Source organism: Zeus faber (genome assembly GCF_960531495.2).
Source record: "Zeus faber genome assembly, chromosome: 11".
NCBI classification, from domain to species: domain Eukaryota; kingdom Metazoa; phylum Chordata; class Actinopteri; order Zeiformes; family Zeidae; genus Zeus; species Zeus faber.
This window is the reverse complement of record NC_137205.1, coordinates 25,089,658-25,161,746: the sequence shown is the minus strand read 5'-3', so window position 1 is coordinate 25,161,746 and position 72,089 is coordinate 25,089,658. Positions and strand designations below refer to the sequence as shown.

General features: G+C 43.3%; 1 protein-coding gene across 1 annotated transcript; it reads right to left on the bottom strand.

Annotated features, from left to right (window-relative positions):
- Positions 1-27,244: 27,244 nt before the first annotated feature.
- Positions 27,245-64,257, bottom strand: baiap3 (BAI1 associated protein 3; the record flags this gene model as incomplete). The annotated part of the gene is made up of 33 exons (XM_080008826.1): positions 27,245-27,498; positions 30,030-30,235; positions 31,070-31,193; positions 31,576-31,696; positions 31,880-31,963; positions 32,079-32,150; positions 32,638-32,746; positions 32,927-33,006; positions 33,147-33,215; positions 35,154-35,369; positions 37,189-37,284; positions 37,371-37,511; positions 38,138-38,261; positions 38,470-38,621; positions 39,800-39,851; positions 41,146-41,243; positions 41,349-41,405; positions 41,496-41,586; positions 42,855-42,979; positions 43,164-43,281; positions 43,389-43,492; positions 44,069-44,161; positions 44,253-44,360; positions 44,495-44,606; positions 45,400-45,477; positions 46,076-46,120; positions 46,322-46,535; positions 46,812-46,878; positions 48,934-48,993; positions 50,143-50,250; positions 50,739-50,822; positions 51,588-51,675; positions 64,124-64,257. The coding sequence occupies 33 exons, from the start codon at positions 64,255-64,257 to the stop codon at positions 27,395-27,397; spliced, it is 3,534 nt and encodes a 1,177-aa protein (XP_079864952.1). The 3' UTR covers positions 27,245-27,394.
- Between the last annotated feature and the right edge of the window lie 7,832 nt (positions 64,258-72,089).

Here is a 72,089-nt window from a genome sequence, read left to right as displayed (position 1 = left end):
AATCTATTTTGTTCTGGACCAGTGTCCGCGGTCCGTTGATACCTGAGGCCTGTTCAGCGCGAACACATCTTTTAAATGACTGGAATCGGGAGCCACTCTGGCAAGAGAGTCCTTTGTTTGGTCGGTAGCTGCAGCTAGACACAAGCATTCACGCAGTCTGGATCTGAGTTCAAAGAGTCTGGATCGCGATTCACGGAGTCTGGATCTTAGTTCAAGGAGTCAGGATCTCGATTCACGAAGTCTGGATCTCAGTTCAAGGAGTCTGGATCGCTCTTGAATTCAGTGAGTGGTCCAAAAAGAGAGCGAGGTCAGAGAGTGGCTGAATCTACGACCCGCAAACGGGTCAATTATTACTGATGATTCAAATGGATGTGGGAAAATGCTCATATTGAATGTGACTCATTTACCCCCCTTGCATTCCACCAAAATAAATAAGTGAGGATTCCATTGGCAGCGCAGAACTGAAGCGACTCTTCCTGCTGTCGTTACACCGTCCGTTTAACACCGAGTTAAACGGACGAAGAGTCGTAAAAACGAGCGACTCTTTTTACCGAGTACCTCCTTAAGACTTGAACTTTTTCGTCAGTGCCAACAATCTGCCATGCTCGTTTGTGCGTGTACATATATTTTCATTTGACGGTTATTTTTGTTTGTGACACAGTGTGCATTTAGAGAGGAGGTCCCGCCGCACAACATGACGTTTGCCGAGAAGAACGGGGCCCCCGGCTGCAGCGAACCTTAATGGGGCAGAACACCCCCCCCCCCCCAAAAAAAAAAAAAAAAAAAAAAAAACACCCCGCCCCCCCACCCCTCTGCTTCTCCGTCCCCTCCGTCCGGCCTGAGATGCGGAGGGGCCCCTTTATCAGATAAGACCGGGACTGATAAGCCCTGTCGGTCGCCCAGACCACTCAGAGAGAGAGAGAGAGAGAGAGAGAGGGAGAGGCCTCCCTTCACGAGGACTCAGTCAACATTCATGCATGAACGCTGGGTATCAAACATACCAGAACGTTTATGGAAACATTAGCAGATAAAAATCAGAAAAGAATTCTGACGTACCACAAAAAGGTATTCCTGATTCTATTCAAAAGCAGAGGAGGAAGATTTAGAGCCCAAAGATACAGACATGATTCTTCTACTTTAGGAGTGCTCTTACTTCTGGGTTTTCCGTGCTGAAATACAAAGCAGTAATATTTTTGGCCACAATGGCCACCAACACAAGGTCATTCATGTTTGAATTTCCCTTATCTGCAAGTACAAAAACATGTTTCCAACACCCAGTTATTATCAATAAAAGACAACACTATGCACTGACATTTTAATCAGGTGAAACTGCTCTACATTGTTAGCACATTAACTCCACATGTGCTGCGACGACACACGAGACCTTTTCCCTGTGGTTTCGCTGCCTCTCACAACTTCGCCACCGAATGTGGTGGAGACCGCAATTTATAAAAGACTGGTCTCTTTGTGCTGTGGTGGCAGCCGCCACCAGCCGCAGAGCAGCAACACATGGTGGAAGGGTTTTTACGCCGCGCTAGGTGATGACGTTTGAATAGGTCGAAGATGTGGAGAATGTAAGTCAACTCGACGCCACCTCCCGATTGCTCACAGCGCGCCTGGCAACCATTTAGCTCTCAATTAAAATCACATTTTGTCAACGTCCTTGAATTGAGGAACAATCTGAAGGAATAATCATGGCCTAACATTAGTAGCATTGTTCCAGCACCTTTTGGCCGTTATCCTACATGATACTATGCTATGAGCATACTATTTATGTACGTTATGTATTATTATGTTTTGTTGTGTTGTGTTATGCTATGCTATGCTATGCAATGTTAAATTATGTAATTCTGTGTTTTGTTATGTTGTTACTCTTGTGTTATATCGCTCTATGCCATGTTATGTTGTGTTATGTCACTCTATATTATGTTACTCTATGCTAGTTTTGCTGTTGCATGTTATTTTTCTCTATGTTATGTTACTCATGTTATGTTATGTTTCTCTATATTAAGTTTCTCTAAATTATGATAGTCTGTGTTAAGTTATGTTGCTCTATGTTATGTTACTCTGCTAAGTTATGTCACTTTGTTGTGTTATGTTACGCTGTGTTAATTAATGTTACTCTGTTATGTTATGTTACTCTGTGTTAAGTTAGGTTTCTCTATAATATGTTACTCTATGTTATGTTATGTTGCTCTATGTTAAATTATGTTACACTATGTTATATGATGTTGCTCTATGTTATGTTACTCTGTGTTAAGTTATGTTACTCTGTGTTGTGTTATGTTACGTTGCTCTGTATTAAATTATGTTACTCTATGTTATGTTATGTTTTGTTATGTTACTCTGTGTTAAGTTATGTTACTCTGTGTTACGTTATGTTACTCTGTGTTGTCACTCTATGTAATGTCATGTCGCTCTGTGTTAAGATATGTCATTCTATGTTATGTTATTCTGTGTTAAATTATGTTTTTCTGATATGTTTTGTTGCTCTGTGTCAAGTTATGTTACTCTATGTTATGTTATGTTGCTCTATGCCATGTTAATCTGCTAAGTTATATCACTTTGTTATGTTATGTAACGCTGTGTTAAGTTATGTTACTCTGTTATGATTTTTCTCCATGTTAAGTTATGTTACTCTGTGTTATGTTTTGTTGCTCTATGTTATGTTATTCTCTGTTAAGTTATGTTCTATTACTCTGTTACGCTATGTTATTTTATGTTATGTTACCCCATGTTATGTTACGTTATGTTATGTTATGTTGTGTTGTGTTGTGTTGTGTTGTGTTGTGTTGTGTTGTGTTATGTTATGTTATGTTATGTCACTCTATGCTATGCAGGCTGAACATCTAGAACTGCATCTATTCCCCTGAGACAAGGTGGATCTATGCTCTAATGGATTTTGACAAGATGAATCAGTTGCTACTTCACTAAATAAACCTTATATCGTTATATAAATAAAAGTTTATCTCACGTCTTCACGCAGCACACAGAGAACAGATGAGAACAACAAGGAAAACGGCGCCGGTCCCCCAGATCCATCCAGACTCCGTCTAAATTATTGTATGCGGCCGGCTCATGCTTTGGTGAATATACAGCCGTCAATCTGTTTGGCTTTTGCTGCGGCCTGTGTTAATTAAAGCAGTGTTGGTGTTTTTCATGCTCTGCAGTGTTCAGAGTGGTGCTGTCAGCACGGTGGTGTGTTCCTCCCCTCGCTGGGCCCCTTCCCTCCCCAGCCCCCCCCCCCCCCCTCCCCATTGTTCTGGGACCTTGTTACCCCGCACCACCACCCCCACCCCCACCCCAACAAGCTGCAGAATGGATTCCAGCTCTCCCATTTATAAACTTCTACAGGGTTTCTCTCTGTCCCTCTATTTCTTTGTTTTCCTCTCTCTCTCTCTCTTGAATCACCTTCCCCCGTGGTGGGAAGTAATGAGGCACAAGTACTTTGTTACTTTAATTAACTACATTTAATATGTACTAAATTCATGTACTTATTGTACTTCAGTATATTCAGTTTCGGGGACCTTTACTTCCCCAAGTTTCAATGTTCATTTCAATTTCAACTCAACATGTCATGCAAATTCCGTTTTTTAAATAAATCATGCCAGGCCTATAAATTATATCAGATACTGTATATCAGCATAATAAGCATATCATATACTTTTATTTTACGATAAAAAAAATATGTAGACAATATTTGGTTAATTGTCATCAGATGATGACATGCATGATCACTGATCATCTGCAGAAAAAATGTACAGCAGCACATTGTGAAGTATTATAGGTTGTTATATCAGGGCACTGGATATGACAGGTACTTTTACTTTTAATAATAAAGTAAGTACATTTTAGAGCAAGTAATTCTATACTTTTACTGAAGTAGAAATGTCAATGTAGTACTTTCACTTTTCACTGGAGTAATTTTGTGTCAGGGTATTTGTACTTTAACTTAAGTAAGAAGTCTGAGTACTTCCTCCACCGCTGCCCTTCCTTAAAAACAGGATCCTAACGTACGCCAGTGAAAACGCCTAACACGCTTGAAATAAGCGAATTAAATTTAGACATCGATAATCGATTGGCATCGACATGAATAATAGGAATCATATGAATCATATTTTTAAAAATCCAGTCAATACTGTTTTTCATTTTTGGGATTTGCTGCTGGTGCTGTCATTGAATATTTAACCTAAACTGAAGGTGGTTAATGTTGCCAATAAATACCCCAAACCCCAACCCGCCATAAATGTTAATTTTACCATCAATTGACTACGCGTAAGACAACGTTTTTGAAGCAATCATCAGTAATGTGGTAATTAAAATGCCCTGTCCAGTTTAATATCATGATTGAGCGATGTTAAATTGATTTATTATATCGATTTATGGCCCATGAAGCCCGGTGCACTGGCCCTCCCTCCCTCCCTCCCTCTTAGCCTGTTTGTCGATAAGAAACCTTTCTTTCTCCTCCAGCTTTTCCCCAGACACTCCCCGCCTTTTACTCGCCAGTGCTTTTTGGTTTATTGGCCCTTTTAATGCGTCGTGGGAGCCGGGGGTGAGGAGGCAGCGCTGCCCCCGTATACCACGTTTTTATTGGAGGTCCTGAACCGGCGGCTCGTCTGGGGAAACGGAGACGGGAGGAGAGACAACGGAAACACGATATCTCTCCGAACCCGAAAAGGAGTAAAACTGTTAGTGACGGTAGAAGTGCTTCGCTGCTTTCCGTCGCCGTTAAAATCGAAACACACGAGGATTGAAGGGCCCCAGAACTGGCGCCCCCAAAATGGAGCCTCCACATTCTCAGTCCCCATAGATCCGTGCAGGGCTGCTCTTTGAGTTGTAGGTTCATGGTTCCCTACTGTTAGAATGAATCCTGGGTGGACGCGTGGTGGTGGGTGTGGGGGTCCTCTCAAGCTGCTCGGGCTCAGACAGGGAAGCCCGGGAGCGGCGAACGTGTTCCCTGAACATTCCACTCCGACTCCGATCCGCCGCCGCCGCCGCCGCACGACAAGGCGGCTTTTGTCCAGATCTTTACCTTCCCCGTCCGCCTCCCCCTGGTTCCATCGGCGCCACAGGCAATTGGCGGACGGACGAGGCTGTTGGTGAGCTCCAGTGGAAGAAGCCTCTGCTCCTAATTGGATCACAAAAGGAAAAAAGGGTCTCCGATCGACGGAGAGCGGGCGATGGGGCCGATTGGCGGGGAAAAAGGTTGAAGGGACCGGAGCGGAGGGGGAATGGGGAAACGGTAGCCGAGGACAACGGGGGAAACGAGAGACATGGGTTCGTCTGAAAGGATGCTGGGAGGGGAGGGGGGAGAGCTGGAGCACCGTTCTACCCAGGCGGGCGGAGGGAAATCCAGTTGGTTTTTCCCGAAACGACCGCCAAAGGGGACAGCGGGGGACAGTTCCGGGTCCCGTCTCCTGTCTCCTGTGTTTTCGGTTGGCGCCCTGGGTTTGGTGGCAGTCGGCAAAACCCGCATGCGGTCGACTCAGGACCCTGGAGTGGAGTCGAGCCTTTTTCGAGCCCAGATCGTCCGCCTCAGTCAGAGGAACCTGGCAAAAGCAGAGAGTTCGGTATGACAGAACGAACTGAAAACCTGTGTTTTCTATTTTTACCTCATGTCTTGATGCGCAACGGCATGGCAGCCTTTTGGGAACAAAGCATCTCAACACGTACTGGAATGGGTTTCAACGCGATCGGTCTCCGACAGACGTTCGCTCGAGGTGGCGGCAACCTATCACGTGCTGAGATGCGCTTACATCCGGAGGCGGCGGCATCGCGTCTTCATGTATCGAAACTCAGCAAAGAGGTGAAATAACAAAGCTTGCGTTAAACATCCGGAAACGATTTACGCAACGATATGACGTTCGCGGTTGTCGATGACGTATCACCAGGCTTCTGTTGTGGATCGGGAAGCCGCGTGAATTCGGATATAAACCCCGCCCGACGCCCGATCTTTGGTCGCGAGGAAGTTCTCGTGAAAAAATTCAAACCGTCCAACACGAATTAGATCGATTGAATTAATTAAAAAAAAAAAAAAAAAAAAAAAAAGCCTAATGAAATTCATGGGTATGCAAAAACGTCTTTTTCCAGCAAGAATAATAATGCGATTCATTCCTGATGAAAATGATCTGTAAATAGACCCAAACAAAGTCCCCGTGGCCGACGCAAGCAGCGAACCCCGCAGCTGAATCGAGGAAACTATTATGGGAGCGGTATTAAAAACGTCTGCGGTTCAACTTACTGGAAGCCATTAGCTGCGCTGTCTCCCCCAGCCTGCTGTCGCTGCGCAAATGCTAATATGCTAATAGCTATGTGGAGTCAGAGGACTGGGTTTCCGGCCCATTAAGGCCCGACGCCGTTATCCGGCCGCGCGGCTTCCACCAAACCGGCATAAATTACTCTTGATGGAAGTGAGGAGCTGCCGAGCGTTATTCTTGATTACGCCTCCGGCTGCACTGTGCCGTTTCCTGCTACGCTGCTTTTTAATAAAACCTCATGCGGCCACACGGAACTTTTACATAACTGTTTTATTTCAAGTCCTGCGCTGTGTACTGTTTGAAATATGACCATTGATATAATTATATATGTGTATATACGGTGGCACGCAGTGTGTGTAAATATTTCCCTGGTTAATTCGATAGGTTTGTTTACAGAATAACTCAGTTTGTACACGTGATATTTTTACCTCGGGCCCCGTTATGGAGATCAGGTTGTTGATGCCCAGATCTGCACCAAAGCAACTCCAGATTTTTTGGGTCTAAACGGCCTGAAGATGTTTAGGATTTATTATACACAGGGAAGGAAAAGAGACATTGAGTGCAAAGAAGTAGAGCAAGTAGGTCGATAGACAGATAGACAGATAGACAGATAGATAGACAGATAGACAGGTAGATGGACGGATAGATAGATAGATAGATAGACAGACAGATAAAAAGATAGATAGATAGATAGATAGATAGCTAGATAGCCAGACAGACAGACAGACAGACAGACAGACAGACAGACAGACAGATAGATAGATAGATAGATAGATAGACAGACAGACAGACAGACAGACAGACAGACAGACAGACAGACAGACAGACAGACAGACAGATAGATAGATAGATAGATAGATAAATAGATAGATAGATAGATAGATAATCACGTAATAATAATTGGAAATAGAACAATAGTAACATAGAAAAAGTAGAACAATCTACAACGTCAATAAACAAAAAAAAGAAAAATTACCAAATCCCCCCATAAAGATGAAAACAAACAAGCAGTATGTTTACATTATCATACATTATGTGTGTTTGTGAGAGAGACAGTGACAACGAGAGAGACGGGCGTGCGGTTGTGTATGCTCGGCTGTGCATGATGGCTGTACAGAGCACGCCGACGTGCAGCGTCGCCGCGGCAACTTTCCTCCGGGTTTCCAGCTCCGCCGATGTCGTGCTGCCGTGCCGCAGCCCCAGTCCCGTTCTGCCGATGCACAACCCGAGCGGAGAGGCTCTCCAGGAAGTCACCGCAGGGAGGCCGGGCGGGCGGGGGGCGGGAGGGGGGTTTAGGGAAGGATAAACATCGGCGCTGGTGGAGGGAACATGGGTATCAGGTATCAAAACATAAACCAGTTTCAAGCCGGTTTCCCTAAAAATGGTCCTGTTGCATATTCAGTTCTGCACGGTATACCTTCCACACATACGCGGATCAAAGCCGTTCAATGCGAGAGCAAAGCCAAGTCTAAAGTCCCGGAGGGCCGTTTGGACGACCGCACTGCTCGCCTTTGCACCGCTGCAGGATGACATAATAACGCTGGTGTTGGCGTTTTAGGAGGAATCTGCCCTGCGCGGTGCCCCCGTGGAGCCCCGGTCCTCAGCAGATGGAGCTCGCCAAACAAACAAGCCAGCACTGATTAGAGCCAGAGGGCTGATCCCCGCCACTACTCGCATATATATATATATATATATATATACTTACTGTATAAAGCAGTATATACATATATACAATACATATATACTGTATACAGTATATCCTGTATATATACACACTGTATATCCTGTATATATGCACTGTATACAGTATATTCAGTATATTGTACAGTGTTCTTTATATACACTGTATATACTGTTTATATACTGTGTAAAGTGTATATATACTGTATATCTAAAAAATAAATAATAATATATACATATATATATATACTGTATATATATATATATATATATATATATATATATATTTTTTTTTTTTAATATTATTACTTTATTTTTCAAAATAACTGTTTCAATAACGTTTCTCCCGGGAAGTGGAATGTGGTCATGATGCTTTCTTCTTGGCTTTTTTAAAGGGTGTTAAAAGGAAACACGAAGCACAAATGTTGTGTCCTGAATGTAGGAGTCTTTGGGTTATTGGGTTTTCTTTCCTAGAAGTTGCTTTGTGTGTCCATGCAATGAAACTGAAAACTGAACTTTGGATGACGACGGCGACGGCCATCCCAAAAAAAACACCTTTCCTTTCATCTCCCACTATTTTGACTTTTTCCTTGATATTTTGAGTTTTTTTACTGTTCATTGTTTATTTTTAAGTTGCTTTTTACTGTTTTACTGTACGGTTTAATGCTTATCTTTCAGTTTTATTATAGATGACGAATACATCAATGTTTTATTACGTGTCTAGGTTTAAATTACATTGGGAAAATTTTCTCGTTGATTTTTTGGGGGATTTTATTTAAAAAGAAAATGTATGGCTATATTTATTGTTTATCATTAGGTTTATTTTATATTGCCATATTTTCTCTTGATAATTTGAGGTTTATTAGGTATATTCGCAAATTTTCCAATGTTGGATTTAATTTTGAGGTTTATTGCACATCACCAATTTTTCCTTCTTTTTTTCCCCAATATATCTGGACTGAGGGCGAGATCAAATTATTATAGGATTAGTTGCTTGAATATTGCACATCGGGTACTTTTGAAAAAGTCACCGCATGACGTCCACGTGACACAGAAACACGGTTCTGCCAGCGGGAGACGACGGCAGCACATTTGGGGCCGTTGCCGTTGGCTGCCGTGGTGGTGGTCCCCGGTCCATGAGGCTCTGAGAGGACTCAGAGGCACAATCCTGGATTTTTGGCTTAAGCCCGACTTGATACGGGGGCTTAGGCGAGTGGGGGTCACAGTGGGTTGGTTTAATACCAAATGCTGCTTCCATTTCGTTCGCTCCGTCATCTTTTGTCGTGTTGGTGGAGCAATGACCTGACCCAAGCGAGATGGGCCGATTTAGTTTGTGGTTTTTTTAATAATTAGGGCGGACAATACGATTCTCTGAAGCGAAACTTACGACGAGTTGAACGACGGTTGAAGTTGCAAACTTGATCCTAAATTATCTGTAAATTTGTTAAATTGTCAAATTAGACAATTTAACAACCACCGCAGTGAACATTGAACAATATCCTCATTGAACAATCACCCCCTCGTTTTATTTATTTATTCATTTATATTTTTGAATATCCCACCTATATTTTCCTAGTTATCTCCACAGCCATTCAATCCTTGTCAGAGCCTTTTAATTTGATTTATCCTGTGTATAGAACCACGTTTTTACACGTTCTGTATATTTTTCCATATTTGTTTCTTCCTTCCTTTTTCAGATTGTTAAACACTTTCTATGCGAATTGTCTGTACAGAAATGAACTGGTCCTCGCGGTGACAAAATTCTTTGTGAACGAAAACTTCTTCGGCTGAATAAATATAAAAATGTACTTGGGCTGAATGTACACGTTGTGATTCCGTTGTTCACTCCGCTATCCTAATACGCCTTTGATAACCAAAAAAAACAAAAAACAAAAAAAAAAAAACAAGGTCACTTTCTTCCATATCGCACACCGAACTCCAAGGTCCTTTTTGGCCGGGCGTGGTTTTAGATAGCGACCACGGTATTTGTACACAAACGAGGCGGCAGGAATGTGCTGAGGGGAGCGGTTTGTCTGGTGGGCACGTTTGTTTGCTGATGGCCGACAACGTGCTGTTTCCGAGTTGACCAGTTTCTAAATCATCCTCCCCGTTCAAACTGAATGATGTGGATATAGAGATAGGGCCGCCTCATACACAGATACCAAAATGAGGAGGCAAGATTGAATATAAGAATTGTAAAAAGAAAAATCTGTTATAATAATTTGTGTTGTAATAAACAATAACAATTACAATGTGTTGAGATAACACTAGAAGCCCCCGAGGGAAATGGAGGCATTAGAGAAGCACAAAAACTCTGCAGCGGAGAAAAAGATGCAAATATTATCTGTCGATCAAATATTACTTAAGAAATGACGGTCGCGCTTTACAAGACGGCCCGGCCCGCCTTTTAGAGCGTCATTTCCAAAAAAAGATTGTAATTGTCGACCCTTGTGTCCTTCATTAAGTAGATAAGTTTAGAGTTAAGATGTTTTGTTGTCTATTTATTACACAGTACACTTTATCTAACACATGTATATTGTATAATAGCCGTGTTTGCATAATCACGGTGTTATAAATAAAATGTGCTCTATTGAGTCACGTTCAAAAAAGTTTTCTCCGTTCAAAATGAAGCGGACAGCTCCGACTCGGGTCCCTCAACCCGACGGCAGATGGCCGTGGTTCCCGTGACGTTTGACAGTGTCTCCTGTGATGTTTTTTTTTTTTTTTTTTTTTTTTTTTTTACTATGTAATTATACGCTCGGAACGGGAGAACAGCGCATACCTTGTTGGTGCTGAGTAATTACAGAGTAAGGGTAAGAAGAGGATAGCAGCGATCGCTTCATAATCCCGCCCCGTCCTTACATTCTCACTCTGTACTTACGCCGTAAGATCTGATACACATGTGTATATTATTACATTACTGTATTGTTAGGTTTTTCCAAACACAATTAAGGCTTCCAGAGAGGTAAGTAATGCTTTCCATCCCAGCCAGTGAAGGAGGAGACACGAGCGTCGTAAATCCCTGGGGTGCGGGTGAAGCTTGCCCGCCGAACTCACATGGACTATAAAAAAATGACTGTCACAACCGCTGCCGGCAAAGGGCAAAAACATTTGTTTTTACTGCGCCGCATATGTTTGTGATTCATACGAGGAAGCTCCGCCGTGGGTTTCGGGGAATCACATGGTACATGACGGGAAGTTACGCCTGATATGCACAAGGAAGTGACGCCATGAGCTGGGGGAGATTAGATGTCAATTAGATAATAATATTAGATAATAAGTGACGGGAAGTTACGCTTATAAAGCGCGACAGAAATAACAAATGTGTACACCTCTAGTATCTTTAGTATTTTTTGAGCTTAGAGACATGACATGACATTTCACTACATAAATCTATGACCGCATGTATATGTATGTGACAAATAATCTCTCGAACTTGAACTTGAACTTGAACTCTACTGACACAAGTTAAGATGAGGTGGCAACGCAGTGAGCCCTAGATGGGCAAGTGACAGCGAATAAAAAAAGTTCATTATTATTATTATTATTGTCATTATTAAAATACGTCATTTTATTAATACCATGTTATTTAAAAAAATAACTGTTATTTTGTTATGTTATGTACATTTTCCTCCATGTTCTGGCACATAGTTGATCTGAAACGGGGGAACATCAAGAACAAGTTCTCAGTGACGAACATCACCACAGGAGGGTGGCGGAAAAAAATGAAGCGGACGGGACGGGACGGGACGAGGCTGAACCCGCTGTAGAACATTCGGTGCTTTGATCAAAATGTGAACAAAGGACAACATTTTGACAGCTGCAGCCCCCCCTCCATCTTAGAAGCAACAACGCTGCCACCCATTCCTCCCCGTGCTGCGGAGAACCAACATGGCTCAAAGCACGCTGTCGGCCATCTGGTATCAGGAGGTACCGGAGCGACGCTGACCGTTCCACCGTACCGGCCGGCCCCCTGTGACCCTGAGCGCTGCGGTTCCTTTTTTTTTTTTTTTTTTTCTAAGGGTGGGTGGTGGTGGCGTTTGATTTGGCGCTGCTCACATTCTGTTATTCCCTTTTGGGAGGATTTGTTTGGTACACTCCCACAGCCTCCATGTGAGGGTCCCGTGAGGAGCCAGGGAGGTCGGAGAGAAAAAAAAAAGGCTGCACGTTCTGCACCCAGGGTTCGCGGGACCTCACATGAACCGGGGATGAAATGCGATAACGCCGTTTCGGTTTTCATAACCTCACCGTTGATTATTCAACTTTTTACGTAGAAAATGAAGAGGTAACACAAAAAAAATGAAATAAAATAAAAATAAAAAATTCAAGTGGGTGCTTCTTGGCTGGGGAAAAAAGAAAGATCCAAGGAATACAATGTAAAAATGTATAAAATAAGATAAAAATATTCAAGTTCAATAAAATAATATCAATAATATATAACCTACGCCTTACCGCTGAAGAGCCTTCTTTAAGGGGATGTGAAGTTTGCTTTTATGGTTTTAACTAACGCCCCGGTTGAAATTACAGATTTCTTCAGACTTTTGGGGTTTTCTTCAGCCGAACCATACGCTTTAATGCGTGGCGTGGTGGGGGCGTCAGGCCTTTCATGGGAACCCACTGGCGCTCTGCCAAGGAAACTCAATAGTTGGCACGACTTAACAAGAGCAGTCTTATAGCTGGATTCAAGTAAAACAGAAAAACATGTTTCTCATGTTCATGAGGGCTTTCTTTTTTTTTTTTTTTAATACCGTTGAAGATTTTGTTTGGACGAGGCCTCCTCCAGAGCCTACAGGTTAGCTGGCAGAGATGAATGAGAGCGAAGAGAAATAATGCAAAGTATGATTTGTTAAAGTTGAAGTAAATGTGATAGCAGCTGGATACTTGGTCCTGGTGATCGCAGCAGGTCGCACAGGAGTGGGGCCGGCCTGAGGCATAAGGGGATTAGGTGCCTGCTTAGGGCCACCGTGGCCACCAGAGGGCCCCCAAGAGAGGTGGTGGGCGGGGCCCCCGATCAGCGGCGCACCGGAAAATCGCCGCTACATGTCGCCCTTCCCCGTTTCTCCAAACAAAACAAAAGAAACTGTGTTTTTTATCTGAGATCGTATTGATCTTAGTCTGTTTTCTAATTGAAAGAAAAAAAAAAGCCACCATGTGATCCGTGGCCTGAAGCCGCCCCCGTCCCATTGACGCCACAACCCCCGAATCAAATTCTGCTCCCAGCCCTTTGGAGGCCTAGACCAGCCCTGCACTTGGAGAACTACAAAGAGTTTGTGGTATTAGCAGAAGTATATATAGGCTGAGCATAAATGCGTGCTTAAAGAATTATGTAGTTATTACAATGCCGTGTTGTGTTAGAAGTATAGCCTGGAACATTCATAGCTCTTCAAGGCCCTTTTTAACAAAGCGGCTACACAACCTTTTTGCAAAACACAGGAGACAGGTGTTGCTAAATAGGTCATGAGCAACTTGCACAAGCACCAACCTATGCAAGCTGCACATGTTACAGAGGCAGTCACATATATTGAAATATACAGACAACAAATTATAATTCCTTGGCTTTAATAGTGAGAATAAATAAAAAGGTAGCTTGGTAAGTTCATGAAAAAGTCAATTCAGGATATTTTCAATACAACGATACAATACAATCACACTATATAATTATATGCTGCATAGATAGAGATAGAAAGATAGATAGATAGATAGATAGACAGACAGAAAGACAGACAGACAGACAGACAGACAGATAGATGCATACATACATACATACATACATACATACATGCACACATACTGTAGACACATAGATACATAAATAGATCAAGAGGGAAATATGTAACAAAACAATAAATAATGTAATAGATAAATAATATGTAATAAAAATGAACTTAAAACAAGAAAAATTGTCAATATGAAAAAAACATAAAATTTGCTAAAGAATGAAATGGAAACATACAATAAACCTAAAAAAATCAAGATAACGTAATGGACGATTAAACTCTCTATCATATATATACATATATATATATATATATATGTGTGTGTGTGTGTGTTCATATTTACCTATACGCTCTGGCTTTCGGGCTGACCACTTGACCCCCAGACGCCCTGCAAGCGGCTGAGCACGGCGTAGGAAATGAAGTGAAGATTACTCCCGGCACAATAGGTCAGAGGGATAAGAAAGAGGCTTTAAATCAGAGGATATTAGCCTTCCAGAGGAACATCAGGGGGATGTCGAACGAGGATGGTGGTCCACTAAGTCCAATAAACACAGGCTTTGGGTGGTACACCTTGGATATCCACACACTCTACGTTAGTTCTGAAGTGAAAAAGTGGGATTTCTCAATAACTGCATTCAAACATGGGCATTTGTACATTAAACCATAAAAAAACAACTATGTGACCTATGTCTTACAGCTAAACAGACCTTCCAATCCAAGCTTCCAATATGAGTTTCCTAATCCAAGCTTGCAACCTATCTTCCAATCTGACCTTCCCATTGGAGCTTTAAATCCGAGCTTCCAATCTGAGTTTACAATATGAGTTTCCAGTCTGAGCTTCCAAGCGACGCTTTCAATTTGTTTCCAATCCGAGTTTTGATTCTGAGCTTCCGATCCGAGCTTCCGATCTGAGCTTCCGATCCGAGCTTCCAATCCGAGCTTCCGATCTGAGCTTCCGATCCGAGCTTCCGATCCGAGCTTCCGATCTGAGCTTCCGAACTGAGCTTCCGATCTGAGCTTCCGATCTGAGCTTCCGATCTGAGCTTCCGAACTGAGCTTCCGATCTGAGCTTCCGATCTGAGCTTCCGATCTGAGCTTCCGATCTGAGCTTCCGATCCCAGCTTCCGATCCCAGCTTCCGAACTGAGCTTCCGATCTGAGCTTCCGATCTGAGCTTCCGAACTGAGCTTCTGATCTGAGCTTCTGATCTGGGCTTCCAGTCTGAACTTCCAATCTGAGCTTTCTTTCTCAGCATTTTGTGTTATTATCAATCAATTACTCATTTTTACAATACAAAGTTACATTATAAGGCATTAACTCTGGACCAATAATACTAAACACAGTCAACCTTAACTTCAGCTTAATTCCCAGCCCCTTCTCATTGTTTCAGAGCTGTGCGCAGCCTCAGGCGATTCTAACTTCTACGTTGAATGAACACATCCGAGGGATGAGAGCCGGAGCTTTCAGGGACGCGCTCGAGAGAACAGCTCTGGATTTGTAGGAGAAGAAAAGAACTGCAGTGGATGAACAGAGGATTGATGTGGACACGACCCTGCCGCAATAATAAAGCCCCTGGACCGTTTCAAAAAGGAACAAACGATTCTTCTTCCATTCATGTTCAAAAATAAACTCTCTCGCTCGCTCCCTCATTCTCTCTCTTCTGGGGCATCAAAGTTTGATCCCCCACTCCAGGCTCTTGTAGGTAGTTTTTGAAACACTATTTAGTAACGAATTTATCTCCACCCTCTGGCGCAGAGTCTATTTATTGTCCAGTAGGTGGAACAAACAAAGTTTTTGTGCTGGTGTTTTTAAGTGGTTTCAGTGGTTATCTATGGCTCAGAACGCCCTGAAGAGAAGTCAGGGCCCCTCATTAGTCGCTTTTCCACCAAGGTGCATCAACTAAATGAGGAACCATTTTGTCCCAAAACCTTCTGAAGCCGGTACCTCAGGAGTCGCCAAAAGGAGTTCTCGGCTGCTTTTCCACCGCACCGAGGAACTGCGTGAATTAAGCGAATCAGGAAGAGGTGACGGCAGATGTACAAGCGCCAAACAACCTCAACATCCGTAGCAACACAACAAACAGCAAGTCGAAGCGTCTCGGGTATTGATTACCTTTTCGTCTGTACTTTGGTATGAACATGATATTTGAATTGTTTTTGGAAAAGAGACGTGCACAATGAGTTGTTTACCTTTTGCGTTTGACCAATCAGTGTTGTGCGTACTTGAAACTCTGCCCCATTATTTCCCGCTCCCCCATAAAGTACCACTTTCAGTCCCATCCAAGTGGAACAAATTTCAAAACTAAGTTCCTCCTGTGGTAAAAAGCCCAAGTTCCTAAATATTGGGAACTATTGGTGCTAATGCCTGAACCCGCGAGCCCTCAGACCCACTTTGTTTATCTTGTACCGCTGCCAAATAGCTCCTTGTCTGACCTAATGTACCAAGCGTAGCAAACGAGCCAAATGACGAAGCAAAGCACAGCTTTTAGTTCCTCCATTGTTGCAATCGGTTGCTGTTATACTACTGTTGCAATGGAAAAGCCCATAAATCAGTGCTGAGAGGGTCAGGGCTCCTGATGCTCTGGGTAGATGATCTTCCATGTATGTGTTTTGGTTCTGCATTTTGTCAACTTCTCACGAATGTTGTGTTCAGCAGTGGTGATGCTCGATCCCTACCTCCTCAGCTCACATGGAAGACGTCGCGACGGGCGTTTCATAAAGGGCTGAGCAGCCTTAGCGCCGGCCTCCGGCCAATCACTGTCACCTATTTACATTCCTCTGGGGCGACCTGTCCAATATCATCTCTGGCTTCTCCGACGGGGGGGCCTCCGGAGCCACAAAGGACTGGCTGTGTCGGCCTCTCCTACCCCGGCCTCCCCTTCACAGCCAGAGAGCAGAGAGAGAGCTCAGAAGTGGCTTATTACAATGACGGCTGAGCCAGGAGGCACCTGCAAAACCACAAAATACTTTAAGCTGTTTAATTATTGGCAGAGCCATATGGTACCTCCGTGGGAAAAAAGAGTTTCATTTTGAATTGTGGAGGACATTTGCAGAAATGTATGTCTTATAGGCCTATACGGATATAATTTTCATACATGTACATGTGCAAATGCCTCTGTGCGTACGTGCATACTTGCATTTTTTTGAGTCAAACAGAACAGGTGCGAGCTAGAATTAGCTTTAGACATCCCTGAATTAATGACATAAATGAAACCAGTATTATGTCATCACCAAAGCTGCATGGCAAATTTTCACACGTCAGACACACAAAGACCGATTCAAGGAAGCTACAGGTGGGTATGCTTTTATCCGAGAGAAGGGGAAATAATGAGATAGAGAGAGAGAGGCTTGACGTGGGGGTGGGCAGTGTAAGATTTCTGAGTGGGGATTAGGGATGTTTGAGGAGTGATAAGACACTGGGATCACAGATCTGTTAAATGTGTCAGGGCCAGCGGACGGGCTTCAGCCAACATTCCTGGATGTCAGCACCATCCAGGAACATCCATCCCTTCCCATTCTCTCTGGAAAACGGCAATCATTACTCCTCTTCCAAAAAAAAGCCTGTTCCCCAGGAAGATAATGACTATGAACCAGTAGCCCTGACCCTAATTGTAATAAAGTGCCTGGAGAAACAATGGTGTGGAAACTAAATTTAAACATAAATGGACAGCTAGATTCTTATCAGTTTGCCTATAAAGATGGCACTAGTGATACTAACCACAATACACTTTATTCTGCAATTCTGCCTTATATACCAGACTGCTGATTGTAGACTTCCGCTCTGCTTTGAATACTCTGCAGCCACACACCCTTACAAATAAGCTCTGACAGATGTCTGTTAACCTTTAAATCATCATGTGCATTTTTGACCAACAGGGCCTAGAAGGTCCGAGTGAACCAGACATTATTTGAGTCTGAAGTCATAAGCACAGTCATTCCTCAAGGATGTGTGAGTAATCTCATTCTGATTACATTATAGACCAGTCAGCCACAACATTAAAACCACTGACAGGTGAAATCAATTCTCGTTCCAATGGCACCTGTCAAGGGGTGGGATATATTAGGCAGCAAGTGAACCGTCAGTTCTTGAGGTTGATGTGGAAGCAGGCAAAATGGGCAAGCGTAAGGATCTGAGCTACTTTGACAAGGGACAAATTGTGATGACTTGCCCACTGGGTCAGAGCATCTCCAAAATGGCAGGTCTTGTGGGGTGTACCCAGTACGCAGTGATTAGTACCTACCAAAAATGGTCATGGGCACCCAAGGATCATTGATGTGCATGTGGAGCAAAGACTATCCCGTCTGGTCTGATCCCACACAAGAGCTACTGTAGCACAAATTGCTGAAAAAGTTAATGCTGCTATGAAAGGCGTCACAGCACACAGTGCATCACAGCTTGCTGTGTAAGGGGCCAGGTCAGAGTGTCCATGCTGACCCCTGTCCACCACTGAAAGCGCCTACAATGGGCACAGAGTGTCAGAGCTGGACCATGGAGCAATGGAAGAAGGTGGCCCGGTCTGATGAATTATGTTTTCTTCTATATCGTGTGGACGACCGGGGTTAGGGGCCGATCCAATTGAGCATCTGTAGGATGTGCTGGAACAACAAGCCCGATCCATGGGGGCCCCACCTCACAACTTCCAGGACTTAAAGGATCTGCTGCTTACGTCTTGGTACCACAGGACACCTTCAGAGGTCTTGTGGAGTCCTTGCCTCGACAGGTCAGAGCTGTTTTGGTGGCACGAGGGGAAGCTACACAATATTAGTGGTTATTAGTGGTGGTTTTGATGTTGTGGCTGATCTGTGTATATTAACTTGTCTAAAAAGGATCATAATAGCTCCTCTTTAGAAGTTGTTGTTATGTGGCCCCCAACAACACTGCCCATTTTACCTGGTAGTGATCTACCGCCCTCCTGGCCCCTACTTGAGCTTCTGAGATTAATTCTCTGACTTTGTTTCTGGCATGGTGATGCATGCAGATAATATATTAATTATGGGTGACATTAATATTCAACTAGTGAACACCCCGTCTGAACCCCTAAGCGGGTCATTCCAGACAATAATTGATACGCATAATTGCCACAAAAGTCCCATTGATAACCTCACAAATGAATTTAATGCGACCCTCAGGAATACTTGAGAATATAAAATCAAATAAAATCATGTGCACTCGGGTCTCATCTGTAAACCAACACCTTGTTTTATAGATGAGACCAGAGTACTTAAGAAATCCTGTGGGAAACTTGAGCGTAAATGGCGTGCAACTAAGCTTGAGGTGTTCCATCAGGCATGGGGCGATAGTTTGCTGAACTACAAACGTTCTCCTTCGTGAGCCAAAACGATGTATTTCTCCAGGTTAATCCGAAAGAAAATTGACCTTATTAAAGCAGAGGTTAAACGCACTTGGCTTCAACCACAATGGAATCCTTCCAATAGTGAGACAGGAACAGGCACTCAGCCAGGTGGTACAGATAACCCCTCACACCTTGATGCTCTCTCCTCTGGTGCTGTACGGCTTTTTAGACAGCTTTGGTTAGACCCTTACTTATAAAACCCAACCTCCACCCTCAGAGTCTTAACAACTATTGCACCAGTTATCTCCCCTCGATCTCCAAAATTCGTGAAAAAAATTGTAGCACAACAGATTACTGATCACATTTTCTCTAGTGATCTATTTGAAGTATTTCAGTCCGGATTCATCACGCTCCACTCCACTGAGACGGCCCTTGCAAAAGTGGCTAATGAGCTTTTATTATCAATGGACACTGACAACTCATCGGTAGTACTATTACTCGATCTCAGAGCTGCCTTTGATACTGTTGATCATAACTTACTGCTTTTGGCACTTTCCTGGTTTGATCTCATCGTTCAGAGAGGAAACACTGTGTGATATTTGGCAATGTAACCTCTGAGTATTGGAATGTTACTTTTGGGGTCCCGCAGGGATCAGTATTTGGTCCTTTATTATTTAGCATTTATTTGTTGCCACTTGGAGATATCATAAGTAAATATGGCATTAGCTTATGACACCCAACTATACATTACTGATTTAGTGATACCTTATGTCCCACCCAGAGCCTTACGCTCACAGCGTGCTGTTTTTTTTAGTGATTCCGAGAGTTAAAAATAAGTATGCAGGCTCCAGAGCATTCTCACTCCGGGCCCCAGTACCCTGGAATGCCCTACCTGCACTAATCAGAGCTGCTACTTCTGTAGAAATGTTGAAATCAAAACTCAAGACTAATTGTTACAGTCTGGGCCACACCCATCCTGTGAGCTTGCGACTCACCATGCATTCACCCCGAAGCACAGGAACATGACGTCTGGATATTACTAGCTACCTGAATTGGAACGAATGAGGACCACTTAGTTGGAGGCATCTAACTATTGCGCTCTGCACCAGCAAATAGGCTCGTATATTGTCTAGCTTAGAAATTGCATAGTATAATACAATATTCGATGATTTGTCATAGCATATTATTATTGTTGTTGTTGCCTGCTCAGCATCCATTGCAGCCCAGGTTTCCTCCTTTTTTCCGAAAGGGTTTTCTGGGAGTTTTTCCCTGCCCGGGTGAGGGTTCAGACCAGGGGATGCCGTTGATTTCTTTATGAAATATGGGTTTGTGAAGCCCTTTGAGAGTGTATTGTGATTAAGGGTTATATGAATAAAGTTGACTTGAAGACCATCCAAGAACCAGCCAAGACCATCCCGGATGTTCCAAGACCGTCCACAAACCATCTGAGACTTGCGATGAAACTGTCAGTAAGGGTGTTCAGGGCTTTGGGAAGTATAGGGGTGAAGTGAAATAAACATGGCTATATATACACACACACACACACACACACACACACACACACACACACACACGCGCGCACACAGGCACACACGCCACACACACACACACACACACACACACACACACACACACACACACACACACACACACACACACACACACTGAAAATATCCCTCTAAATATCCTCTGTTTTCTGTTTTTCAGTTGAGACCTTTTCATGTCATGGTTGAAACACCACAGAACATATTTCTATTTCTGTTCTGTACCTTCACTCTCTATTCCTGTGTGATTTAGCTGCTTCCCTGGAGGGATTCTGTGCAGCTTAAAAAAAAAAAAAAAAAAAAAGCACCTCATTGCCATGGAAGCTTTTCAGGTTGCACATATGAGATCTTCAAATCCTGGGGGTCCAAATCTTCAAATCCTTCAAATCCAAATTTCATCCACCTTTTTTTTAGGAAGCTTCTTGGACGTGGTTTGAGAGCTATGCTTATTTATACAGACTGTTCATTCACCTGTGAAAGCTGCTATGATAATGCAATGCAGATAAAAATACAATAAAGTGTAAATAAAATGAGGAGGGCTGGGATGAAAAGCATGGATGTCTTGGAGGGTTTTGGTCATTTTTTGGTGGGGTTGTCCGACAGCTGGTCTTCAGCACATGCGTGCGCTATAGGGAGGACTTGTCTGCACTGACGTGATATCAGGGCTGGAACCTGCATCACTCACATCACCGACAACACCCACTGACTCAAGGGCTTTTATGAGGGTGTGGCATTTTCTCAAACAAACATGAGGTTTTAATCATGATTGGGAAAAAAAGGGAACGGTTTTGTTGCATAAAAAAATAATATAGGTACTATAAAGGTATTTCCACACAAAGTACACAAGGTATATAACATGTATGTATGGACAGTAAATTTAAATACAGAGATGCTGCATTGCCTCTGGTCAGATAATAAATACTTTATGAATAGAGTATAAACTCCGATTTTTTAATCAGCATTTTGATATTTTGAGGATAGTATTATATTAGACTAGACAAAGATTACGCGTATAATTTTTTGATATACCTTCCAAAATAGTATTAGGAGGATTTTAATTTCTTTGAACAGAAATTGAGAGCAAAACTATTACTGTTTGGTTGCTTTTTGATATACATTTCAAGCTGCTCCATATTTTTCTGAAGAATTATGTTTTTTTTAGTTGACAAAAGCAATGGCAGTCGATGTATAATGGGAAAGAAAGAAAACAGTCCTTCTACACAGCAACTACGGAAACTACTGGGTGACACAGCGGATTAATATCTCTACAAAACATCCGTTTTGCTTTTCTTATTACAAATGTATTTATTTGTATTTTATTCTTCTACCTTGGAAACATGCTTTGAAAGCAAAGCAAATGGAAAATAAAGATGTGTCTTAAGGGATAGTTGGTGAAATTCCTATTGTTAACCGTTAGGTGGCGGTATTTTGCAAACTGTGCTAGTTCAACCCTTATTTTTTAAGTAGACGTATTAAAAAATGTAGCATGAAACTCATCAGATGTAAATGTAACATGTGAAAATGTAACATAATGTATACATGCATTAGATGTGAATGCAACATATGAAAATGCAACATAATGTCTAAATGCATCAGATGTAAATGTAACATATGAAAATGTAACATAATGTATACATGCATTAGATGTGAATGCAACATATGAAAATGCAACATAATGTCTAAATGCATCAGATGTAAATGTAACATATGAAAATGTAACATAATGTATACATGCATTAGATGTGAATGCAACATATGAAAATGCAACATAATGTCTAAATGCATCAGATGTAAATGTAACATATGAAAATGCAACATAATGTTTAAATGCATCAGATGTAAATGTAACATATGAAAATGTAACATAATTTTAAAATGCATCAGATGTAAATGTAACATATGAAAATGCAACATAATGTTTAAATGCATCAGATGTGAATGAAACATATGAAAATGTAACATCATGTATAAATTCAACCTCAACGCCTGCCTCACTTTGAACCTTGTCCACACCATTGTAAAAACTAAGCATCTAAGGAGAAACCTTGAAACTTTACACTCGAACTCGTCTAATAAGGAGCTAAAAAAACCAGTTGAGCCCCAGTGACTCTGGCAAGGTGTTTCCATTAACTGCTGCAATGCCCTTTTTAAATGTGATTCCGGAAAATAATAAAGTTCAGTGGCAGGTCACACTGCGCTGTCATCTTTTAAATGATGAGGACATCTAGTGGCTTAAGCTCTTGATAAAACCCATTAGGAATCCCATTCCACTTGACTTCCCCCTCAATAATCGTCTTCCTATCATCTGCCCCCTGCTGTGTGGAACTGCACACACTTGCAGCGCGCTTCTGGCAAATGTGTTGGGTGATGATGAGTCCCATTTATTTATTTTGTTTTATTATTATTTTTTTTTTTTGGGGGGCGGGCGGGGGCTGTCCGCGGTGGTCCCCAGCTGCAGGAGGCAGCAGCAGCGTGGAGGAGCTGTCAGGGCGCGGATGGATGTGATGTGCGCAGGGTCCGACTGGAGGGCAGCGTCACGCAGCTGAGATCCGAAGACAACAACACGCGTTGATGGGGCGCACGATTGACACACACACACACACACACGCACACACACACTCACACACACACACACACATGCACACGCACACACGCAAAACACACTATTTGTATTTTGCAATTGTATTTCTATTTTTATTACTTTTATTCTTATTGTATTAATTATTATTGCCTATTTGTTCTTATATGTGCATTGTACATTTTTAAGGTTTATTATATACGGCCAAATTCTTCTATATTTTTATTGTTTATTTTTAGTATATCTATCTATCTATCTATCTATCTATCTATCTATCTATCTATCTATCTATCTATCTATCTATCTATCTATCTATCTATCTATCTGTCTATCTATCTATCTATCTATCTATCTATCTATCTATCTGTCTATCTATCTATCTATCTATCTATCTATCTATCTATCTATCTATCTATCTATCTATCTATCTATCTATCTATCTATCTATCTATCTATCTATCTATCTATCTATCTATCTATCTATCTATCTATCTATCTATCTGTCTGTCTGTCTGTCTATCCATCTATCTATCCATCAGGGGGAACATAGTGAAACCGGTGTAGATCAGTGTTGGTATCTGATCTCCACGGCGGCGACGCTGTAGAATCACAGGGTGTCTTTGATCTCTATGGAGAGGAAGCGAAAGAATGAAAGGTCATTTTGGCCAAGAAAAGAGAGAAAGAGGGGAAAAGAGAGGACAGGAAGTGTGGAAAATGAATTGACGGTTCCGAGGTTTCCGGTAGTCTGGAGAGAGCTGGGTGTACTGGCAGTACAACTTGAGGAGATGTGATGCTGTCATGAGGATTGTTTTCAATTTAATGCTACAATGAAAAAAATTTAGTCACTTACATTTGTATAATCTATATTTCGATATCTAATCCATGCATAAAATCAAAATTTCTTCAGTGTGCTCAGGTAGATTAAGAAATTAAGAGATCTAAATTGCTTAAGATTCAGATTTTAAGGTGAGAAACCCTAAAATATAAAGATTTAACAAATTAAATAATATTTATCCAATGGCTCCAATCCAATATTTTATGTAATATTGCAAATTATTTTTCTTATCATTGTATGACTTTGAAAAATAAAAAGCAAATTGTATATATTAAAATCGACAATATTAATCACTTTACATGCACTCATATAAAGTATCCAAATAAGATGAAAAACAAATCATATTTTAAATACAATTTTTATTCAAGGCCAAGAACATCTCCCAGAGTAATTATCCGATAAACAGCAACACAGTCAGTTACGTTTCAAGGACAAAGAATTCACTCCAACAAGAACAAAGTGAAGACGTTTGGGATCTTTAAGGACACACTGCTCCAGCCCATGGAAATAAACCAAATATATCCATATATCTCAAAGGCAACATTGACAGTGATGGCACAAGGAGCTGTGTCACAAGAGTCAATAATTCACAGTTTGATGTCCTCTGACACCGATTTCCAAAACGTGTCCTTTCACTTTTAAAATTCAACTATTTTTCTTATTTTTTTGTGTTATTATATATCTTCTTTTTCTATTGTATTTTTTTTATTTATTGTTTATTTTTACCATGACAAGAACACTACATCCCCTGACAATACTATCAATGTGCCCGTACATTGATGCCCCACGTCAAATACAAATTTAAAGTATCATAATCTAATTTGTAAAATTATTTTGCAAAATGGCCTCGCTTTGAAAGACTTTCATTAATAGGAAAGTTCAAGCTTATTTTTGCTGACATAAGCAGTTGTTGCCGTCAATCATATTCCAACTATTTGCAATTGTTTAAAAAGTCCAATTTATTTTCGTTCGTTGACTTGCATCGCCTACAAAATCTTGCAAATTCTCTCTCCACTAGCCCAGAAATGTATTAAAATAAAAGCTAGTTTCCTTCTTGGAGTCTTTAACACCTGAAATAACTCTTGGGAGGCACAGGCATTGCTTTGCTCTTCCTCCTCCTCTTCCTCAGCAGGGAAATAACAGAGCATACCACACAAGCAGCTAGAATGAAGTAATACTGATATTAAAATACTGTGAGGCCAAAGTGTTGGGTATTATTTTTTCAAAGACACATATTTTGGAATCAATGTGAAACGGCATTGGAACCGGCCAGTTAATTCACAATGATTTAAGCAACTCCCTATCCTTTCTGAATGTGAAAACAATGAGTCATATTAAAGTGGTAATCCGTCTGTGTTAGATGCATTATGTGGAAGTCCCAAAATTGACGGTTTCATTTCCTGATTTTTCTTTCCTGTTTTGTCACTTGAGGTAGAGGGGATATTTTCGTTTTTTTTATTCGTTCATCCACATCGAAGAGTTTATCGACTTTCACTTTCACTTCTTATGAGTGCCCGATCTTTGCATTCTTGCCGAGAAAGGCAGACCCGCCAACAATGGAACCGCCGACCGCCAATGCCAATGCATTGAATAGCAGTTCCTCAAAAAGTGCAGGCTCAAAAGAAAAGATCAAACATGGGATTTTATTTTTTTCAAACAAGAAAACGTTACGGATTACCACTTTAAGTTAATGGCATTATTAATGCTTCAGTGAAGTCTGCTTTCGTTAAAACTTAAAAGGCTGCTGTAAGTTGATGTTGTTTCGAATAGGACAGCCATATGCCATCGTTTTTCTCTCTTACAGATCTTCCTTCCCTGGCGTATGCTACATCAGCCACAGTGAAGCTTGCTCAGACAGCTCACAGCTGCTAATAAAACCCCAAACTCCATTGCTACTTTTATCTGTTGCTACGTCCACGCTCCATTTTTTTTTTGTGTTTTTTGTTCCTGTGTGCATGAACGTCCCGCCTCAGTTGTGAGATAAAAGACTTCGCTTACAGGTTCTGAGTGTTTCAGTGCTTTGGATTGCTACACAGGCTTGTAATAGGTACAATAACAGTTTGGTGGTGATTTCTGTGGCCGGGCTGTCATCCATTGTGTTTTCCACTGCAGGGCATATTGGAGATTTAGGATATTCCCGTAATATATAACTATGGTTGAAAACCAGGAGCGTAGGATTGAGTTTAGGGGTGTGGGATGTGTGTTTGTGTGTGTGTGTGTGTGTGTGTGTGTGTGTGTGTGTGTGTGTGTGTAGGGGGGTTACTACCCTGAAAACTCCCCACATCTTCTGCCATGTTAACAACTAGGGTGTTTCTCATAGGCCCATAGGCCGCTTTAAAAGAATCAAACTCAGCCCTCAACCTCAACAAAGCACGCCCCAAGGCCGTCTCCACACGAGCCTTTTTTGTTTTTCTAAGTTTGTTTCGCGCCGTTCGTTTCGAAGCGCACTCAAATGTCCCCTTAAAGCCCCTCCAACCGAGCCACGTGTGAAAACACCCTCAAAGACAGTCGGCGGCCATCGGTTCCATCAGAGCGAAGTCGTAGGTGGAACTGACCCTCAGAGCGGTGCTTCCGGGACCGGTACCATGTCCCTCTGCCCCCGACTGCAAAACCCGACGGTTCATTTGTTGCGAATTCGTTATGCGCCGTTAATTTCGAATCGCACGAGTCCAAAATGAAATAGCTCAGGCGAACCAAGTGAGACGGTGGGTGGCGATCGCAGATGGAACTCATTGTCGGATCAATGGTTTGGAACCGGTATGACCCCCCCCCCCCCCCCCCCCCCGCCGTCCCACCCGAAAAACATCCTACGCCCCAGGTTAAAAACACAGTGTGTGCCCAAGCGCAGGTAAAAAAGGCACAAAAATTCCCCTTCTGCCCCAGAAGTGAGAGCAGCCTTAATAGGTTGGGTATATATTGTTTGTCTTGTTTAAATAGGCAGGAAACTAAAATGTGGGCTCCTGTACAATCATAAAGTTAAGGTCTTGGGACACTTGTGGTTCATTCCCTATTAGAACTAATGAGCATTATGAGGTATAGATTTTAAGACTGTAACTTGAACTACCACCATCTGATATGTAGGCTACCTCCACAAAATAAATCTATCATATCAAAGAGAGTACAACAAAGATAACAATAAACCTCTTTACAAAAAAATATAGAGTAGTAACATTTAGTATCAACCATTCATTTAGACTCTCAAATGGAGACTTTTTAAAACCAGAGACACCAGAGAAATGCACAGTGACGGGATGTTGGTTCCTCCAAAACAAAAAAAACAAAAAACCAGCGAGCGGCCGTCTCACCGTTTCCTCGCCCTTTCCTTTCTCGTTTTGGTGTAAAATACCGCACGTACAATAGGATCGGGGGAGAGGGGGGAAAAAAAACAAACAAAAAAAACCTCAAATATTGCCTACGGAGTACGACGGGTACAAAAGCACGTGTCACGAGACGCGGTCGGAGAAGGAACACCGAAAAAACAACGACAGCTGCTACTCCTCCTCCATGGACTTCTCAATCTCCTTCAGCCGGCGGACGAACTCCTGCGCCTCCTTGTCGCCGGTGCGAGCCTCCAGCATCCTCATGATGGGCTTCTCTGGATGGACGGAGGGAAACACAAGATGAGAGCGGCAATCTGACACCTGACAACACAATTATCTGCACTACTCAACTGGCTCGGGCTCAATTGTTTCGAGGCGCACGCGTAAATTGAAAAGCCTTTGCTGACTCCAAACCATCTGGTCTCTTTTTGGGCTTGGGGGGCGGGGGTCTTCCGAGGGAACTGCGGTGACAATAGGGTGGGGTTTTAGCAGGGCTGTCAGAGTTAAAGTGTAACATGCAATAGATTTCTACCGCAATTTAAAAAAAAAAGATAATTTCACACCATTAACGCGTTGTCCTGGTTTGACGGTTTGAACCTTCCCGTCGTTCTAAACCCAAATGTGTTTTATTTTGACTTTCTGTGTTTGAATGACGGAGAAAGCAGCTGCAACCTGCACTCAACTCCTACTTACCCTACCTAACCATAACTCTAACTAACCCCAACCCACTGCCAACTACTACCCGAACCCTACTTAACAAAAATCAGATTAACTCTAACCCACTGCAAACTACAATCCTTATGCTACCTAACCATAACTCTAACTTACCCTAACCCACTGCAAACTACTACCCTAAACTTACCTAACCGTAACTCTAACTAACCCTAACCCACTGCCAACTACTACCTTAACCCTACCTAACCCTAACCCACTACCAACTACTACCCTAACCCTACCTAGACATAACTCTAACTAACCCTAACCCACTGCCAACTACTACCTTAACCCTACCTAACCCTAACCCACTACCAACTACTACCCTAACCCTACCTAGACATAACTCTAACTAACCCGAACCCACTGCCAACTACTACCTGAACCCTACCTAACCCTAACCCACTACCAACTACCCTAACCCTACCTAAACATAACTCTAACTAACCCGAACCCACTGCCAACTACTACCCTAACCTTACCTAACTCTAACCCACTGCCAACTACTACCCTAACCCTACCTTACACTAACTCAAACTAACCCGAACCCACTACCAACTACAACCCTAACCCTACCTAAGCATAACTCTAACCCTAACCCACTGCCAACTACTACCCTAACCCTACCTTACCATAACTCTAACTAACCCGAACCCACTGCCAACTACTACCCTAACCCTACCTAACCCGAACCCACTGCCAACTACTACCCTAACCCTACCTAACCCGAACCCACTGCCAACTACTACCCTAACTCTACCTAACCATAACTCGAACTAACCCCAACCCACTGCCAACTACTACCCTAATCGTACCGAACCATAACTCTAACTAACCCTAACCCACTGTAAACCTATACCCTAACCCTACCTAACCCTACCTCTAACTAACCCGAACCCACTACCAACTTTTACCCAAACCCTACCTAAAAATTACTCTAACTAACCCTAATCCACTGCCAACTACTACCCTAACTCTATCTTACCATAACTCCAACTAACCCGAACCCACTGCCAACTACTACCCTCACTCTACCTAACCATAACTCCAACTAACCCGAACCCACTGCCAACTACAACCCTAACCCTACCTAAACATAACTCTAACTAACCCCAACCCACTACTACACTAACCCTACCTAACCATAACTAAACCTAACCTGCTGCCAACTACTACCCTAACCAGTGCTTAAAGTGGACTGCTACGCACAGCTACACGGTCCCAGCACTTCTGCGTGTTACTCTTTAACGTACCGGACTGTTTTCGTAGCGGCGCTTCTCACAAGCCTCTGGTTCTCTGCTCTGCCCTCTCAAGTGGACGAACCACGAAGACACATTACATTTTAATTATGAGAACGCACGAGCTGCAAGCTCCTCCGCCTCCATCCACGAGTTCCGGCTTAACCCCCCACCCCCCTTGAACATGTGTATAGGTGGAGCACGGCACATATTCTCTGCTGCGCCTCCCCGTTCCCCGTTCCTCCCAACAAAACGATGTATTCATTTTCCTCCGTTTCCTAATTGAATTAAAAAAACAAAAAAAGGACCCGTGCGTCCCGTGCCGCCTCACGGATGGCGACAGGCTCCTTCTGGGAGCTGCAGGTTTGCAGTGCAGCAAAGTTATTATTGTTTGATATATACATTGTGTTTTGTTATTTGATTGTTTTTTTATGTTTTGACAAAGCATGACATGTGAACAGGCTTGTTTGTCTCAGAAACTGGCTAAGCGCATCGCCCTATTTGCCACCATTATGCAATATTGTATTTTATTGTATTTATAATTCCCCTTATTTATAATTCCTCATTGAAATGTTATCCCTGTGCATTTTGTAAACCTTATCTGTTTTATCCTGTTATTGTAAAAACACTGGCTGAAAAAAACTGAAAAGAACTTAGTAATCAAATTAAATCATACTATGGCTACCAAGCGATGCACTACTTTTAAAATAGAAAAATCTTTTTTTAGGCTCAAATTTGAGTCAAGTAAAAAATCTCGATTAACTACGATTAATAGCAGCGGTATCATCCGATTGATCCGGATGAATCATCTTGATGGTTTGACAGCCCCGGCCCTGGCCCGCTGGGGGTCGTACCGCTGGGTTTGTTGCGAGACAGGTGGAGGATGGCGGGCTGGACGCTCTTTCCGGCGGCCGAGGCGTTGGGTCGCCCCGGCCAGCAGAAGTCGCTGAGCGGAGCCACGGCCTCGCCGGCGAAGTCGTTGGTGGAGAGCCAGTCGTAGTCCATCACAGTGAAGGTCAGACAGGCGAAGCGGTGGCGGTACTGCTCAGGACTGACGTGGCTGGGCAGAAAAAAAAGGAAGTAAAACCAGAGGTGGGATAATCGTTCCGCAGTCATTATCTTTCCCTGCACATTTGAGGGGAACTTTAATCCAATGTAAGAAATGCTTCAACGGATAGAATTCTAAGAGTGATATGGAGAAATAGGAATGGCACCTCTTTCACTCCCAACCACCCCGCGAACGCCTGTTTTTGCACTATGTAGCTTATCTATGTAACACTTTCATTGCCGCTGGGTTTGTTTCACTCTCCGACTCCCGCGTGCGAGCAGATCCGCCAGGCCGAGCACATCTGGTTACCTACACCAGGTAGCGGGGGGCCAATCCCCGCGCCCTCTCTCCCCGCAGTCCACGGCTCCCCACGGAGAGGATCCGGGGGAGCCGTGGACTGTGCAGGGGGCGCTGTAACCGAGGTGTACATTATATTTTTGCGTTTGGAACATGGACTGTTATCGAAACGTGCACGGGAAGGTTCAAATTTATCCAGTAAATGAAATTATTGACACCCGGCCGAGTTTTAAGACGATGGTGTAGAAGTGCAATTGCACTCAGAAACTGTAGGGGCACCAAATCCCAAATCCCAAAAGTTACATAGTGCTGCTTTAAGTACAATAACAAAGTACTTTGCTATTTCCCACCACAGTAAAAAAAGACAATTAAATAGTTCATCGCAATTATTTGGGACAGGCAGTTGTCAAATAAGCCATTGACAATACTGTCATTACGAACGGTTAAAAAATATAAAATAGACGAAAAAAACAACAACAACCTTAAAAGTAAATATATACAGTATATATGTTTACAGTGGAGAAGAAAAGGGATTTTATTTTGACTCACAAGTAGAAGAGTTCGTCGAACACCGGGTGCAGCGTCTTGAGTTTGACCTGCGTGCGCTGGCTCTTGGCCATGGGGAAGAGGTGGTGAGGACAGAGCTCCACGATGACGAAGGGATCGCTCAGACCTGAGAGGGAGCAGGGAGGGATCGTTTCTCAACAAATCTAGAGCAATATCTTTTGTGAGTTAGCCGGCACAAATTGATGCTATTGACGGTGCTATTAACGGCCGCCATCCATTTCTTTGCGAATTCGCCCCTTATTCGTTCGCCGGAGTGAAATCTAATTCAAACGAACGAATCGTCCTCAAGTCTTTCATTTTACTATTGGTAGCTGTGATGGTAATTAGTGCAGTTCTATGTGTTTGTGACGTTTTTTGCAATGGTTTTTTAATTACATTGTAAAAAGTCTGCCGCGGCAGAAAAACGGGGGGAAAAAAACAAAACTGGTCGGCACGCTCTCCAGGGCGCTGGCTGACTGGCTGACTGAAGGATATTTAAATATTTTTACCGTTGGCGTCCAGGGCGATGATGTCGGCAGCGTGCAGGATCTCCACCGTCAGCCGCTGCTCCGGAGGGTCGTAGTAGCACTTGACGCTGATTCGGCCAAAGCGGGTGTGTTTCAGGGTTCTCTGTGACATTCAATACAGTCAATATTATCTAACGTGGGGCCCGGGGACCCAACCAGGGGGCCCTTCGTGAGGGTCAGGGGGCGTCCGGCAAATATGATTGCTAAAACTCGGGGTCCTTGATGCAGAAAAAAAGGTTCCACAACAGAGTTAAAAGGAGGAACGTCGACCTGGACCGGACTCTACCTGCACTGAGATCCTCTCCAGGAAGTACTGCTCAATCAGCTCGAAGGAGGAACATTTATTCATCTTCAGCTCCTCTTCCAGGACCTGCGGTGGAGCGTCACGGCAGAGGAGGAGAAACAGGAGGAAGCCAACTTCAATATCGGAGGAAGTCTACCTCATTAGAAAATCACCAAGACGGCGACGACCAGTGTCCGCGCACCTTGTAGTCTCCGTTCTTCATGTCCTCCGTGGTGAGACCGTTCCCCTCGGCGTGGAAAAACTGCAGCAGGGTCTGAAACGGGGGGGGGGGTGGACGTCGTAATGAGAAGATATCGTTTGTGCACGAGATGGACTTCATTCACACGGCGCGTATTTGCCAGAAATCGAATCTTCCTTCTAACACATATATAATGCAACGGCGAACCATTATTTTTCCATGGACTTCCGCCACCTCCCCCGACGACTAGTTAAATTCTCATGAAAATGACCCAAGCGACCCGAGCTTCCCGACATTTGTATTCATGAGTGGACCCTCTAGACCCAGAATACCACCGAGTGACTTTATCAGCATCTGATTAACTCCAATGACGGCGGGTGGGGGAGAAGAAACAACAGCCTAGGATTGACAGCTGAACAATGGAGGACGACAGTGGAGCCCTGAGCACTGAGCCGTGGACAGATTTTCCCCTGCCCTCACGCAAAATAGCAGACCTTGCTGAAATTGGAAAATCAACGGAACCGCACGACGCGATCCATTTAGGTGGTCGGAGAGCGCTGACCTCCACCGTGTACTGGAAGCGGTTGTAGAACTCCACCTGGACGCCGCGGTTCTCGGCCACCGTGTCCAGGATCATTTGCAGGAGAAGCCCCCACATGCTTTGGAGAACCCTGCGACGGCCACACGGAGGAGGAGGAAGAGTCATACCGGGCGTCTCATATCATGGAGAGTAGATAATAGCTGCCTAATTACACGCTTTGCCTTTTTTTTTTCTTTTTTTTTTACATTTCGGAAGGGAGCCCTCGTTCCCTTCTCCGGTCGAAAAAAGAGAGCAAATAAGGAGTAATTACCGAGCCAGATTCTCCTTGACGAGGGAGTCGCTGAGGATCACCATGGTGTCGTGTAGGTACTTCATGAGCGGGGACACGGCCTGCGGCGGCGTCGTGTGAGAGCAGCGTCGTTGAGAAAGGGAGGGAAGATGGAAAGGGTCATTTTTTTTTTTTTTTACTTTTGGTTTGGCTTTCACGCTCCTTGTGCTGAGGTTGCAGCGGGGGGCGGCCGGGGCCTTACGTCGTCGTTGTTGATGGAGTCCGGGGAGAGGCTGATGTGCTGGATGTATCTCCGCAGCTCGGGGACCATCTGCGGGGCACATTCACATTCATGTTCGCGCTGGATGCTGCGTTACATGTTTTGCAAATATATCGACCAGGATTTATTTTTTTTATTGTAGCCGGACCCGCACCAGATATTTGGGTTAAAATACTACCGACGACTGGTTATGTTTACATGCCGCGTCGGCAGACGCGGCATGTCTTACTGATTTATCCATGACAATACAGCATTCTCTCTTTTCTCACACACGCACACGTACACACACGAACACACACACGCACATGTACACATGCACATGTACACATGCACATGTACACACATGTACACGCACACATGTACACACACACACGCGCACGCACGCACACACACACACACACACACACACACACACACAACTGGCCAATTCATACAGGTGTAGGTATCATGCAGCGTCTGCAGAGAACACTCAAAATAAGCTGTAAAATGCGATATCAATCGAAATCCGACTGTCAACATATTTGCTAAATTGAAGATGTAAACTTTCATTCACTGTAACCTTGAACTCGACACGCTCGGCCAACATGATAAAACGCTTAGAGGGAAACGCCTCACCTTATGTAAGTGGCGCCGGCGCGGCATAGTAGGAGACGCCAAATGCAAGTTTTTTATCAGCACAATTTAAAAGGTTATGAATAAAAGACTGTTTTTCTTATGTGCGCCGTGATTGGCTGATTTGCTCAATTATATATATATATATATATATATATATATTTTTTTAATTTAATAATTTTTTTTTTACATTTTTTAAGAACTCCAAAAGGGCAATTGGATTTAATTCCAAAGCATTATTCAGTTATTTCTATCAGTCATTATGGAGGAACTCTGACGGACAAAGCTTCATAACTTGACACTGACTCAGCTCTTCCCTCCTCCTCCTCCTCGCTGCCTTTCTTTCATTAAAAGCTTGAACAGCTCATCTGAAACCCTGCGGTTCCACATCATTTACATGACGTTTCATTTTAATTTCACCAGGGATACATTCAGAGCAGCTCGTCCCCCGCCGGGGGGGGGGGGGGGGGGGATCCGGCGGCCGCACTCACCCAGGAGAACGTTTTCTGAAGGAGAGCCTCGGAATGGCTGTTCCCAATGAGTTTAAAATAATGTCTGGGAATGGGAATATGTCTAAAATCTACATCTTTGTTGTCGAGTGGCTGTAAAATTATTCTGCCCCATTATAACATTAGGAATCTGTAAAAACGTAGAAAATTGATTACATTCAGAACATGACAGGATACGTATCTAGATTAAGATAAGATAAGATAAGATAAGATAAACCTTTATTAGTCCCACACCAGGGAAATTTACATTGTTCCAGCAGCAAATAGGGGACGGCAGAAAATAGAGAGCATATAAAGGTAAGCACTATAAACAATATAAAATATATAGAAAAAAACCCACCATAAATAGGAACCAGAGTAGTTAGTGTATTGCACATATCTTGACACATTGCACATCAGGGATTGCACTTTCTTTCTTTTTTCAACATATAAAAAAAGCTGATCGTAAAACAACATAGATGTTTATACATGGATTTGCTACTTCTAAATGAAAAATATGACGGTCTGGAAGACGCCTTCAGAAAGCAGCTTCATGTAAAAGGATATTTTAAGGGTTTCATTTGTTATTGTCTGTACACTTCTGTAACATAGTAACTACTGATGAACAAAGCCAATTGTTTTAGATGAATTTAGACTGAAGTCCCAACGCTTCCTCAACAAAAGAGCCAAAACCTATGGAATTCCAATTCCTATTTTTTGGTCGCACGTGGTGAGACGAAAGAGGTTGAAGTGCACATTGGAAGTCCTCAACGCTTTACGATAGCGGCCGTTGACTAAAAAGACCAGTCTGTGGTCATTAGATCCTCGCGTCCGAAATACCACCACTGAGACGACGAGCTGGGAGCGTCGCGTTGATATTTCTTTGTACCTTATCGGTGAGCAGGGCGATGAGGCGCTTGGCCTCGCGCTGCAGGTCCAGGTCCACGTTGTAGAGCTGCCCGTTCAGGGCCTTGTAGACCTGCTCCTTGCCCTCGGCCCCGCACGACTCCTCCATGGCCTGCTCCACGCCGGGCCAGTCCAGCGCCCGGGGCAGCCCGCCCAGGAACACGCGCACGTGCTCCGTGTTGTTCAGCGCCACGCACAGCTAGCCGGAAAAACAGAGGAGGAAGCAGGAAGAGGAAGATAACAGGAGCCGGTCCGAGGGGGGGCGGCGGAGCAGAGGACGAGGAGGAGGAGCGAAGGGGAAGGGGGAAGAGGGGAGGGAAGGAGGGGCTGCGGAGAGGCCGAGCGCAGGGACAGGAGCAGGCGTGGGCGGGCGTTTGGGGTTTGATTAAGAACTAATTTCACACGTCAACATTTGCATTAGTGACACTTCATGAACTGCGGGGACCACTCTAATGAACTGGTAAATGAAGGAACGAGGCAACGTAATCAATGCCAAGAGTCCAGTTGTCCATTTGAACCCTTTCACCAAAACCTCAACTGAATGCAGATCTGCAAAGTGCCCCGGACGACTGAAAGAGGCCTTTGCAGATCTGCATTCAGTTGAGGTACGGGTGAAAGGGTTCCACTCCACAAATTGTGTATAGACATTTTGTAAAAAAAAAAAAAAAAATCCAATTCACCCAATATATTATAAGCATTTAAGTCATTAAATACATACAGAGATAAAGTAGCCTAGCAGTTAATTCACTGATTTAAACCATTTGTTTGTTGAACTATATTGTCTTCAAGACGAGGACTAGAGGTGGTGGTCAAACTGACTTACTCAAGCATTTCAATACAAACAGTCTAAATAAAATTCCAAAAAATATAACGTCTCAGTCTTCACATGCAGGCACTGAATTGACATGACTAATGCAATGGGATACGTTTGATCAATTTAATATGTTTATATACGTTTCTAAATTTACATCCATCTAATCCACCTTTGTGAGCAAATTTTCCAGTGATGTTCATTTCTTCTTGGTGCAGATGTATTATATTTTTTATTTCATTTGAAATATTTTGGGCGGGTGGCGCTTCAAGTCCACTCAATCTTAGGGGGGAAGTCTGAATACCACTGAACTACAATTTAGAAAAAAAGGTTTAAAGAAATATATATATACTATATATGTATTTGTTTTTCTAAGTTCTAGTTCAGTGGTATAAGTATGGTATATAAGTAGTATATATATATATATATATATATATATATATATATATATATATATAAATATATATATATATTTATTTATTGTAAATATTGTCCTGACAGCTTGCAATGGGCTTAAAATTAAATCACTTTTCCATTAAAAAATGGGTAAAATCCTATTAAGTAGATAGCATGAAAATATAATTTAAGTCTTTTAGGTGGCTATGACTGTCTTTCCCTCTCTCTCTCTCTCTCTCTCTCTCTCTCTCTCTTTCGCTCTCTCTCTCTTTCTCTCTCTCTCTCTCTCTTTCTCTCTCTCGCACACACACACACACACACACAATCACACACACACACACACACACACACACACACACACACACACACACATACACACACTCACACACCGTATGACAGACAGCTCTGTCTCAGCATGGGAGCTCAGCAAACACCTTATCTCCCTCCATGTGGATTTAATACATTAACACTGCGCTGACATGCTTGGACTGGAACATCACATGCACCCTATTCCAAACATCTGCTCTGCTGCTTCTCCGTACAAATCATCTTTGCCGTCGCTACAATAACGGTTTTGAAAAAAAAATCAAAAAATAATAATAATAAGGGAAAGAAAGGTCAATTAAAGCTGTGAATTTCTACTGAGGTCTTCGTGTTGTCGGGGAGAAAAAGAAAAAAAACAAAACACTGACTGACATTTACTTCCCACGTCATCGTGCAGCTTTACCATCCACCCCCACTGTCCATCATCCATCCATCCCTCCTTCCCCCACCATCCCCCACTGTCCCACCTCCTTCCCACGGGCGCTACCTGCACGGTGAGGCTCTTGTGGTCTCGCCCCAGTTGGTTCCTCTCAATCTTGCGCGTCATCATCTCCGAGAAGCACACGGCTTCGCTGCAGAAGTTCTGCCGGGCGGGAAGGAAGCAGCGAATTAGCCCTCGTTCACTCCCCGTCACACATTCCCGATTCCCCCCCCTGAAGCGGAACTCACGTCGGTCAGGCGGGTGACGAAGATGAAGGCCCCCGCTGAGTCGGGCCAGGCCAGCTGAGACCAGATCTCCCGTACCTGGCTGAAGCAGGCGGTGATCTCCTCCGCCGAGGAGCTGTGTTTGGCCTCATGCACGGGATCCAGCTGTTAAGGTATCAGCACAAACGCTGCGGTTTATTAAAGTGCAAAAAACATCAGATTTTATGCGTTGGGTGGATTACACTTGTCTTGGGTGGATTACAATTATTAAGTCCCGGGATTCCATTCATAACTGCAATTTAATTTTTTTTTTTTCTATATTTGGGTTTACCCTATCATTGCTCTTAGACGGCCGTTTTATTTCCGCGAACGTTTGCCTTCTTCTCATCCATAGATTTTTTTCGTTTTTTCTTGGTCACTTGAGGGGGTCGGGATATTTATTCTTCTTTTTTTGTGGATGTTCACCCATATCAACAGTTTACTGACCACAACTAGCTGCAATGCTTTATACAAGTTCACTGTTTGCGGCCTCGCACTTCTTGGCCGTGCCAGATCTTTGCATCCTTGGTGGGAAAGGCGTGGCGGACCCCACCACCAACCAATGTAAACAGCAGATGGAGGAGCACATGCATAAGATAAATACATTTCATGGCTGTTTCTTATGAAGCTGCCAGCTTAATAAAGAATCAAAGACAGGATTGAAAAAGTAAAAATAATCTTATGGATAACCACTTTAATAAACCAAAACGATAAAATTCCTGTTGGGACAGGCTTGAAAGCATATAATTCACCTTGTCCACGTCCACCGCTCTGCGAATCCTGTCACATGACCTGTCGTGGACAATCTGCAGCCACTTGTGTATGGACGACTTGAACCAGTTATGGAACCCCGTCAAGGCTAACATTTTAGCATCCCTGATGAAGAAGGACCATTCGATCGGATAAAAACAGAGAACAGCATCAGCATTCGCTATTCCAACACACACACACACACATACACACACACACACACACACACACACACACACACACACACACACACACACACACACACGCACGCACAGAGACTCCACGGACTCTTGAAAATGAGAGACGGAGATTTCGTGTTTTTTTTTTAACAAACTTGAGTGGGAGGAACTCTCGAAAGCCTTTGAGGATTTTCAGAGAGATGAAGAGCTCGAAGACGGTTTCCCCCATGGACTGGGTCAGTCTGGAGCTCTCCTGCTCCAACGTGCCGCACACCCGCTCCATCACGACGTTGATGTCGTCGGCCACCTGGAGGACGGAGAGAGGCCACACCCTTCAAGAGGCTGACTCGCGGACGCCCCGGGTTATTCCTTTCGCGGAGGGTTAGAAGTTATTTTTAAACCACGTTGAAAGTAAGGCTGGTGAGGAAGTGTACCCCTGCTCTTATACTGCCCCCTCATGTAGTGATGATACTTTGGTAGGTTTCAGTCTTTTCTCCAAAACGGTTCACCCCATCAGGAGGTTAATGCATGTAGCTGGAGACAAATCCCCAAAATCCGCATTCAGTACAAATTCTCACCCCACACTTCAGGCAAAGCTGACATGGGGCCACAGCGGTCTGATTTCGCAAATCCATGCGTAGGTTAGGTTTGTTTTATTCCCGCGGCAGTCCAGCCTTTCTCAAAATGTGGCTCAATCCCCCCATCACGGGTTCGATGCGTTCTGTGCAAAACCCCCACGTGAACGCCACAGCAGTCACATATTTTTTTCCCCCAATTCAATGAGTTATTTAAAAACAAATCTGTTTTATTGCCAAAATTGCCGTTTGCTGGAGCTGCTTTTTCATTTCCGTGCTGCACCCAAATGGGTGACTTGCCTAATTGTGTGACACTGACGATGACCTCTCGCTGTTTTCAGAGAAGCGCGACTGCAAAAGAGAAACAAACTTATTTCAGTGATTTTACAGAAACCAGCTCAAAAGTAAATACAGTAAAAGTGTCCATTACTTTATCAATTTTATTGTGGCGAGATACCATCTTCTCATTTGTGTACACTAATCTTTTGGATGTGTACAGTATGGAAAAATCGCGTCACACATTTTGGCACAATTTGGACTGGCAGACTGGACTTGGAGTTTTTGCGCTGAATGCAGATTGTGGATCCGTCCCCAATGACTTGCACTAAACTTGCGATGGGAGTATGGGCCTCCAGTGTGCAGACAAGGAATGCAGGAATTAAACGTACCAAGCCTACACGATCATTTGCAAGGTCCGGCGGCTGTGGCATCATGTTCGCTTTGATGCAAATGTGGAATGTGGGTTTTTGCACCGAACGCAGATTGTTGATTTGTCCGCCATTACATTGAAATCCCGATGGAGGGATGGAGCGTCTCGTCTGGAACCTACTACACGAGCAGTGAGTGATGGAACAGGGATACACTTCAAACAAGTCAGAACGACTCCTTTCAGGTTGTTTATGTAACATACCAATTTCTCCAACTGTCTGTAGGAGAGGCTGAAGAAATCGACCTTGACGGCGCTGCGGGGATCAAAACCATGAAAAAAGGTTTAAATGTTTCCAGTGGGAGTGGGCTGGGAGGGGGGCGTTTCGCAAGGCAGCATAAGTACAATATAATTGACAACATTTGTCATTTTTAATCAAAACAACGATTTCACATTTCCAAAGGTTTTGGAATAAATCCCATAAATGTTTGTTTTTACAGTGCTAAACAAAGTACGCGGTGGTAAAACGAAATAAAAACAGATCGGCCTGTCCAGGGTGTCTTTTCGACTGCGACAGGTATAAGTCAAATAAAATTAAAAAGCCTTCCTTAACATTCACAGATATTTACGATGAAGCAATGTAACATTTAAGTATGGCAGTGTTCAATAAAAAAATGAAATCAAATAGATCAGCATTGCCTGAAGGGATGAGGCCAAAGACTATGTTTCCAGCGGTGCTAAAAACTGATGCATTATTATTATACATATTACAAGTAGTAGTATTATCAATATTCTTATTATACATATTATTATTACTATTATTTTACAAATTATAAGTAGTAGTATTATCATTATGCTTATTATACATATTATTATAATTATACATATTATTAGTAGTAGTATAATCAATATGCTTATTATACATATTATTACACATATTATTATACATATTATTATTATTATTATTATTTTACAAATTACAAGTAGTAGTATTATCATTATGCTTATTATATATATTATTATTATTATACATATTATTAGTAGTGGCATTATCAATATTCTTATTATACATATTATTATTATTATTATTATACAAATTATAAGTAGTAGTATTATCATTATGCTTATTATACATATTATTATTATACATCTAATTATTAGATGTCTTACCAATATGCTTATTATACATATTATACACATTATAATAATAATAATAATAATAATAATAATAATAATAATAATAATAATAATTATTATTATTATTATTATTACTATTATTATTATCATTATATTATTATTTTTATACAAATTCAAAGTAGTAGTATTATCATTATGCTTATTTTACATATTATTATTATTATTAATATTATTATACATAATATTTTTTTGGTTATTATTATTATACATATCCTTAATATACATGAAATTATTTATGTATATTAATAGGAAGGTAGATTATTTTATACATTTATGCCTAACATTAACTGGCGATTATGACGCTTATACGACGATTATATCGCCCGATCATGAAACAACCGGCCCAGCCCTAGTGTTCGGTCCATTCATCCAACGGCACAACAGTCAGCTTTTGATTCGCCGTCTCAACAAACCTGACATAGAGCTTGTTGTACGTGTTCTGCGCTCGCTGTACGTCCACGCAGACGGCGTCTACGACTCGAACGAGCCTCTTCAGCTGCTCCTCCAGCGTCTGTGCGTCGAGAGAAAAGAGAGAACCGTCGCTCAGGCCAAGCTCCCCGGGGGGGACGGGGAGGAGGAAAGTTTTGCTTTGCATCGAGTCCTTTCATTAGCTCACCCCTTCCTCCGGTTTGTGCTGCGCAATTACGTCCTCGTACCACTCCGCCGTCCCTTTCTGTGGAAGTAGTGAGGTCGAGCATGAAAAAGAACTGTGACCGTGCGTTGATGTCAGATATGGCTTTTCCTTTATTAACGACAGAGTTACCTTGACGACGGTGGTAATGTCCAAATTCAGTTCGTTGCGTAGAGGGCATACGGTCTTAAATGCCTGCATGGTCTGCATGTAGCCTACCCCTCTAGCAGACACGCAGAGAGAGAGAGAGAGAGAGAGAGAGAGAGAGAGAGAGAGAGAGAGAGAGAGAGAAAATAAGGTATAATTAATTGAGTGCTTTTTTTAAAAGGGGACATAAGTACATCTCATTGGCTTATTGACAAAGTGCTCCCGTAGCAGCGGGCTGTGCTTTGCAATCTGACAGCGTGGAGAAATTCCGGGAAATTGGTTGAGAGCCCGTTGGTGTGTAGGTGAGAGTGTGTGCAGGAACACATGAGCCATTGAAGTGTCTTATCAGCGGTTCCCAACACCGTTTTGTGTCTTTCACCGCAGGTTGACAACCGCACAGGAAGCTTCATAAATACATCCGTGACTAGTGGCTGCCGTGCAGGTTGATTCTCACTTAAAGGGGAACACCACCCATTTCCAGCATTAAAGTGGCCAAAAATATAGATGTATACATAGTTGTTATGTTGTCCACAGACCTGATTTGTACAGTTCTGTGTATCTGAGGACAGGGAAATCAGGCGATTGGAGTCGCCGGACTGTGGCGTGCCACCGATGTACTCTTTGACAGGCCCCCCCCCCCCAGAGAGTGGAGAATCGCAATTCCATCGCAAACAACATGACCCGAAGATTATTAGATATATAATCAAGTGCTATCAAGAACCGCCTAGATTTACAGCCTTATTTGGAGTTCCACTTTCCCTGGCTGTGATGTATATGCCCTTATTTGGAGTCCCACCATCCCTGGCTGGGGCATACAGTATATGCCCTTATTTGGAGTTCCACTTTCACTGGCTGAATTCACTCATCTACCACTACCCGGAAACCAGCTTGCAAATCTCTTTGGGTTTTCCCAAAATGTCGGGATACAAGTCTGAGAATGCTTCATATACTGTACAACTTCATATCTATCATTTTGTATCGCGACTTGCGGCACCTTTCTATATCCATCATCGGAAATGAATGAAACATGTGTCTTTCTAACTTTACCCACACCAAACTTTGTAAATTTGGTGTGACTGAGCATTCGCCAGCCAGTGTTTCAAGGAAAGACAGTGAAGAAATTGGCTCAATGGACCACAGAGGCTCAGCCAATTTTTAATGCTGAAAATGGGTGCTATTTCCCTTTAACACTTACATAGAATTGGGCCACCAGCTCTGGCCTGCCCAGGTTTCTATATAGAGTGGAAGGTCGAGCATGTCACTGGCGTGACAGTGCTGGCAAGTGTAATGCGTGACATGTCCAATGCGAGGCGAGACGTGGTTGTGATCCGGTGTTTCTTTTACCTGAGCATGAGTTCGAAGCGTGTAATGGCGGCAGGGTTGGTGCAGGGGAACACGTGGCGCATGTTCTTCATCAGGCACAGGCAGTGTTCTGTGTACAGCCTGAAGCTGTCTGACAACTGCCTCTCCTGGACACAGGAACGGGGGCCCCCGGTTAAAGCTCTAGGTAATACCGGCTGTGAGCCATTTTTGGCTAAAACCAAAAACCCTGGATGGATGGGGTCACTCGAGGAGCTGGGCATAATGAGATGGTGTATTAAAAGGTGATGAGAGGTGTGTTTTTTGGAAGCCCGTGTGGGGAGGGAGCCTCACCAGGTTGCCCCTCACGGCTGGGGGGTCCCAGTCGGCATCGATGGCCCTCAGCAGGCGCAGCAGCAGGGAGTAGCAGAGCCTCTGGCAGCGGTGGTGGCCGCTGTAGCACTGCCAGCGGCTGCACAGGGGGGGGACAGAATTAAAACAGAAGAGGTCCGCTTCCAAAACCGTCTGAATGGACGCATCAGCGCGTCGATACGACCCCCCCCCGGTTTGGGTACTCACATAACAGCTTGCAGCAGGGGTGAAAGGTCAGTCTGCACAGCGTGGTGCGTGAGCACCGTCCAGGCCGGAGGACTCACCAGCCCGTTCCAGTTATACGGCTCTCGCTAACAACGCGTTAAACGAAGGAATACAAAGAAATAACGTTGTGAAATCCAAAAAACAAAAACGGAAAAAAAAAAACACGTGAGCGACTAACAGGGCGGGAAGAGTAGATAATCAGTGTAGGAGAATACGTTTTTAGAAGCGGTTGCCGAATTGGAAACCAGGCATCAACTGTGGAATACTTGATTCTGATTGGTCAATAGTGGCAATCAGCGGTCAGTTATTTCTGAATGACAGCTGTCTGTTGATCACGACGGCGGCGGACATCTTGTGACGCCACACGCAACCACGATGGAAGAACCGAAGAGATGAATACAGAAAATGTCAAATTCCACATGACTAACTTCTGTGAATTTCTTTTGTGGGTCGAATAGTCCACCACGCGGCAGCAGCGCGAGCGATGTTGTTGCTGTGGACTATTTTTCTCAGGGGAGGCAAAGAAGTGGAAGCTGCGCTCTGCATGAATGAAACCCTTTAATATTGTTTTTTTATTTTTATCTATTTATATTTGAAAAGCGGGCAAACGCGACTGCAAACCCAGTTGCCCCCGGGGCATCTTGTTTTCCTTGGACATTCACCTTGACGTGCGCATGCTCGTATTCCAGGATCTGAGTCAGCAGCTTCTTGTGAATGGAGACGTTCTCTTCTCTCTTGGTCAGGGTCGTGTCTCTCTGGAGGGGGAAAGAGGTGTCGGCGGGGCAGTCAGCACCGGGCCTCGTCATAATCCTCTACATCCACAGCACCATCTCCTCTGTACCCCACCTGGTTGGTGAAGAGCTTCAGGATGAGGTGGCACTCCCCCTGGACCTTGGAGGCACTGGACCTGGGCTCCAGCTTGAACCACTTGTCGAAGCCACTCACTGGGATTTCCTGAAAATGACACGTACAAAAACAGCGCGTAACCAGTCCGGGGGTACTGTCCGGGGGTACTGTCCGGGGGTACTGTCCGGGGGTACTGTCTGTGTGTTTTATTTGAAACCCTTCCTTCCACTCCCCAGACTCACGCTCAAGGGGATGTTGATGCAGCCCAGGAAGTCGTCAGCGTTCTCCTCAGACCCTGATGAAGCTGACGATGATCCATTCGCTCGCACCGATTTTGCTATTTGTTTAAAATATCTGATGAGATAAGACATGGTGTTCAAGTTATGATGCACAATCACAATCTATCCATCCATCCATCCATCCATCCATCCGTCCATCCGCCCGTCCATCCGTCCATCCGTCCATCCATCCATCCATCCATCATCCATCCATCCATCATCCATCCATCCGTCCATCCATCCATCCATCCATCCATCCATCCATCCGTCCGTCCATCCGCCCGTCCATCCACCTGTCCATCCGTCCATCCGTCCATCCGTCCGTCCATCCATCCATCCATCCATCTGTCCATCCATCCGTCCACCCACCCATCCATCCATCCATCCATCCTTACACCCATTCTTTCATCCAACCTTCCATCCATGTAGCCAACCAACCATTTTGTTTACCCATAGATCCATTCTTCCATCCACACATCCCTTTCTACAACTATCTATCTATCTATCTATCTATCTATCTATCTATCTATCCCTTCACCCATCCATCCCTTCATCCATCAATCATCATCCATCCATCCATCCATCCATCCACATGTCCATCCATTCATAACTTGTTTCATCTACCCATCTATCTATCTATCCATCAACTCTAGAAGTAAAATCATGTATCTATAATAACTGTGGAGAGGAAAACTGTATTAGTATATTATTAAAACGCCAAATTCCTGAATAAAATCAAATCCTTAGACCCTTTCACTGCTGCGTATGATCTATTCAACTCTTAGTAACAGACAGAGTGCTGGACCTTATTATGGGAGTATTATTAGAGCGAGAAACCATGTTATTAGGAAGGATTAGGTCCACTCTACCTTCCCATTCCTCGAAATCCACTGACTTCGTTGAGCTTCTTGCAGGCCTCGGCAACCGAGACGTCGTCGTCGTGATCCCTGGGCGTTGATGAATAAATGATAGGTTACTGATCCCCCTGCACATCTTCCCCACCTGTGATTTAAGGTGCAGTGCTGTACTTGGTACAGTAGAAAACAAAGCTATGATTGAATTTTCCCGGAGGGGATCGATAAAGTATGGACTTTATTATCATTTACTTTAAATAATACCCACAGAGACTGAAGACAATCTCTCCTGTAATAAACAGTTGCAACCAAACCAAATGAAAATAATATTTTCAACAATGTTTTAGATTTCAAAATTTCGAGATTGAACATTTTTACTTTTACTTACTCAATGCAGTCGTACAAGCAGGGTGCAGTGAAATGATGAACGGCGTAAAGAAAATGCGATGAAGAAGTGACGTAACAAAACAAGTCGGAAAGAAAATAAGAAAATGAAATAATCAAAATCGGCGGCAATGTGTGTACAAGAACCAAAAGAAAATAAGCAAAGAATATATAGGCAACTGAAAAAAATCTGTGTATCTAATAGAGTATGTACAGTGTTTGAACAATGAAAATAACAAATTAACGTTGATAAAAATAATTTCACTTTAATCAAAATACATATTATTTTTAAATTGTATCATCTTACCATATGTCAAGGTGAAGGAGATCATTGTGGACATCATCAATTTCACTGTGAAAAGAAAAAAAATAAGAAAATTACTTATGAAATGATCCAGATTTTGGCCAATGTTACCACGGTCACTAAACGGCTCATATCGGGTTTTCCTGACTCCCAAAACAAACACAAGTGACCGAGCGCCGTCGCTGTCGAGCGCAAACCCACTCGTCGCGGACGGAGAGTTTTGTTTTTCCCCGATTCCCCCCCACTCACAAGACGAAGTGCTCGTCCCAGACGGGGTTCAGCGTCTCGGCCTTCACCTCGGTGACCTGGATGCACCGGGCGGCCAGGACCTCCTTGGTGCTGGAGCGCTTCTCCAGCTTCTCCTTCCTCTTGCGGAAGCTGAACTTCCTCTCCTTCTTCTCCTCGGCCTCGCGGGGGCTCTGGCCCAGCAGCATTCCCAGCATGCAATAGGGGTCGCTGTACCCTGCCGCATCGCGGGGGGGGAGGGGGTGCGGAAAGGTTATTCAATGTGGGAAATGCAGCGGTTAAACTACGACGGAAGTTCCGTCTATTCCTGCAATCAAGTGTCATTGTAAGCTTCACATAATCAATGCCGTCAAATGCAAAAAGAAAAAAAGATGCGCTATTAAGACGGGAGCCTAAGTGCAATTAAATAGAAAAACCAGAGAAAACAAACAAACAAAAAAAGGTTTTCCATGAGAGGAGGTACGTTTGCGAATAAAATAAATAAATGCCTCACCGTTGGCGTCCTTGGCCATTAAGTTCTTTGCTTTCAACACGGAGACTCTCAGGGAGAAGCTGGCTCGCTGCAAACAATTAGGGGGTTAAATGAATACTTGCAAAGGGAAGGCTTTGGAACAGATGCTGTGAGGAGTCGTGTCTATTCTATTTTATCGTTTCCCATGCGCTCGCATTTCACGCAGGCGGGCTAGTTTGTCCTCGCCACTGCCTCGGTAAAAATGAGGAATGGGTGAAAGACGGCAGCTTGTTTCTGATGAAAACGCCTGATTTAAATACAATTTGATGAACGATTATTTTGTGCTTTCGTTCTCCATAATAAAAACATAGTATGGCTTTAATAGAAAAATATTTGTTGATGGTCAAATTTGATTGAAGAAAAAAAAATGCTGCTCACGTGGCGAATCGCGACCAACCGCACAAATTTATCACACCATTTGAACCGTCTGGCAGCCCTGATATAGTGTATACGGTATGTGACTGTTACCACGGCCGCTACCTTCTCCTGTATCTGGCTGTGGCGTCCAGCATTTCTCAAAGTGACATTTGAAAGGTTCCCCGGCAGCCAAATAAAAACAAGTAAATTGTACCAAAAGAATAAAAATAAATAAATAAACGGGGGCTTTCAAGTGTTCCTAGACCCGGCGCTCAAGGAGGGTTTTGGGCTTTAATGCACTCCCACTGCGGCTCCCCGGGAACAGGCTTTCAACACACGCCTTGCTACAAGAGTCCCCTCGAAAAAAAAGCAAAGTATCACACCAACCGGACAGCGAGTGAAGCGGAAGTTGACCGGCACACTCCAAAGTGAAGCCTTCGCCGTCATGATCGATTATTTCGTATGAAAAATAAGCTGAATATGAAGCAGTTGAAGAGGTGGTTATTCATGTGGAAATGAACCTCTCTGGTGGTGGCTACAGGAGGTTTTTGTCGTCAGTGTTTTTGTCAGTAGTTGATGCAGAGGTTTATTGTTATTGTATCTAATTTTAGGATTATTGTTTATGGCCAGTTTATTGCCATTTTCTATGTTCCATTACTTAATTGAAGGGTTTATAGTATATTTCCATTATTTTTGTTAATTGATGTTATTATTATTATTATTGTCATTATAGCATGTCGGACAATATTACCCACAAAAATCCTTGCTGTGATTTCGAAAGTTCAAAATGGAACGCTCATTACGATTGATTTTCGATATCGAATCAAAATCGTGACACCACTAGTATACATATACTGTATATATATATATGCACTGGTCAGCCACACCATTAAAACCACTGACAGGTGAGGTGAATAACATTGTCCATCTCGTTCCTGTGTCACCCGTCAAGGGGTGGGATATATTAGGCAGCAAGTGAACAGTCAGTTCTTGAAGTTGATGTGTTGGAAGCAGGAAAAATGGTCAAACGTAAGGATCTGAGCCACTTTGACAGGGACCAAATTGTGATGGTTAGAAGACTAGGTCAGAGCATCTCCAAAACACATTCCGCACGAGCAACTGTAGGACACATTGCTGAAAAGGTTAATGCTTAATGTTATGATAGAAAGGTGTCAGAACACACAGTGCATCACAGCTTGCTGCATCTGGGTCAGAGTGTCCATGTTGACCCCTGTCCACCGCTGAAAGCACCTACAATTGGCCTGTGAGCGTCAGAACTGGACCATGGAGCAATGGAAGAAGGTGGCCTGGTCTGATGAATCACGTTTTCTTCTACATCATGCAGAGGGGCGGGGTTAGGGTCCGATCCGATGGAGCATCTGGGGGATGTGCTGGAACAACAAGCCTGTTCCATGGGGGCCCCACCTCGCAACTTCCAACAAGGATCTGCTGCTAACGTCTTGGTGCCAGATACCACAGGACACCTTCAGAGGTCTTGTGGAGTCCCTGCCTCCACGGGTCACAGCTGTTTTGGCGGCACGAGAGGGAGCTACACAACATTAGTGGTTATTAGTGCTGGTTTTAACGTTGTGGCTGATCGGTGTGTATACAGTATGTAGTGAGGATGTGAGTCAGCACCAGTGACTACACGGTGTGGAGCCATAGTTTTCATTATTCTGACAAATACCGTCAGGAAGTTATTAAATATTATTAAAACTAGAAGGTTAGTAACACCTCCTCCGCTCACCTTGGACTCCTGGGCCTTCTGGAGGATGATGTCGTGCTCCTCCTCCCCCATATCAAACACCTGCCCGGCAAAAAAAATTTAAAAAAGTGATCTCATTGAATTTTCACAAAGGATCACGATGGCACAAAGCACGAGTCACAGAGAAAAACAGATGAATTATGTGTCGCGGGATGTTGGCGAGGGCTGAGCGACGCGTCGCCTCCCGCCAGCCTGACAGTTAGGGACACACTGCTGAACATGGTAGGGAAAACAAAGCGCGTGCACACGCACACACACACACACACACACACACACACACACACACACACACACACATACACACACACACACACACACACACACACACACACATTTTGGGGAAGTCACAGAAATTCACAGAGCACACGGTGGCACGGGGACATCGATGTTCCATGAGACACAAGTAAAAAGAAAAAAACATCCGTCTGTCCGCGCGGGTCACATGAAATATTAATTTTAACTCGATTCCTGGGGCAAATGTAGAAGTCTGCCGGCCTTGTGCGTTTGTCATTCCCAAATAATGTTTATGTGTTTCCATGGCGACTGGATTTCTTTGCCGCAGGCTATTTCCCATAGGGCAAAATAGAGAATAATAAATCATAAAGTCTAGCACAAAAAGTGGAGTTCTTGGTTCATAGCGAGTCAAAACCTCCCACAGAGTTCCTGTCAGGGTGGAGCCGTCGTTTTGATGTATTTCGTGTGTATGTGGCTTCAAAACTGTGGGATAAGTAGCGTGGCGAAATTTGGCTATAACAATAATAACAATAAGACGTGCAATGATATCAAGTGTATGCAGCGCTGCCACATGCCGCGTAGACTCCAATATTTGGAATAACACTACACCTATTCTCTCTTGGGCGGCCCTTAAAGCTTCTTAAAATGACTCGCAATAGGGACTAGATATATCGATGAAGATGAATAAAGACGTGATAATATGATGTCTTTAGGGAATCTCTTTCCGAGAGGCTGTTAACATAAAAAAACGTTGAGATCAGGAAGATATATTACATATATCACATGTATTGGTGGATTGCATTCTACAGAGTAGCAGCGTGCGCGTGTGCGTGCGTGCGCGCGTGTGTGTGTGTGCGCGTGAGTGAGTGTGTGCCCGCGTGTGTGTGTGTGTGTTTACACGCGTGTTTACATCTTTAAAGGTCAGGCGCGGAGAAGGTCGACCAAAGACATGTGTACCTTCAGCAGATAGGTGAACATGTCTTCCTCGCTGGAAACGTACTCTGGCGACGGCACTCCCACCCTGTTCACCACCGTGTACACAGCCTCCTCATAGAGCAGGTCCAGCTGCAGAGAAATATAAGGATATGACAACAATAACAATAACAATAACAATAATAATCATAATAACAATAACGAGAAAATTCCTGGGGAGTTTGCAAAGGTGTGCTGTTACATAATATATCTCTTTATTATAGATATACTGTATATTTCCATGAAAACTGGATTTCTTTGCCGCGTTCCACTTTTTGCCGGAGGAGGATCTTGGGCGAATTGTTGGAATAAATAAATAAATAAAGGTGCATTATTTGATTAGCCTGCGCGCCAAAGACCTCCACGAAGTCAGAGAGCACCCGTCGAGATCGAGCCGCTCGTTCTGATGTATTTCGCACGTATCTGGCTCGAAACACTGGGGGAGGCTTGCGCCGCGCAATCTAACTTATTCTGCACCCCCGTCCCCCGTCGCCTTAATTACAGGAACCCGCAGCATAAGCGGTACGAACTTATCAACAACCCATACAAATTTAAAAAGAAAAAAGAAAAAGCTTCCGCGCCTCTCTCCTGCTGATTCTGTCGGCGATGAAGGCCTGGTCGATGTGTTCTTGTGGCGGGGGCACGGTGCTGGCTCCTTGCTGACTCTGGGGGAAGAAAAACAAACCAGAAAAGGAACAAATCACAGTGAGACACCGAGGGGTAAATAAAGAGCTAATAGGCAAAAGAAATGCCAAAATAAAAAGTTGGCTCATTAACGATCGCATGCATTTTGTTTTAGGGCCTGGGTGAAATTGGCAAAATCAAGCCACAACATTCATATTCACAATCACAATATTTTTGGACGAATACCACAATATCAATAATATGGGCATAACTATTGGTGTCGTCACAAGATAATATTCACTGTAATACAGCTTTATCCAGAAAAGACAACATTGAACTGCATCAAAATATTACAACAGCCAATATCATCTCATATCACAATACCGATATTATATCAATACAATGATACAGTGAGCCCCGACTTTTTTGGGTCGACTTTTTGAAGACATTGAACGAGACACTTGAATAAATGATGTTGAATACATACACGCTATCTGTTCAATTAAATTAAATCATCAATTGGTTTCTAAAAAACAACAACAACAACAACAACAACAACAACAACAACATTCGAAGCAGCAGCTTGCAGCAGCTGAGCCTCTGCTCTCCCGGCGTCCTCTTCAACCTCGTCCTTCTGGCCGCCAGCATCACACTGAGCACAGTGGAGGGTTGACTGACAGGCCTGGAGGAGGAGGTGGAGGAGGATGGAGGGGGGGTGCTGGCTGGGCGTCCGCTCCATCTATAACTCGGGGAATAAAAGCACGGGCGCTACACCCGGGCGGCAGCATAAGGAAAGGTGGGTCCACCTCGGCCTGGGCCGCCTGCAGCATGTTGTCCTGCTTCTGGAGGACGGAGCTCATACGCTCGAAGAACTCCATGCTCTCCTCAAACATCCTGCCAAGGAGGAGAGAGACGGAAGCGCGGCGTTAATATCTCAACACATTACGTGGTGTGATCGGTTTTTTTTTAATCAAAGAGTAATAAGTCATACTGGACTGGAAAAGATCGATCGATCTTTTCGCCGGTGCTGTGAGAACCTCGCTCTAGCTTCAGGGATGATACCGTAATTACACTAATTGTCACGCAGCAAAAAAAGTAATCGAACGGTTTGGTTTGGTTTGATAACAACTGTTTATCCTTTTTTCCTCAAAGTTCTCAGTCGGGTCCATAAAATGGAAAAAAATATTGCAACTTTGGGAATGGAACCTCTCCGATCTTTCTTTATTTACCAATGGTTATTTACCAAAGGATGTCATTCATCCGTGTGCATCGTCAATTTAACCCTTGTCTGTGTAGGTTTAATTTGAGGTAGGCCGCCTCCCTGACGCCTCTATGTCAGCTCCCCGTGCCATCTGCAATTTGCCGTTTTTAAATGCAACAGGCGGTCACTGTAGGGCTGTTTATCCTGTGCGTAAATCAGTCTGTTCAGGCGAATCCAAGTGCAACATATTGCACTTGGATTCGCCGGTGTTGCTGAGTGTGAGAGTCAGTCCATCACACTGTTTCCTTTCTCTGAAAAGGACCTGAAACCTCCATAGGTTGAATATATTTAACCTCCCCTGGAAATTATCCTTCATCTTAATCTAAGATCACGTGCGGAAAAATAATAATTATGCTCCCTCTCTCTCTCTCTCTTTCTCTCACTCTCTCTTTTGCTCTCTCTTTTGCTCTCTCTCTCTCTCTCTCTTCCTCTCTCTCGCTCTCTCTTTCTCTCTCCTTCTCGCTCTCACTCTCTCTTTTGCTCTCTCTCTCTCTTTTGCTCTCTCTCTCTCTCTCTCTTTTGCTCGCTCTCTCTCTCTCTCTTTTGCTCTCTCTCTCTCTCTCTCTTTCTCGCTCTCTCTCACGCGCTCTCTCTCTTTCTCTCTCAATCTCTCTTTTGCTCTCTCACTCGCGCTCTCTTCCTCTCTCTCGCTCTCTCTCTCTCTCTCTCTCTCTCTCTCTTTGCCAGGGTACCAGTGAATCCCTGGACCCTTGCCATTTGATAATTTCATAGCCCCAGTTGTCATGGTGATAGAGGCACATACAGGCGGGCGGGGGGGAGGGGCTGAACACCTTGGGGATCACCCTCCTCACCGCCCCCATCCACCCGCATCCCCACCCAGCCCCACCCCACTCCAGACTCCCAGCAGCCTCCTCTTTGGCCTTGGTGCCAGGGGCTAGACTGTTCTGAGATGAAGTGTAGTGGACCACCAGGGGTCTCTGGACCCGAATCTCTGGACCCAGCCCCCTCCCCACACACACACACACACACACACACACACACACCCTCAATTACTCCCGACACATTCACCAGTACTTGACCCCCAGCCGGGCCACGTGTTGGTGAAGACCGCAGCATCCAGTTCAGATAACAATCTTGGTCACACACTCTGAATTAGAATCTGTTTTTGCGTACACTTTCATAGACAAACAATTTGCCTTGGTGAGGATTGCTGGATCGCTGTGAAGATGATTAAGATTAAAAACAAAAAAACTGTGAAAAAAGAACAAGAATAGCCGAATATGCAAAAAGTGGCCAAATAAAATAAGGTAAAAAAGAATTGCCAAATATTAAAAAAAAAATTCCCACAAAAAGACTTGCCACATCTGCAAAAAATAGCCAAATATACAAAAGAACTGCAAGAAAAAAAAAATTATATATATCCAAAAATAGCCAAATATAAAAGAATATACAGAATAAATTAAATGAGATTGTAAGTACAAGATTAATTATGTTAAAAGGAGATGGAAGGGGCTAGGTGTCAGTATGGTTGCTAGAATGGTTATGGGTATAAAATATATATATATACTGTACAGGATGAATAATTATGAATACAATAATACAGGCTTGGATAACAATGAATGAGTAGGTCTCAGTTATCATTAAGTTATCGCTGAGACTCGTCATGAAGGGGGGGTGAGGGGAAAAAGGTGCCCGGGCTGCATCCCCTGTGTTTTCAGGTCAGAAATGGGCATTGGATTCAGCGCGCGAGATGCTCCACCCGACCCCCAACCTTTTACGGGAGGGTGTGTCGCGCCATAGTCTCACGACGCGCTTTAAAGCCTTTGAATTAATAACCACACACCCATCGTGTGTGTGTCGCTGACCTTACTCTAAACTCTTCCAGCGCTATCAACTCCGACTCCCGCCCTCCCTCCCTCCCTCCCTCCCTCTCTCTCTCTCCCTCTCGCCCTCTCTCGCCCTCTCTCTCTCATACAACCAAAATAACGTTCCCATTTCACGTTGCTAGGTAACAAGGTTTTTTTTTTATTTTTTATATGGCCTTTTCGTTTTATTTTGATTAAAATGCTTTGCTTCTGTTTTTTTTTTGTTTTTTTTTTTGTTTTTTACGGCCGGAGAGGAGGACAAATAAAAACATAAAACTTAACCCTCTTCTTTCTTCCTGGAATAAATATGTACAAACACAGCTAATTCATAGAGTGGATGTTGCCATGGAACCCTCATTTCAAATTTAGGCTTAGTAATGGATAAACACAGTGGGACGGCACGTGCACAGTGATTAACTGCGCCCGTGAGGAAAACAATGTGATCGATGCGTGAATGCTGACTAAATACCGTTCTGGCGGTCTGGTTTGGCATGGTTTTACCTGTATACATACAATATATGTATGTAGTATGACTTGAACATTTCCACGACACATGAGACATCCAGGTGCAGAGATCTAGAGCTAATCTTCACAGTAATCCCACTTCTGAAACAATTTCTTCTTGTAATCCCTCGTGTTAAGTCACCGTGTCTTAAACGGCCCTCGCGCTTTTTACATCTTCCTGTCAGTGAAGAGAAAGTTTAACAAAATATTGCATACAGTATGCATCACATATATTCATGGAGATGTTTCCTCAAAGGACACGGATAACTCCACCGTTCAAACAAGTTTCAGACAAATCAGTATATCCGGGTAGGATGGCTTTTTATAACAACTCTAAACTACCACAGCGTCAATTGATGTCGTTTTCTTTACTTTTTTAAAAAGATAGGTTTGCTTATTCACCCCAGGCCTTATTAAAATGTTTGTTTCCATCGTGTACAAAGGTTCATAGCAGAACCTCGCCGAACCTTAACACTCTGCTGCAGCTTCTCAGTCTGTTCCACTGCAGTCCAATGGGGCCAACGTTGAAGCCTTTTAAAAATGAACATTAAAACTCCTTTTTGAAAGCTCACAGTCAGACAGTCTTTAAATCGTCACAAACTGTCTTTATTATTACGTATTTCTGGGTTTTATCGGCCCCTTTGCTCTTCCGTACATCGGCTCGTTTGGCTGCATCTGTGCATGCGTCAGAAACTAGGAAAGGAGGTTGTGCCGCTTCCCACTGTGACCTGCTGTAGCAAGTTAGACTCAATGTCGATGTATTCCAACGGTAGTAAAAATGCAGTTTAAATGACATGTGATATTACTCTATTTCCAAATATGTAAAAAAAAAAAATAACTCGACACATGTCTATGTCTTCAGCGTTTGCCGTTTGGACTACATTGCCGCACCGAGAGAAGCTGCAGCAGAGAGAGAGGTAAATTTCTCCATCGGGACGTGTTCTGCTATGAACAGTTATACATGGATTTTAATAAGTTGAAAAATAGAAAAACCTATCCTTTAACGACAAACTTAAATGGGAAACATGGCACGCGCCGATCAAAAAGCCAATTAGAATTCCGACGAGTGAAACCAACTTGAATCCCAGTAAGGACGGGAAAGAAAATAACATCCGGTAAGTCGGGGCCGCGAGCGTTGGCATTTCATTTTGAGTTTAAGCTATTACTCCCTTCAAAAGGAGCTGCAGAAAGCCTGTAATTTGGCTGCGGCTCGACGCGGCATAAAACCAGCGCTCGCCCCAGAGTGTGGAGAGCTGCCTGCTATTGTTAGGCAAGAAGGAGAACACTATGTGAAGATGAAGACATCGCAGTAAACACACATCATGCCCTGTGCGTGCATCCTATAAGAAATGCTCTGTACAATGTGATGCGCAAGGTCCACTTTTCAACATCTGGATAAGAGGAGGGGAAAATCAATTAAAAAAAAAAAAAACCGGCGTCCTCGCTGAGGTGAATGCATGAGTTACTCAACAATAGCTGGAAACAGGCGGATATTTAACATTTAATTCTCAACAACACACAACTATAGCACTAGAGGTTACAGAACTATGGAGGATTGTTTGAGATCTTTTCAATAATGCTCATTAATATTTGAGAGACGTTAACCTCCACTTCTTCACAATAAATAAAACTATTTCAAACTTTCAAATAAGGATCAACAGTAAAGCTATTCATTCATTGTATAATATTTCATTAATTAATAAATGAATGAATGAAATGAATTAATTAATTAATATTAATAATTAAATTAATACATTTTGTATTAAATAAGTACCTTAATTGATTAATTAACTATTTTTTACATTTCATATTTAAAAATATGTTGTTTTTGTTGTTGATTCTCCCACCTCCAATGCTAATGTAATTTGATTCACTGTGACATCCCTGGACTAAAATCTATTTAGTCTGATAAGGAAGGACACAATCAGCCTCGATGTTACCTCACTCGAGGTAACATCTATTTATCTAATAAGACATCAGTGGGTGAGGTTGGCAAAAGCAGAAAAGGAAACAAAAACAATGTTATTACCAAACAACTGAAAAAAGCATGCGTTCAACAATAAAACACAAAACAACAAATTCATTTAATTAATTAAATCAGTGTAATCCTGGTACCAGAAAAAAAAGGGATTAATAATTTCCGAGGCTAAACCCCAGCGGCTTTTTCATTTTCAAAATAGACACCGTAGTCACCATTACGAATTGAAGGTTTTGGGAGCAAGCCTGGTTGCTATAGAAACATCAGGTCTATAACTTTGGGCTAAAACAAAACAAAAGAAAGATGAAATACAGATATAAACATATATATAAATATAGATATTACTTTAACATTTATACATTTGAAAAAATATTGCCAAAACTATTGTAAATGCAGTCCTAAAATGACAAATCAATGAAAACAAATTACAAGTAATTACATTTTTGGATGAAGAAATGCTTTATTTGATAGTTTACTTCCATGTTGCGTTACCTATTCACACTACAGCATAAACGCATCAATCCTATGAATACGTACTAAGATATTAAGCAGCAGACACAGACACAACAAGGGATGTGTGAAAAAAAGTGAGAAAAAAACACTTTCCCAAATGTCATGACCAAGCAGGTATAACGGCAACTCACACGGCTTAAAGGGAATATGTCCTTAAGGGTGTTTCGCCGAAAAGGAGTCATGTATAAATGCATGAAAATAATGTTATTCTGAGTTATTCCCAAGGTTCTACACCCCTACACCTAATGCCACGGGCACACTCCTCCACTTTCAAAGTGGTCAGATCGCTGTACGGTTCACGCTACACAACTTCCTGTCTTGTGTTCGGGAATCTTGAAGTCACGGCACACCACTGATCAGCGACAGGGGCGGGGGGACGAGCTCTTTCACCGGGAGGGAATCCCCCACGAGTCTGTCGGGGCCGCAAACTACGTTTTCGTCAATGCGCGGCCACAAATCGTGTCCCGCTTCTTTCAAAACGGATATCGGCAAGAAACGAGCGGTACAAGTTGTTTGACGAGATGTCTTTATTATAATTATCTCGCGAGGGCCGCCCGGACCGCCGGAGAGAGAGCACGCTGAACCTCCCTCTGACAGATCAAACCTGTCTCGGAGACCCCCAGGCACGCGTCGCACCTTGAAAGCCTTTCCGTCCTTTTTTGCCTTCCCTTAAAACCTGGCTGGAGAACCACCGTTTGAAGATCCCACCACCACGACACGCCAAGGCCCGGAAGAACTCCCGCCGAGCTCGCTCGCCGTGCCTCGCCGTTCCGGGACCCGACAAATACAGAAAGACCCGTGACCCTCCTCGCCGTTCCGGGCCAGACATCACCACAGGAATCCCAAACTGAGTCAGCGACAAAGGCAAGCCACTCATCGCAGGCGATACGGTGATCCAGAAAAATGGCTAAGTGATCGCTCAGCTTAGAATCGGTAAGTTGCACATTGATGTGTGTGTTTCCGTCTTAACCTGATTTAACTCACTTTTTCCACCTCAGCCTTTTTTCTTACGTTATTAAACTGTGTCATAAAAAAATAAACACCCACTGTTTGAGTATTCATCTGAAATGTCGAGTAGGAATTTCCGAATGCAAAATATCTCGCTTCCCTGAGAGCTAAGGACCTTCGCCAGCCGTGCGGCCCTTAACTGAATTTCATTTTTATAGGTTTTATCATAAACCTGGTGGCACCCAAACTAAACTGAACTCTAAATATCAATTGTAGGTCCGTAACACACGACAATTACTAATAACAGTTTTAATAGTAATAATAAATAATATAATAACACAATAAAAAAATATATACTTTTATAATTATTATTTGTTATAGATTTATTATTATTCATCGATGAGTTGTTTTGTCCATAAAATGTCAGAAAATGGTGAAAAATGTTGATCACTGTTTATTGGTATAATATCTTGTAGCCGTGTTGCAGTTGTTGTTGTTGCCGTGTGGCTTCTGGCTACTGCTCAGGTGCACTTCTGTCTCTCCTTCTCGACTCCTCCCCTCCCCCTCACCCCGGGTCTACTCTAATTGGCTGTAGCCCGTTGCACGGCTCCCCAACAGCACCAGATATTTAGCCTGCTTGATTTTATTTTTTATTTTTTATTTTTTTTTTACTGCGATCTGGGATTTGGTCAGAGACCTCCAAAAAACTGTCTGCGAGTGGAAAGTCAGGACTTGCCATAAGTCCCTCCAATCCCTCCAAGGGATTGGAGGGACAGTTTACACTGAATCAGTTTACACTGAATCGCTAGGATTTTCCATATCACCAGTAAATCTTTTGTCCTAAAAGGGACCTATTATGGAAAACTCACTTTTTCAGTGCTTGTGCGTATACATTTGGGTCTCTGTAACGCACACACTGTGAAATAAGACAACCACGTCAGTTTTGCTGAGCTTTCCGTGTCAGAAAACATGAAACGCGCCCTTCAGATTACGTCGTTGAGGGCTTCAGCAGCATTAGAACCACCGGCATTAGAACCTTTTATAAAAAAAAGGAACCTCACTGTCCGTGAAGAACGATGGACTGTAGCGCACGACCCGCTGCGCGTTTCTCCAAACAAAACCGATAAAAATAGTGAGTTTTTATTGTAGATGTATTTCTTTTATTTATTCATTTTTTCGACATTTATACGGAACAAAAAATCCCCGCGTGCGGCGTCGCGGTCTGGTGTCCCCCCACAAGCTTGCAGAACGGCAATGAAAGTCGGAACAAATATTTAAATGAGGGCCTTGTAGATCTAATATGAGTGAAGCTTCAGCAACTTGATTGCTGATCTCACGTCTGGAAATTTTTCAGAAACAGATATTGGTGGACTGATACGGTGAAATTAAAGTTTACGCACTAAATACAACAGAACCCGGAAGTAAACCTCAAACCCCGTTGGCTCACAGAACTCGGGGCCTCAGGAAATTGGCTCCTCCTACTTGAACGGAGCGTCAGGAACACGGCTGGATTTAGAGGCATGTTTGAAATGGCTCGAATGCTCAGCGAAAAACAACCTCAGAAAACATGTTTTGGGGACCTCAGAGACATTATATTTACTTGTGTGTAAAAAGGAATATAATAGGTCCCCTTTCAGGGTCGTTAAGAGATTGTTCCCATAAAGGGCGGTCATTTTATCTTAGTAATATCGGCCCGGCTCCTACAGTGTGTGCTAGAATGCCGAGGTGTCTGATCCCCTGTGATCACCAGCCCTTACAAAATCCTGTAGTGTGTACAACACTGGGAGTGGAAAAGTCTTTAAATGTGTAACTTCTCAATTCCATTAACTCCAGGTACGGACTGGCAACCATTAAAGTACAGTATGTTCTATTAGAAAACTACTGCAGGTGGCAAGGATTACGAGAAGAAGGATCTTCACTGATCACACGACAGGCCACACTACAACACATGCACACGCACATGCTTTTTGGGTGGTGGTCGGTGAAATGTGGCCTCTGCATTTGACCCCCTCTCCATGCGTTCTGAGCAGAAAATAATCTTCACGGGGCCACAGGTCGTGCCCCGTTCCTCCGTGCCCCATCCCCGCACTGTTTTTAGTTGTTTCGTTTGGAGCGACGGGGCTCGGCTCTCCGTGTTGCTCTCCGCCATCGCGGCATACGGAAAGCCGTATCTTGGTCTGTGTCCGGACGCGTACCATTCATCCCTGTGCATATTGTAAGATTCTATCTGTTTTATCCATAATCGTAATGGACACTGACTAAAAAAAAATAAAAAAAACAAAATGACTGCTGGACTTGATGAAAGATCTTGGAATGTGTCACCCCCAGTCGCCGAACAGTCATGTAGTGTGAAACCACAACAACTCCAAGATTCACAATCACAAGACAGAAAGTTGTGTAGTGTGAACTGTACAGCGATCCGACGACTTTGAAAGTCGTGTAGTGTGTCCATGGCATTAGTCATTGTTAGCTGTTAGCTAATGTTAGCTTACACCGGGATGAATGGTTGTGTTGAGGTCATGCTAATGCTAACCACACAGCATTAGCAACATGATCGCACTGTCTGTTGTTGAAAGTCTAGTCTTGTGTATCTCTGCCATTACTCTTCGCCGGAACAGATGTTAATTGAGGTGTCGAGGTACGTTTGATGCAACTCCAGGGACACGCTGCACAATAAAGCCCGAGGTTAGCTAGCTTCGCTAACAGAGAGACAATGGAACATCGAGATGTTTCGGAACGACACGACCAGTTGAAGGTCTGAAAAGAATGAAGAGTCCCCAAATAACCAGGAGAATCATTACGAGACATCATTTCAACATCTCAATTCTCTCCGTGTTTTTTATTTTTCATGATTGCAACAAGAGACTGGGAGACAGGAACAAGCTTCTGAATAAATGTCGTTCGTTATGTCCAGTTGCTTGTTGTTGGAGTTTCATCCGCCAATCAACATCCGGGAAAGGCCGCAGGTACTAAGTGCCTCTACTTTACGATTGATACGGGGGGAAATTAGGGTATAAATCAAGATGCGTCCAGCCGCACATTTCATTACGGAGGCTAGACGGTTGTTTTCCTGTCCTTCTGTGAAAAGATCATGGGCGTTAAGATTCAGCTGCCACACATTTTCGATTTCCGTTCGCAAAACCCAAATGAAGGTTTGAGTGTTTACCTTCTATGTTGGCTCAGACCTTCAAAGGCAGTAGTGATCTAGGAACTTTGCAGTATTCTCGTACACCGATCAGCCACAACGTTATGACCACCACCATTAACCACCCATGTTGTGCAGCTCCCCCTCGTGCCGCCAAAACAGCTCTGACCTGCGGAGGCATGGACTCCACCAGACCTGTGAGGGTGTCCTGTGGTTTCTGGCCACAGGGCGTTAGCAGCAGATCCTTTAGGTCCTGGGAGTTGCGAGGTGGGGCCCCCCCTGGATCGGGCTTGTTCCGACACATCCCACAGATGCTCCATGGGATCGGACCCTAACATCATCCACATGGTGTAGAAGAAAACGTAATTCATCAGACCAGGCCACGTTCTTCCATTGTTCCAAGGTCAGGTACGGTCAAGCTACGATGGTGTTGTGACACCTTTCTATCATAGCAGCATCAACTTTTTCATCAATTTGTGCTACAGTAGCTCTTCTGCGAGGTCGGACCAGACAGGCTGGACTTCACTCCCCGGGAGCGTCAATGAGCCTCGGACGGCCATGACCCTGTCGCCGGTTCACCGGTTGTCCTTCCTTGGACCACTTTTGGTAGGTACTGACCACTGCACACCGGGAACACCCCACAAGACCTGCCGTTTTGGAGACGCTCTCACCCAGTTGTCTAGCCATCACAATTTGGCCCCTGTCAAAGTCGCTCAGAACATTGCGCTTGCCCATTTTTCTTGTTTCCAACACATCAACTTCAAGAACGGACTGCTCACTTGCTGCTGAATGTATCCCACCCCTTGACAGGTGCCATTGTAACAAGATAATCCATGTTAGTCACTTCACTTGTCAGTGGTTTCAATGTTGTGGCTGTTCGGTGTCTATTAATAATAGTATCATGTAGAAAAAAGGAAGGGATTTTAGTTTAATTTATTCTGTACTTCAAGGGACATGTAGCCACAGACTCCAGCAACACAATGTATTCTTTCCCCAATCCCATGGAGATTTTTTGGGGGTGGATTTAAAGAGACACCCTGCATCACCGCAGCCCCCTTTTCACACTCCGGCTTTCTGTTTCACAAGGTTAGGCACCAGAGGAGGATGCAGCGGAAGGAGGGGGATTTGGACCAAAAATAAATTAATCTCTGTGTGGAAGGTTTCATTTGATTATTCTCTCGATTTAAACCAATGTGTTTAACTAACTTGTCATGCGCAAAATATAGGCAGCATATACATATCTATACATTAACATAGGTCCAACGTATTTTACATTATTTAGAATTCCCCATACTCCCAAGTGCTTGGACAGATCCTTAGAACCTTTAGATGTATGTATGTATGTAAAATGTAGGTACATAAAATGTAGGTATATAACCTTTAAATGTAGGTATGTCAAATATAGGTATATAACCTTTAAATGTTGGTATGTCAAATATAGGGATATAACCTTTAAATGTTGGTATGTAAAATGAATTTGTATAACCTTTAAATGTAGCTATGTAAAATGTAGGCATATAACCTTTAAATGTAGGTATATAACCTTTAAATGTAGGTAAGTAAAATGTAGCAATGTAAAATGTCGACCAACCAACTAACAACAGGTGTACAGCCACTCTGATCAAGGCCCCCAATTACCTAGACCCAGGTCCGGTGTGGCTGCTCAAACCACACCATCCCCACACCACAATAACCTTTAAATGTAGCTATGTAAATGGAGTTATTTAACCTTTAAATGTAGGTATGTAAATGTAGGTATATAACCTTTAAATGTATATATGTAAAATGTAGGTATACAACCTTTAAATGTCAGCATGTCAAATGTAGGTATATAACTCTTAAATGTAGGTATGTAAAGTGTAGGTATATCACCTTTAAATGTAGTTATGTAATATGTAGCTATGTAAAATGTAGGTATATAACCTTTAAATGTAAGTATGTCAAATGTAGGTATACAACCTTTAAATGTAGGTATGTAAAATCTAGTTGTATAACTTTTAAATGTATGTATGTCAAATCTAGGTATATAACTGTGGCAGTTTTGCCTACCACACGCCACCCAAGTGGCGTTTTCAGGGACCTACAGCACAGAGACACAGACAGCGGTTGCAGACACCAGTTTATTGTAGAGAGTGGGCCAGTTGGAATAATCCCTGGAGCAGATGGAACATGTGTCATGACAAGGGCTCCTCCCCTGAGTGCGTGTGGGGATGGGGGTTTTACCTGTTGCTCGTTAGACCAACCAACAAGCAACAGGTATGCAGCCACTCCGATCATGGACCCCAATTACCTAGACCCAGGTCAGGTGTGGCTTCTCAAACCACACCATCCCCACACCATAATAACCTTTAAATGTTGGGATGTAAATGTAGGTATCTGACCTTGAAATGTAGGTACTGTATGTCACCTTTAAATTAAGCGAATGTAAACATTCATTCATTCTAAGTTGAGAAAACAAAAAAAACAGGTTGAACAAATTGAAGCAACGGTTTAAAGTTGAATCAATCTAATGTTTTTTGTTCATGTTTTTTGTTTATTTTGCTTTTGTTTTTTTCTCGTGTTTTTTTTTATCTTATCGGCACAATAAATGTAGGCTCAATTTATGTAAGTTTCGTCTTTTATGTCTTTCATCATTGGCTTTGTATTGCAAGCTGCCTCGTCACTGTGGGTGATGGGTCTGTTTACTGTTTGGTCATTGATTCACCGGAGGAGAGGGGTACGCCGGGGAGGGATATTTTCTGTTGACCGCTTCGTAATATACTCAGAAACACATCTAACTGTCCATCTGAAGCCTTTGTCATTGGTGCCAGGTTAAGTTCTGTAATATCTCCCGGATGAAACAAGAAATGGTCAAATCTATCTCAGAATTGTGGACCTGAATTCTTAGGACCCGCGTCATCACCGGTTTCTCCCACATTTTGTTCCTCGCAGCTTTTTTTGCAATATCACTGCGAGAGTAATGTAAATTGAAAACAACGGGAACTTCCCAACGCAGAAAATACCTGATTTCGGACATTATAGCAAAGCAAGTCTGTAGTCAATCCGCCAGGAAGTAAAGCTGGGAGCATCACATCAGTAAAAACATAAATTCCTTACGAAAGCATGAAAATGTGAATGTGAATGTCCCATTTCTGTCTCTGGAACAAATATTAAACTCCGTAACTGACCTGTGGGGCGAGGCGTCGGGGCAGCAGGTGAGGGGGCTGCTGGGAGACGGCGGCGGATCCCGTCGGCTCCTGAGGGACTGGCTCCTCTGGACCTGCCTCAGAACGCTGCTCTTCAGATCCAGCAGCGTGGACATGCTGTCTCCTGTCTGTGCACAAGTAGCATGTAGATAAGATATAAACATATCGTGTAGAAAGTACTGGAGGTAGACCCCCAACGCAGGCAGAGATGCAGGTGAAGATCAAGTTCAACTTTCAATAAACTGGCTTGGCGGTGGCTTGGAACATTTGCAACAAGGCGTAATAGGAAAAAGCTGGGGCAAACACAGGAGGGCGGGAGGGAACGCTGAGGACTTCGGGAGAGGGAGCCTCGTAGGCTTGGGCCGTTATTCGGTAATATTGAATATCTCGATATTCGCCACCATATGCGATATTCTCACAGTATCTAAATATGTTATGTTATGTTATACAGAGCTGCCAAGTCTCACGCTTTGACCATGAGGCACACAAATATCCAGCAGTTCACACTCTCGCATGACAGACTTCATATTTCTCAAGCTGAGAATCCCAAAAAAGGAGAATTCCTCTTTTTGATTATCATACAGCATATATTTACTCACTCGCACTGGCTTGATGCCCGTCACTGTTCGCGTGGTGAACGGGAGATTCTTTCCGCACGCAGGTTACTGTACGTGAACGCCCACGCGCAATTTACTAGTCGGAGTGGCACAGAGCCAGCCCTTCCGCACAGTCGGGCACAAACCGTTCACCGTTTCTCCCTAAATAAACAAAAACTGTTGAGTGTTTTTATCGTAGATGTATTCATTGTAATTGAGTGAAACCAAAATGGCGCCATGTGCCATGAACCCCACGCCCTATCAAGAACATCGATAATGTTGTGTATATTAATATTAACGGTAATATTGTGATATTTGGGCGGGACTGCATCGCAAATATAAAATTTGGGATATCGCCCAAGCCTCGGGCCTAGGCCACTACCGTGACATGTATGGATCGGTGGATAAAGCACCCAGCCAGGCAATCTCCACAAACAAACATGAGCTGGGCCACCTGTCCATCACGTCGGTTTGATCATATTCCCGCCATGTCGGAGGTGTCCACGTCAACTGTGTTATTGTCGATTGGAGACAAATTGGGAGGCCCGACGGGCTCAAACTGGGACCCGCAAATGCTGAACCCACGGCGGAACCTGGCAGGAGCCATTCGCTGCCGAGCTCCGAAAGGGTTTCGAGGAGAGCTATGATCGCCATGCACAAAGCCAAGCGTTGGCTGGGTGATGGAAAGCTCTCCGCCATTGGACTCCTTCTACAGAGTGATGAATCCCCATCCGACAGTCAGATCAAGGAAAGCGGATTTGGCGGAAGCCAGGGGGACGCCGCCTGTTTTAAGTGCTAAATTCCAACTCGAAAGGGTTGCTGGAGCGATGTCATGCCGGTGAGCGAGAACTCAGCGCCGCCAACTTTGTGGCAAAGGGTTTGGGACGTTTCCTGTTTCCCAGTTTAGCGTGTGAAAACGGGTTGTATTCAGGAAGCTGTCTGGCACATTTTCAGAACTGCAAAGGGAGCCCGTGGACAGTAAACTGGACGACGGGGCCGACCGCCCCTCCCCCCCCTCATCTGGAACCGTGTCCTGAAAAAGCTGCCAGAATACGTCGCCGCTGTCTGTATAATCACACACCAGTCGGCTGTAGATCACACCCCAAACTGTCAACAAGATGTTGATCTCTATATCGTTAACGAGAAAGCACCGCACATCGCAGGATACCGTTGCCAGTCCTAGAAAAACACATTTAAGCAATTTTTCGCCCTTGCAATTAGGAATGGCAGCGCACCAGTCCCGAGTTTAATGGTCCTCCCACACCTCTGTCAAAAGCTGCAAATCTGAAATGGCTGAGAACCTTTTTTTTAATTTTTTTATTTTTTTCATTGATGTAAATAGTCGATTTTCATTTAATTTACAAGACTCTTATAGAATAATCACACTCATTCAATCACACATTGTTTTTCTGTCTAACTTAAGTAGTATTATCCAGCAGCACACATGGCTGGTGTGTACATGTTGTTATTCCAGCCACCAGTCAACGTGGCAGTCACTACACGAAGCCGGAGTGCCGTGTCTAGAACGAAGGAAACTCTTCATTTCGTCGCTTATAAACAATGTCTGACACAGAAAGGACTAAAACTAGAATCGCTAAACAAAGTCAGTAATGCCAAAAAAAAAAGCGAAGGCGAGAGCGACGCCGGGTTTGGCTTTCCGCCGCCGGGGATGAATAGGAATCCCCGCTGCTGATGGGACACACATATCATCTGTGGCATCCACGGATATGAAAAAACGCCAGATTATTATTTCACGACTATTGGATCAGACTTTGGTGGCATCCGGTCCGCTCGTCACGGATTAAGCGGCTGTTTGGACGCCTCTGTGAGAGTGCCGCCGCTGAGTCAGTGACGGTTGTTGCTGCCGCCGCTCAGTATTTGAAGAGTGAAAACATTGAGAGCAAATCGGTAAAAGTTGAAGTTGCTGCAAATTCCACAGTTTTGCACGGATACGCCATTTGGGCATGAGCTAAACTCGGCCGTCTCTTTTGTACGATGATGACTGCACTCATGTGCTCCCTATTTGACTCCTCCAATCGATTCAATCAATACACTGTGAAAATAATAGTTTTAATCACATTCCATTTCTCTATGGTAGAAGGTCAGGGCGCCCTCACACTATTGAAACATACGTTAGTGTTACTACGCCATGTGTATAAATAAATAAATATATATATATATATACTGTATATATATACGCACACAGGTATAAACATATAAATAGCTCCTTTATTGGAAGTTAATCTTTGTACTCTCCAGATAAGCTTGGTGAGATATAAATAGTTGAAGTTTAATATTGAAGTCACTGACGATAACCTCTCAGGAGGAGACAGTAATGAAATGGCATATTTTAAAGCATTTTAATATGGATATTGCCACCATGTGTTGGTATGGTGCAGTCTGGGCTGATAACAGAGGATGAGCGGCTTCCAAATGCATTCCTTCAGGGATTGACTGAGGAGGAAGGGGGAGAGCACATGTTGACGAAGCCTCCGTTAATGAGCTGGAGAGCAACTGGTAACGATGGAGCCATGGCTCCAGGAAAGACAACATCCATCTCTTTTCAGAAAGCGGATGGATAGAGATATGGATGGATGGAATGATGGTTGAATGAATGGAAAGACAGGCTGGATGGATCAATTGATGTATGGACGAATGGATGGATGGAATGATGGATGGGTGAACAGATGGAAGGACGGGCTGTATGCATCTATGGACAGATGGATGGCTGGAGGAATGGGTGGAATGATGGATGGATGTACAGATGGATGGATAGATGGATGGATGGAATGATGGATGGATGGACAGATGGATGGACGAGCAGATGGATAGATGGCAGTATGGAATGATGATAGATGAATGAATCGAAGGAATGATGGATAGATGGATGGATGGATGGATGGATGGAGGGACAGATGGATGAACGGATGGATGGATATATGATGGATAGATGAATAGATGGGTGGAATGATGGATGGATGAATGGATGGATGGATGAATGGAATGACAGGCTGTATGGATGTATGGACGGATGGATGGACGAATGGACAAATGGATTGATGGAGGGATGGATGGATGGATGGATGGATGGATGGATGGACTGGTGGACAAACAGACGCATGGACCTACTGTATGTGGTTAGTGGAGTGAAGTGAATGGAAAGAGGGAAGTGAGAGAGAGAGAGAGAGAGAGAGAGAGAGAGAGAGAGAGAGAGAGAGAGAGAGAGAGTGTGCGAAGGAGAAGAGGAAGGAAGTAGAGCAACACAAAAGGAAAAAAGCCGTTGATTGATGGAGAAATTGTTGGAGAAAACAGTCAGTGAGACGGCGACGCACGCAGGCGTCTTTTCAGCGGCTGACAGCGGTTGTCTGTCTTTTGTCGTTGTCCCTCCGTTCCAGAGACGCAGAAAAGGGAGAGAATTTATTCATTCTTTCTTTTCTGATTTTTCAAACGGCGAAAGACTCATTAGTCACTGGGGGAAAAAAAGGGGGGAAAAAAAAGGAAAACTCAGCTTAGCAGCCAGATTTCAGATCGACACATCCATTAGTTACAGTGGATTCAGTGGATTATTATTATTATGATTATTATTATTATTATTATTATTATTATTGTTGTTGTATTATTATTATTATTAGTAGTAGAAGTATTATAGTTGTTGTTGTATTATTATTATTATTATTATTATTGTTTTTATTATTATTATTCTAATTGTTGTTGTTATTATCAATTTATTGTTATTATTTGTATGATTATTATCATTACTTTTATTGTTATTTTCTCCTTCCAATATTGAGTCAAATGTATTTTAAAACTTCACCATACACACTGGCTTTCTTGGAAAAAAAAACCCCAGATGACTGCATAAAATTGCTTAATTTTCTTCAAGGTTTTGTCCAACGCGAGTCCTAGTTCTCAAGCTCTAATGGAGAGAGAGAGAGAGAGAGAGAGAGAGGGAGAGAGAGGGAGAGAGAGGGAGAGAGGGAGAGAGGGAGAGAGAGAGATAGAGAGAGAGAGAGAGAGAGAGAGAGAGAGAGAGAGAGAGAGGGAGAGAGGGAGAAAGAGAGAGAGAGAGAGAGAGAGAGAGAGAGAGAGAGAGAGAGAGGGAGAGAGGGAGAAAGAGAGACAGAATCTCGATGCATCCTTCTCAGCTGTCAAGTGGGCCGCCGAAGCTCTCAAGGATGAAAAGAGAAAGTTCTGGGATAACGTTTCAACACAATTTTGTTTTCTATTTCGCCCAAGAAATCTCCCACTTCTCACTTCTGGGAGATTACAAATGACAAACAATTAACCGGTCAAATATGAAAAGACTGAATATGAATTTCACATTGTATTTGGAGACGGAGAGGTTGTGTAATCTGCGGACATGAGTTGAACTTGTTTGTATTTTCAAATGTACATGCTTGTGAATTTAGAGTACGTTCAGCGTACACTCCTACTCCGTCCTTCAGGTTCCCCGCTGAGCTGCCGCGGCGCCCAAATCTCCCGTTACGGCCAACTTGCCCTCTGCCCTCGGAGCGGCCGTCGCCAAGGTGGGCTTATTTCAATTAGACGGCGGGGGGGGCCCTCCCCGCCGGCCCCGCCCGGGCCTCACCGCCGCTCCGCCTCCGGCGTCAAACCCGCGGCGGCAAACCCGGCCCGACGTGCCGCCGCTGCCGGGCGCCGGCTGCCAAGGGAGCAGCGACGGAGGCGAGCGAATGCCTTTCCGTCTGCGAGGCGCCGGAGGTGCCAGGGAGCCGCTTGCTCACCCGTCTCTCTCTCTCTCTCTCTCTCTCTCTCTCTCTCTCTGTCTCTCTCTCCCTGTCTCTCTCCTCCAGGGGATGGAGGGAGCGGCAGCCCAGGGCGTCGTGCTGCTAGGGATGGAGCGTCGCCATGGCAACCGGGCGCACAGGGGCAGAAAAGGAGCTGGTGAATCCAGGTAAATAGAAGTGAAGAACACCCTTGATGTTATAATATCAACCTCTTCCTGGACACCTTGATGCGCCACCGCCGAGCTGTGTACGGGCAGTACTGCCTCCGGACACTATATACCACTATACTACTATTACTACTACTATACAATTACCACACTACCACTTTACTACTACACTACTACTACTACTACTACTCCTACTATACTATTAACATACTATCACTATACTACTACACTACTACACTACTACTACTACTACTATACTATACTATTACCATACTACCACTATACTACTACACTTCTACCATACTACTATACTACTACTTTACTATACTATTACCATACTATCACTATACTACTACACTACTACACTACTACTATAATACTATACTGCTACTACTACTATACTATACTATTACCATACTACCACTATACTACTACAACTATACTACTACACTACTACACTACTACTATACTACTGTACACCTATGCAACTACTGTACTACTTCTACTACTACTATACTAAAATATTACCATCCTAAAGATAAATAATGCTTACTTAAGACCGAGTTCCATTCCTAAGACCAGGTCGTGTGAAATGGTCGATAAGTGAGGACCTGTGTTATTTCATGGTAAGGGGGCGTGGCTGGTATATACAGTGTATATAGTGTTATTTCATGGTGAGGGGGCGTGGCTGGTATATATAGTGTATATAGTGTTATTTCATGGTAAGGGGGCGTGGCTGGTATATATAGTGTATATAGTGTTATTTCATGGTAAGGGGGCGTGGCTGGTATATACAGTGTATATAGTGTTATTTCATGGTAAGAGGGCGTGGCTGGTATATACAGTGTATATAGTGTTATTTCACGGTAAGGGGGCGTGGCTGGTATATATAGTATATATAGTGTTATTTCACGGTAAGGGGGCGTGGCTGGTATATATAGTATATATAGTGTTATTTCATGGTAAGAGGGCGTGGCTGGTATATACAGTGTATATAGTGGTATTTCACGGTAAGGGGGCGTGGCTGGTATATATAGTGTATATAGTGTTATTTCATGGTAAGGGGGCGTGGCTGGTATATACAGTGTATATAGTGTTATTTCATGGTGAGGGGGCGTGGCTGGTATATACAGTGTATATAGTGTTATTTTATGGTAAGAGGGCGTGGCTGGTATATACAGTGTATATAGTGTTATTTCACGGTAAGGGGGCGTGGCTGGTATATATAGTATATATAGTGTTATTTCACGGTAAGGGGGCGTGGCTGGTATATATAGTGTATATAGTGTTATTTCATGGTGAGGGGGCGTGGCTGGTATATACAGTGTATATAGTGTTATTTCATGGTAAGAGGGCGTGGCTGGTATATACAGTGTATATAGTGTTATTTCATGGTGAGGGGGCGTGGCTGGTATATACAGTGTATATAGTGTTATTTCATGGTGAGGGGGCGTGGCTGGTATATACAGTGTATATAGTGTTATTTCATGGTAAGGGGGCGTGGCTGGTATATATAGTGTATATAGTGTTATTTCATGGTAAGGGGGCGTGGCTGGTATATACAGTGTATATAGTGTTATTTCATGGTAAGGGGGCGTGGCTGGTATATATAGTGTATATAGTGTTATTTCATGGTAAGGGGGCGTGGCTGGTATATATAGTGTATATAGTGTTATTTCATGGTAAGGGGGCGTGGCTGGTATATACAGTGTATATAGTGTTATTTCATGGTGAGGGGGCGTGGCTGGTATATATAGTGTATATAGTGTTATTTCATGGTAAGGGGGCGTGGCTGGTATATACAGTGTGTATAGTGTTATTTCACGGTAAGGGGGCGTGGCTGGTATATACAGTATATATAGTGTTATTTCATGGTAAGGGGGCGTGGCTGGTATATATAGTGTATATAGTGTTATTTCATGGTAAGGGGGCGTAGTTAACATATAGTATATAGTTAACATCGTGTACATAGCATATATAATATATATAGTGTAGGTTATATAGTATATAAAATGTAGGATATATAGCATATATATTGCATAGCATGTATAGTGTATATATTATACATAGTGTATAAATTCTATATAGTTTATAAAGTGTATATAGTGTATATAGTATATATAATGTATATAGTAAATATATAGTATAAATAGAGTATAAAGTTGATATAGAATATATAGTGTATATAGTGTATATAGTATATATAGTGTATAGTGTATATAGTATTTATAGTGTATTTAGTATATACTGTATAGTGTATATAGTATATATAGCGTATATACAGTATATATAGTATATAAAGGGTGATGAGGTGAGATGCTTGACTCTCAGACGCTGTGGTATTGTAGCGTACGATACAGACTGGTCAGAGAGCTGGTCCTAAGTCAGAACCGTCGTTAAACAGGTAGTTTGTTTAGTGAGGAGTACCTGTACTATACTA